This window comes from Panthera onca, chromosome A1, assembly GCF_046562875.1.
Source record: "Panthera onca isolate mPanOnc1 chromosome A1, mPanOnc1 haplotype 2, whole genome shotgun sequence".
NCBI classification, from domain to species: Eukaryota; Metazoa; Chordata; class Mammalia; order Carnivora; family Felidae; genus Panthera; species Panthera onca.
In genome coordinates this window covers 136192056-136264144 of record NC_138339.1, presented here as the reverse complement: position 1 = coordinate 136264144, position 72089 = coordinate 136192056, and positions in this window count along the sequence as shown.

Here is a 72089-nt window from a genome sequence, read left to right as displayed (position 1 = left end):
ATTTTGAAATGTTTAGAAAATTATCCACAGAGCCATCATTCATCTAGACCTGCTAACTTTCGAGAGAATATCTTAGACTCCTTCTCACTCTCTCAGTCCAGATATATATCTTGTGTAAAGTGGGAGCATTCTGGAAAACCTGACTGTAATGGCTATATTTTATTCCATTAGAAAGGTCTATCATAATTTATCCTCCTGTTATGGGACATTAACTGTTTCCAATTGTTATTATAAGAAGTGCTTTATAGCAGTCATAGTGTACATCTCTTATTTCTATTGGGTAAATTCTTTTTTTTTATTTAAAAAAATAAAAAAAATTTTTAAAGTTTTTTTAATTTTTAAGAGACAGGGAGAGATAGAGCATGAGCTGAAGAGGGGCAGAGAGAGAAGGAGACACAGAATCTGAAGCAGGTTCCAGGCTCTGAGCTGTCAGCATAGAGCCCGACATGGGGCTCCAATCCATGAACCATGAAATCATGACCTGAGCTGAAGTTGGATGCTTAACTGACTGATCCACCCAGGCGCCCCTCTATTGGGTAAATTCTTAAAAGTAGAAAGACTCTGATGAAGTTTATGAATATTTTGAAGGACGTTGAAAAAAAAAAAAACTGTCCTCCTGAAACCTGTGTGGACACGTACAGTACGGTGTGTGAGAACACATGTCCCACCACATCGTTGCTGACTTTTGTGCTGTTATCAATACATATTGTTTGGAAAAATGGATGATTCCCTAAGGACAACTTGAGCCAGAGGAAGGAGTTAGGTTCCAGTTTTCAGATGCAAAAAGGAAAAATCAAGCAGAGCAACAAACAACAAAACTCTTAACCCGTTGGGCTGCCCCAGTGGAAATCACCAGAAGTACATATAGGGGGCATCTATTTGACGCCTTCTGCATCATTATTTAATAATCCCTCCTTTGCACAGTGGACTCTTTCCATTTTCCCTACTCTCACGCTCATAAACTCTTAAATTACATTTACCTTTCCTGGGATATAAAGGTCAGATGTAATTTACCTAATAGAACCAGTTGATGGAAATCTATACAGTGGAAGAGATATTAGTCTTGAAAAACGAAGAACATTTTGTTCCTGCCTCTGTGCTGCTCTCAGCATGTTTTAAATATGACCCAGTGTTTGTTAATGGATACCACATGTCACCATCTTTAAATGACCTTATCCATCTTATCATCACAATTTCGAACTAAGAAAAAAAAAACACCCCACCACCAAACGATCCTGAATGAACTGCTTGTCATGTTAGCTTGTCAGCAGCCTTGACATGGTCAGTAATTCTTACAGATATTTTATCATTTACCAGATTACAATGAAAATAGAAAACTCTGGAAAAATCTCTCGCTCAAGTTTTGTCTTCTTGGCTCTCCGTATAAAGATAGTGACAAGAAAGAAATTATTTGATTAATTTCATTCTCCTAGATAAGCAAATCTGATCATTTCCACCTGAGATTGGATCAGGAGACCTGTGTTCACATTTCCGGCACGACTGCTCATGAGCTTTGCCCCTTCAGAGGGACCCCCCAGTGCCCCCTCTTGCTCTCCGTTGATCAGATGAGGCCAATAATGTCTTTCTTAGCTAATGCTTGGAGCTTAAGGATCGAATATATTTTTAAACCTTCATTTATTTATTTTATTTTATTTTATTTTATTTTATTTTATTTTATTTTATTTGTTTATTTTTTTAATGTTTATTTATTTTTGAGACAAAGAGAGACAGAGCATGAACAGGGGAGGGTCAGAGAGAGAGGGAGACACAGAATCTGAAACAGGCTCCGGGATCTGAGCTGTCAGCACAGAGCCCGACGCGGGGCTCGAACCCACGGACCGCGAGATCATGACCTGGGCTGAAGTCGGACGCTCAACCGACTGAGCCACCCAGGCGCCCTTAAACCTTCATTTAGTGAGTATTATGCTGGTAGTAGGAGTCAAGAGCGCAATGCAGATCTCACAATTTTTTAAGAAATTATTTCTTGGGTTAGCTCAATTGTTTCGAATTATTAGTAACAAGCCAATAGGACTGGAGCCAGTTTGCTGAATACCACCAATTTTTGCGGCTTTTGATCTATACTCTTTTGTTATTTTAAGAATTTTAACAATGATTCAACTAATGGTATAAAAATCCTTAAAATGATAACATTTTATGAATGATATGCTTTATCTTTCTGGTCTCGTGTAAGGGTCTCACTGTTCCCCTCTAATATATTTTATCTACATTTGAACAACTCAGGGCTTTTTAGCCAGTTGACTAAAGAGACGAACAACTTTTTTTTTTAATGTTTCAAACAGTTAATGTTTATCAAATCGCAGCATTTCACTCAGGATTGGTAATTTTCGCAGTGAATTTACAAAGCAACACTAAACAATGGAACATGAAATTATATACGAATATAAGTACCCAACAGGATCTTCTAGAAGTCTGCCATTTCCTTTCTTTCACGGACAAATTCCAGCAACCAATCAATCCTATCATTGTCCAAAAAGAATATAGCTGATTTCTCTGTGTGACAACATCAATGCTGCCTTTAATACGTACACAAATGCTTTTTAAAAAGCCAGAATGCTCCAAAGGCATTAATTGCCAATATGGAATTTCATAGAGATTCTCTAGAGCAGATCCCACAGAGTAATACCATACACCCACAGGTAACAAACCTACTTCCCTAAGAGGTAGTTTTGCTACCTTCTCTTTCTAGAGCTGCTATTTGTTGATCTTACTGGTCTGCTCAGGGGCCTTGCCTTATTCTTACTTCTAACAACTTATTGCCTAAAAGGAGTCCTGCTCTTCAGTTTCATTTACCCTGTGAGTAGTAGGGATTTAGGTGGACAGAGTGATGTCGTGTTGGTGCCGTGTGCCGAGGTCACGGCAAGGACCTGCCAGAACTTCCCATTCTACATCTCCACACTCTGTGGCCTTCTCTTGACCCAGCTTTGACTTCAAAACTGAGCTGAGACTTTCCTTTCATTTCTGCTGGAGCCATCCTAACTTTGTGCGGGACTAAGGATGCTTCTTCCTCGATAAGTAAACACACTGACATGTGAGAAAGAACATACGTTTGAAGAACGGTTACCATCAAATATGCTGAGATATGAGTAGTCTCACTGGCAGGAGGTTAAGCTGCTCATTCGTACTAGAAATAAGGATGGGGCCACATTGCAAGAACTTGTCTTCCACCCCTGGGCATTGGTTGTCCATTCAGCTTGTGGCCTGAATCTCACTGGGGCCAATATCGGGGCTTTCTGGGCCCGGCCTAAGAAAGGTTGGTCTTGCCTCCTCAAAGGCTAACTGGCTACGGGACGTGAGTTGGAATGTGAGGAGCAGAGAGAATTGCTGGGAAAGCCTTTCAGAGTCTGGGGCCCAGGTAACGTGGAATCAGTGGTGATCTTGGAGAAAAACGAGGAGAAATGGGGGCCCGGATCAAGACACACATATAAACCGACAGGCCTCAGCAAATGATTAGAGGTACAAAAGGGGCCCAAAGAAGAAGAGGCTCAAAAGTGATTCCTAAGTTTTGAACCTGGCTACTGGCGAGAGCAACACTGAAAACTGGTGAATCACATGGGATGGGATCGTGGGAGATCCAATGTTTTGGGTTCAGGCACAGTGAGTTTGATGTGTCAGTGGGTTAGCAAATACCTGTGGTCTATAAATAAAAAACACATTATTTATATTTAGATTTCAACTTTTTGGCTTACGATAGTCCATCACCGCAGGCTAAAAATGTTCGGATGTTTATTTTCTTCTGCGCACTTTCCTGGGCTTATCAGGTTTTCTTGCCAAAACGAGGCATCTGCAGCTTAAGGATACAAGTTGCTCATCCAAAGTAATGTCAGATTTCGGAATGTATGATTTCCAGAACTGGAGTACTAACATCACCCAGATGTTGTAAAGCTGTGGTGTTAAATTCACCCAGATGTCTCTGATTGCATCTAGCTCATCTCAAGTTCTTTGCTCATCTTGTGTGTTCTGTTCATTTAATCTGCTATAAATCAGCGTAGCTTTGAATTTTTTTTTTTAAAGGAAGTTTGAGGAGATCCAATGATATGAATGTGGAGAGAGTATAGACATCGTAAAGATATTCTTAGGTCTCGTAACGAAACAAATCCGTGAGTATGGGCCAATCAATGGGCTCTGGGACGGAGAGGACGCTCAGGGACAATCTGGTTCAATTCTTTCGTTTTGCGGATGAGAAAACTTCAGTTGTGAGGATTTAGAAGATTTCATGAAGACAGAACAAGATAGCGGCAGAGCTGGCGTTAGATACCTGTAGTATCTGGGTCAGGATTAAGTAAGTGGATTGTGAAAGCTGTGCTTTTGTTTCTCTGTTTTGCATTTAAATGAAAGCAAACTGTATGGAGAGTAGAATCGTTCTTACATTTTTTAATTTTTTTTAAATGTTTGTTTTTGAGAGAGTGAGACACAGAATCTGAACAGGCTCCAGGCTCTGAGTTGATGCGGGGCTCAAACCCACGAACCGGGAGATCATGACCTGAGCTGACGTTGGACGCTTAACTGACTGAGCCACCCAGGCATCCCCTGAGATCAACCCTTCTACAGCCCATGTTTCTTCATGATGGACAATGTCTTTATAAGCTAGCTGCTTCTGTAATGTGTTCTTCTGAAGCAGGAAAGGTGTGTCTACAGTTAAACTTGTACCTAAAGCCAGGTTTGCATTTCCATCAACTAACAAATACATTCCGCCTTCTTCCATTAAAAAATATATTTTGTCCATACATACATATATGTATATATGTACACAAAAGCTTCATTTGGTCCCACATTCGCTACCAGCTCCAGTCCTATTTTTTTGTTTTCCTTCCCAGCAAGTCTCTTACAGATGTGTCTATACTCACTCCCTGCAACTTCTCATCACCCATTCTCTCTCTTGTTCTCATTAAGGCAAAATTTACATAACAAAGCGCACCGCTGTAAGGCCGACAATTCAGTGGTGTTGAGTACCTTCAGAATTTGTGCAGCCACCTCCTATGTCTGGTTCCAGAAACACTTCATCAGCCCCCAAGGAAACCCTGAACCCATTAACAAGTTGCTCCCCATTTTCCCCCATCCCCCAGCCATTGGTGTTCTTTCTGTTTCTATGTACTTACCCATTTTGGATATTTCATGTAAATGAAATCATAAAAAACGTGATTTTTTTTGTGTGTGTCTGATTTCTTCCACTTAGCATAATGTTTTCCAGTCTCATCCACATTTTGGCATGGATCTGTACTTCATTCCTTTTTTGGGGTTGAATAAGATTCTGTCGTTCTATCACTGTCTTAAAACCACTCCAAATGCTTTTTGTCTCACCATTTTCAAACATGCTCTTATTAAGCTTACCAGTGACGACTAAGTCTCTAAATCCAATGATAAAGCTTGTCTTTATTTAACAAGATTTATCAGCAACATGGAGCATAGCTGACACTCTTCTCCTTTAACTGAATTCTTTGCTTGGGTTCTAGGAGAACACACTTTCCCCGTTTTCTTCTTGGGTCTTTAGGCATTTCAATGAATCCTTTGTGGATTACTTTTATCTTTTACACCTTTACATGGAGTGCTTAGGGGTTCTCTGGCGAACCTTCCTTCTTGATTTACTTGGTGGTTATTCATTTAATAGCACTGCTAACGTTTAATTTTCAAAAAAGGCAAAATCATGACTTTCATGCAAATCTCTAACACATACATCTAATATTTTATTCCCCTCATTAATTAACAAGGGAGTGAAGATACTAAAGCCAGTTCAAAGAACACCTGAGGAGCTACTGACCATTTAGTAAAGGAATGTGTTGTAAAATAAAGAATGTGTATGGTTTTTGTCCTGGGTCCAGAGAGGAAGCTTTCAGTGCTTGGAATCTCCCAACAGGGGAGCCTTTTGTTAGTGATGGTGAGCCCCTGGAACCACACCTGAGTTTATGCTAGTGAAGTGACTCTAGTTGGGCTCCTAGGTAATTCTCAGATGGAGGCCGGCCATTCCTGAACATTGGGGCTTTGAGCTGGATGATAACAGCCCGACCTCCAGGGAAAGGGAGGCAGCTAGAAACTGAGTTTATGGCCAATGCTCTGATTAATCATGTCTGCGTAATAAAAACTCTGAAAACCAAAACTTGGGGAAGCTTTTCTGGTTAGTGATATACATCCATACGACACATCCTGAGGATATGGAAGCACAGTGACACATCCTGAAGATACGGAAGCTTTGCATTTGGGACAACCCATGTGTTTCTTCATCTGGCTAGTCCTGATTTATGTTCCTTATGATAAAACTGCAGTTGTAAATACAATACTACCCTGAGTTTTGTGAAGAGCTCTGGCAAATTATTATACACACGGATGTAATGGGAACATCCAAGTTTGTAGCCAGTTGGTCATAAGCTGGGAATCCCAGAGCTTGCAGCTGGTGTCTGAAGTGAGGGAAGGCTTGTGAGCCCTCAGCCCGTGGACTGTGATAACTCAAACAGTGTCAGAGTTACAGTGTGGAATGTTAAGACAAGCTTTCAGGATTATATACAAAACAGATTAATGTTTTATAGGGTTAAAAAAGCCCATAGTTTTCTGCTGGACAGAAATTATTTGTACTGCTACCAAACAAAATTGTATAAATTAGCATGAAATTTCTGGAGCTTAAAACAAAATCCTAACACTCTTTAGAATCAGGGCTACCAACATTTTATTTCCAGCTTGCAAGCGACTCCTGATCTTTAGGCTAGGACTGCCTGTTGTCTAAGAAGCATGGAAACACAAGACAAGCAGAACTGAAATTTCAACTTCTTGCTCCAAACATGCTTGATTTATACTTTTACCCAACTCTGAATGGCCTATTGGGTCCTTTGCATTGCTCATCTGTGGCTTCTTTCCTTCTATCCCATTTCATATCCAATATGGCAGCAAATCCTGCTGGGTTCTATCTTCCAACTTCTTCCCGAATTTGACCAGTTCCCACCACTGCCCTTGCTAATATGTTGGTATAATGCACTATCACCTCCTGTTGATTATAGCACCACACTTCCAGTTGGTCTCCCTGATTTCTACTCCCATATCCTTGAGTTTACTTTCAATATAGCAGTTGTATAATCCTATTAAAACACAAATCACAGGCACCAGTTGGTTGAGCGTCCGACTTCGGCTCAGGTCATGATCTCGCTATTTGTGAGTTCGAGCCTGCGACGGGCTCTGTGCTGACAGCTCAGAGTCTGGAGCTTGCTTCGGATTGTGTGTCTCCCACACTGTCTGCCCCTACCACATTCTCTCTCTCTCTCTCTCAAAATAAAGAAACGTTAAAAAAAACACCACACAAATCTGAGCATGCCAAACCCTCCAAATGCTTCCTGTCTCAACAGAGTGAGACAGGATCCTGCCTCATAGTCCATAGATCCTTACCATAGATCCTTACCATAGTCCATAAGGGCTTATGTGAACCAATCCTTTGTTAGTTCTCTTTCTTCCCTGCCATTCTCTGTCTTGTTCTCTTGAAACCAGCCACTTGGCCTTTTTGGGGGGGTCATAAATATGCCATGTGTTCACTCTTACTGACCTCTTACTAAAACACTCTTCTTTCATGGTTTGTACCCTAATCTCTTTTAAGTCTTTGCTCAAATGTCCCCTTGGTAAGGTATCCTCTGACCACCATATTTAGAACTTCATCCTCGGTCCCCACTCTTCCTACCCTGCTCCTTCCTCCGAATTATTTTTCCTTAGAGCGTTTATCATCATGCAACATGATACATAATTTGCTTATTTTGTTCATTGTGTATTCCACTGAAGAGAATATAAGCTTCATGCAGGCAAGGATTTTTTTTTAAATTTGTTTGTTTTATTCACCAAAGTATCCCTAATGCCTAGAACAGTTCCTGGCACACTGGAATTCACAAAATATTTGTTAAATAATGAATTGTGACATATTGATCTTACTGAAAACTGAAGAAATACATCACTAGCAATTTTATATGCAAATAAAAGCTGTCGATCATAGTAGTTTTGGGTAGCTATATAGTTTTCTTCCATGGTTTGGAATTGATTTAAGAGGCAGCTTGTGAGCCATTAATAATGTCATTTTAATTACTCTATAGTTACAGCTCATTTTGGATCCCAAACTGAATTACCCATCTTGAACAGCACCTTATTCATCAGACTTGGCTCTGATAATGACATGGTGATAAGAGCCATTTGTTATTTTCAATAATCTTTTCCTTAGTCAATAATTTTTTACTTGCAAGTCACAGATATACACTTAAACTATCAAGGTGATATAGTTTGTTCATATATTAATTCACATCATGTCTTCTCTGTTTTTCCCTTGCCAACTCTCCAAGAATACAGCTGGACTTTTGCCTTCCTTTCCCTTAGGATGGTTGAGTTGCATGGTCAAAGCAGAAAGAGCCTGAAATCAATTCTCTTCCTGGTTTGTTTGTTTGTTTGTTTGTTTAGAGAGCCTCAACTCTTACGCTAGGGTGACCGAGGGTAGGAAGGGTAGGTTGGTGCCACTGAAGAGAGAGTGAAGACAGAAGAGATGAGAGGGGCAGAGATCTTTTTCTTAAGGCTAAGGAATAGACTGTGCTTGGGGTTTCCTCAAGACATCATTATGGCTTCTGTGTTCTCTCCCCCAAAAGGAAAAGAATATTGGAAGACAAACGTTGTATGGTGCTTACGGGGTTCCTCCTGAGTGAAGAGGGGTTATACCACAAGGCTTTTCACTAAGTCCAATGGAAATAAACAAAATTAAGCCTCCTGAGGCACTAGATTTCTGAAGCACAAAATCTGTCAGTTACCCAGGAAAATGACTCCACCATATATCTCTTTATGAAGTTGAGTCTCCTTTCCCTCTTTGAAGACTAGCTTTGTTTCCTCCCCAGATGGCTTCCCTAAACCTGGATTTATATCACTTCCTATTCTGAGAAGTGTTCTGGGAAGAGTCAGTCAAGCTTTTTTTTTCTAGCACTAAGGTTTCTGAAATTTCCATTCCCTCTCTTTTTTTTTTTTTTTTTTTTCAACGTTTTTTATTTATTTTTGGGACAGAGAGAGACAGAGCATGAACGGGGGAGGGGCAGAGAGAGAGGGAGACACAGAATCGGAAGCAGGCTCCAGGCTCCGAGCCATCAGCCCAGAGCCTGACGCGGGGCTCGAACTCACGGACCGCGAGATCGTGACCTGGCTGAAGTCGGACGCTTAACCGACTGCGCCACCCAGGCGCCCCTCCATTCCCTCTCTATGAGAGTTGTGAGCAAGAGTTGAAAAAGAACGTAGCAAGTCAGTGAACGTATGAGTAAGTCACTCTGCTTTAGAAGTCTAGTACCCAGAAAGCTTTTGTGACGAATTCCTTGTCTCTGAGGCAGAAAACCTCGAGTTTGGTATTTAAGGTAAACCTTGTCCATGAAAGCATTTTTTGCATGGGAGATCAAAAAGCCTTAGGACTACATAGGAACAGGGAGTTGTTTTTTTATTACCAAAGGAAAATAGAATTGTCTACTGATGAGACACTTGGAAGAAATAAGTCAAATCCATTTGCGGATCATTAATGGGTAGAAATGGGGCCAATTTACTGTTACATGTGAAAGGCTAGATAGGGGCAATTAGGACCACAGAAACCTAAACATCAAGTCTTTCTAGTCAAACACAAGACACTTTCCCAGGATTCTAAAGACAGACCCTTTTGCAGATTAATAAGAGAAGTAAGGAAAGAGTAGACCATTTCTTTTTTTCTTATTTCGAAATCCTGGCTCTCAGTTAAATTTAAAAAAAGATTAATTTGACTCTATGATCATAAATAGGTTGATTATATAAAAATGTGAAGAAAGAACAGATCCTAGACCTATAAGAAACGACCAGTATAGATTTATAAACAATGTAGCAGTGTGAAGTTTTATAGATAACTGGCAAGTTACTAGGTGCAATGAGCAAATTAACCTGTGTGTATGCGTAGTTTTATTTTCTGATTGTAGGGAATATTTTGGTAAACTGAACGGAAATTTTCTCTGAAAGTTCACACTAGGCTTGGTGGTTTAAAATGTCACAAAGCTCAGGTACACCTACAAAAATGTTCACGTAGGCCTGGGAATAATACAAGTGATGCATATGTTATGATAGATTTAAAGGACAGAATAGTGTCAATCCCACTGCTTTGACAAGACTATGATCGTTGATCTTTTTCCGACACAAAGTATCTACCACTGAATTGTAAAAATTGTTAAAACTTAACGAATTTCATATCTAAGGATAATGTTATCACAGTAGTATCCAAGGACAGGGAGACAGATTTTTAGCTGGTTGACTTAATTTTCAGCTTCACCTATTTCCCAAAATTATATGAGTAAGTTACAAAAAAAATCAAACACTCGAAGACAGGGTTATTTTGCATAAATACAGACAGACAGACAGACAGACCACAAAATAGATATAAAACATCAAACTCACTCTCTCCTCAAATACATTGCTTAAATGGTCTAAGATGTACCCATTCACTTATGGTGTTTGACTTGTGCAATATTTTCTCATTTTAATTCTTTCTCGATGTCCTTAAAAACATATTAACTACCACTCTGTGTAAATAACAAAAACATAATAAATAAGAATATTGTCAACCCATTTCAGAATTAAACACCAGATTAGGAGCTACATTTTAAACTTCTGGATCTGTGAATTATTCAGTTTACCACTTGAGTGGCACAAAGCACCCATTCATTGTTCATGCATCTAACATGGGTCTTGTTATTTCTTCCTATTCACACACACACACACACACACACACACACCTACACATATGCATATATATTCATATATACATATACACAACACACATACATATGTATATATATATACACACATATATACATATGTATATGTATATATACATATATATACATATATACATATATATATGTTCCTTATCAGATTTATATATGTATATGTATATATACATATATACATATATATATGTTCCTTATCAGATTTATATATGTATATATATGTATATATATGCATATATATATGTATATATATGCATATATATACATATATATATATATATATATATATATGTTCCTTATCAGATTTTTAATCCCCTAAAGATACTCAGTAACTCCTGTTCAACTTTGTATTTCTTGAGGACAGAGCCACACCTATGTGGTCATATAGGGAATTAAATTGGGAGCAAACCTCACTGGTCTAAGACAAAAGAAACAAGACCCATCTTGTTCAGAAAGGTTTTCCTTAAACTGAAGCAAGCCTTTGGAATAAGGGTATAGCCCAGCTAGTGAAGTCAAGTTCCTATTTTTTGCTTTAAATTAACAAAAAAAAAAACAAAACAGCAAGTTTCCAGAAAGGTAAAGAGTGTTTCAAGACTCTAACATAATATATGTGAGGGGGGAGGCAATTTAGAAGAGCCCCTCAGGGTCCTGGATGGCTCAGTCGGTTAAGCATTAGACTCTCAATTTTGGGTCAGGTCATTATCTCACTGCTCGTGGGTTTGAGCCTCACGTCGGTTTCTGGGCTGACAGTATGGAGCCTGCTTAAGATTCTCTCTCTTCCCTCTCTCTCTGCTCCTCCCCGACTTGGGTTCTGTCTCTCGCTCTCTCTTTTTCTCTCTCAAAATGAGTAAACTTAAAAAAAAAAATAGAAAAGCCCCTCAGATGGGCAAAATGTGGAAGGAGAAACAGAGACAAAAGGGCCGCTATGTAAAGTACAAACATTAAGGTCAGGTTTATTATCATTCCATCCTTGTCCCAGAATGTATTTGTTTCAGTGAAATAATAAGATATTCAATGTACTCATGTTTTCACATTTTGTGGGTGATTCTCTTTTCTATTACCTTTGCTCACCTTTCCACTAAGCAATCCCACTCACTGCAAAAAATGTTTTAGGAACAAACCTAAGGTTAACAGCCTATCCAGTAATTTTCTTTAAAATTATCAAAATATGGCTTTTTTTTCAATATATGAAGTTTATTGTCAAACTGGTTTCCATACAACACCCAGTGCTCATCCCAAAAGGTGCCCTCCTCGATACCCCTCACCCACCCTCCCCTCCCTCCCACCCAAAATATGGCTTTTCAAATGCACAAAAGATGCCACCTGAAAAGAACCAGTAAGAATTTTAAGTGCCTAAAAGAAAGATTACAGACATTAATCATATTTTATGTCCCTTAATTCAGATATGCATGTGACTTTTAGTGAAAAAATTTGGTCAAAGGTTAATTAACAATGATAAAGACAGTTGTCATATTCTCCTTTTAAAAATTCATTATTCACAACCATCAATTGTCTAATAATTCCAAATCTTAAAGAATAAAACAAAGAACTATCAAGCAACTCTGCCATGCCAGGTGGTACTATGCTAAGAGGTTGAAAAGAGTAAATTACTACAGTATGGTCTGTGCTCCAAGAAATGAAGACCACAAAGCTTTGGGAAGTTTATCTTTGGAAGAAATGTTTCTTGAAACAGACAAACAAAAAAAAGGTATTGCATGGGAATTTTGTAAATTCTGCAGGCTGAGAACACATATTATTGATTTTAAACAAACAAGAGAGCCTTGTTCTGGCTCCTTCTCTGCTCCCTCCATGCTTCAGTCAATTTCTCCCAGGGTTCTTACAGTAAAATCATGCGTTACACCTAGATGAATTTTAATGGCTCTAATAATTATTTTTCTGTTTCTTCAAAATATTTGATTGATTGCAACTTTATCCTCCCTCTGCAAAGAGATTATATATTTGCATGCTTCGATCTCAATGCCACTTGAGTCCAATGTCATCTTACCTACATTTTCCTGACTGTTGTCTCAATTTATTTGGAGGAAATAACAGCCTCCCTTAGGGTTTTATTCTCCTATGCACTCGGATCTATAAGTAAATATGAAGGTGCATTGGCAGGATGTGGGAAGCTTCTAGCAGACTGCCTCTACTCTGTTCAGGAGAACACACTGGCCACGGTACTGGGCCATCTTACAAGAAGCCTGCTGTGTGCCAGGACATCTCAGCCGTTATTTCACTTACGAGCTTTATAAAATAGTTTTAATTCTCTTCAGTTTTAGTAAGAGAACACTGAAGATACACAATTGGGCCAGGCATGGATTTGTGTCTGCACGTAACCCAATCTAAGTTCTCTAAAAGATCAGGATGGAAGAAAACATTGTGTGCTTATTTCAAGTAAATGAGATTGGAGACACTTGTCTTACCACGCATATGGATGCTGTATATCCAAGCCAAAAATAGAATCTGAGGTTAGTTTTTTAATGTATATTTAAAGTTTGCTTCAGAAAATATAAGAAAATGTACATTATACATATATAAAATTAAAGTCTATACCTAGGCTTTTTAACCATTTTGGGGGGAGAAATTATTCTGAGCAGGATAGCTTACCGTGATTTGGGCGCTTCGCTGAGGCTTAAGAAATTGTTAGTGCCAATTCCAATTTGCTTACTTCATTTACTTTGCACCTAAGATGTAAATTAATCATTGCTGGTAACATCAATTTAGTTGTAATTAATCATAGAGGGAGGAGTAAAGCAGTCATATTGGTGCCAGCCATATTAACTGCCTTATCTGATTGTTCTTGTGTAATTTTCAGGCACTTTGATGAATATACAAGTCAAGAAATACTTTGGGGGCTTCCAAGAATATTCATAGTATCTTTGAAAATAGATTTGAAAGCATTATAAATAGTTGATTGCTGCTTTACTTGAAGACTTTTTTGTGACTATTAGATTTATAACTTTTACACACGCGCGCACACACACACACACACACACACACACACACTTTGCCCTTGCTTTCGATAAGTGCTTTCAGAGCAACTGAAGCTAAAAATGGACATTCTACTGGAGTCTTGGCTGCATGTTCAAGGTCAGAGAGAAGCGGATCCCAACAAAGAGCAAGTATTGATGTTTCCTACGCAGTTTCCGCCCATCAAATCAGTATTGAGGAGAAAAGATAGCTCTCATTTGCAAGTATGCAATATTTATTAGCTCTTGACAAAAAGTTATTGATTTTTATAATATTATATTCAGAATATATCCCTACATTTACTTATGCCTAACATAACTTTAGGTGATTTACAGCAAACAAATAAACCAATAATACACTGATACAAGAGGTATGATGTAATAAATCAGCGTATTTTACAATCTTCACATGCCTTGTGACTCCCTATCCATTGTATCAAGCCATTCTTTTCTTTAGAGTGAAGACAAATCCCACCTACAACACAGAAGTCAGAGTTCAGCATAGAGTATCAAGATACGCTTTTCAGTCCACAGCAAAATATTAGGCTTAAAAGCTGGGCTTTGCAAGCTTTCTCACGGAAGCAGGAGGAAGGTCTAGGTTACAGAGTGTTTGCTGGCCCCCCACCGCTCCCTCCCCATGGCAGAGTTGATGATGAGGTCTGGGGCTGGGTATTATCCTGAGCTGGTGTTCCCTGCAAGTGACTAGTCCTGTTCCCTCTCTTTGGCATGGCCCTGGCATCTGCTTCTGAGTTCACGGTCCCTGCCTTGAGTCTGGTCCTAAGATCCCTGTATCCTCTTTGGCACCAACCTCAGTCCTCTTCACATTGCTGAGTCTACTCTCTACTTTTCCGTCCTCCCATCGGAGTATAAAGGGAGATGTGGATCCCGAACACGCCACATATGGGCCAGGGAAAGCTGGGGCTACTATGTTAAGTCCACTTGCTCAGATACGTCCCCGGTTGGCTGAGATACTAATGAACATGGAATCTCTCTATGAGGCATGAAAATTTCTCAGGCCCAGCCCAATAAACCAAACTAAATGAAACCAAACCAACAAAACCCAAGGAGATGTACACTGGAATTTCCCAGATGGCATCTGGATGTTTCTACCTACCCATCCTCTTGAGATTTTGACCCCACCACCACGCTCTTACTCCTTATTCTCTTCTCCTTGGCTCTTCCCCAAGCCCCAGAACGCCTTTCTCTTTCTGCTTCCTGTCTTATAGGAATTTCCCTTATTACACATTCTTCCATTACCTCTGTGATGTGGCTGACAGTAAAATTTGATGATCTCAGTTTCCTAGGTTTGGCCCTGGGTATGTAGAGGGAATATTTTGGTACTTTGAAAAGCTTACTCATCTCTGCAGCCAGTCGGTAACTTGGGAAGTACGAGTGGGAGGAGGTACCCTCAAAAATGAGCAAGGACTGTTCTTGGAATATTCCCAATATTTGAAATACTGGAGAAAGGAAGCAGTTCAAGATGTAAAAACGTAAATGGGAAAAGACAAGTCTATTCTACCCATGTCCCTTAGGCACTCAGATATTGTCCACAGAGATAATCACTGTTTCCAGGGTCTTTTTTTTTTTTTAATTTTTTTTAAACGTTTATTTATTTTGGAGACAGAGAGAGACAGAACATGAACGGGGGAGGGTCAGAGAGAGAGAGGGAGACACAGAATCGGAAACAGGCTCCAGGCTCTGAGCTGTCAGCACAGAGCCCGACGCGGGGCTTGAACTCACAAACCGCGAGATCATGACCTGAGCTGAAGTCGGACGCTTAACCGACCGAGCCACCCAGGCCCCTCTGTTTCCAGGGTCTTATATCTATATTCCCAGAAGTTTTCTGTGCCTAAACATGTATGTATATGTAGTCTTTTCTCTTTTCAAAAGAATTTGTAGCATGCTACACACACTGTTCTGTATCTTTCATTTTTTTTTAACTTAATATACCTTTATCAGTACATATTACTACCCAGAGAGGGGGCTTATACCTCTTGATGGTTGCACAGTATTCAAATACAACAAAGTAACACAATTTATTTGACCAGGCCCTCTTACCCCCTTTTGGTTGTTTCAGTTTTTTTTTTTTCCTAGCAAACAATGCTGTGATGAATATCTTTGAATGTTTATTTTGAACATGTGTAGGTTAATCTATAGAATAATACCTAGAAGTCGAATTGCTGTATCAAATATAATTTTTTATTCGGATAGATACAGCCAAATTCTTTGCAGCAGAATTGCTCTTACAGTCTTATCAACCTAAATAGGAAGGACTGTCTGGCCCCCTGTGCCTTTCCTACCAGATTGTATAAACAATCCTGACAGTGAGAAGTAAAAAAAAAAAAAAAAAAAAAATGGTGTCTCAAAGTTTGCACGAACATTTTATTTTTTTTACAAACGAAGCTGAGTATTGCGTAAGTTTTTAAGAATATTTTTTTTTAAGTTTATTTATTTATTTTGAGAGAGAGAGAGAGAGAGCGTGCAGGGGAGGGGCAGAGAGAGAAAGGGAGAAAGAATCCCAAGCAGGATCCGTGCTGTCAATGCAGAGCCCTACTCAGCACCTGACCTCACGAACCATGAGATCATGACCTGAGCTGAAACCAAGAGCTGGAGGCCTGATTGACTGAGACCGCTTAAGAGAGTTTTTAATTTTCATTTGTTTTTGTCCTTTTTTTTCCTATTTTTCTTTCAATGTGTTGGTTTTACAGATTTTTAGGCACTCCCTATGAATTAAGAATACTAGTTTTGGGGCGCCTGGGTGGCGCAGTGGGTTAAGCGTCCGACTTCAGCCAGGTCACGATCTCGCGGTCCGTGAGTTCGAGCCCCGCGTCAGGCTCTGTGCTGACGGCTCGGAGCCTGGAGCCTGTTTCCGATTCTGTGTCTCCCTCTCTCTCTGCCCCTCCCCCGTTCATGCTCTGTCTCTCTCTGTCCCAAAAATAAAAAAAAAAAAAAAAAAAAAAAAAAGTTGAAAAAAAAAAAAAAAGAATACTAGCTTTTAATTTGGGATATGCTGTTTGGACATTATTTGTTATTTGTTTATTTGTCGTTTAGCCTGTGAACGGTGTACTTTGATGTACAAATCTCTTATTACGTTATCCAATTAATCCCTTTTAAATTTTTTTGGTTCTTAGTTTTATGGCATGTTAACAAAGCCTACTGTACGTTCAGATTATAACAACAATTCTCCCATGTTATTAGCAATTCTATGGCTTCATTATTTATGTTGAAATATTTGGTCCATTTGGAATTTATTTTCGTATAATGTGCAAAGTAGAAATTGAATATTTTTCCACGTGGTTACCTAGTTGTCTTGTGACCACTTATTGAATAACCATTTTTCTACTTATTTGAGATGTGAATTTTATGGCATTATGTAATATATAACATAATATAATATAATATAATATATCATTTAATGTTTATTTCTGGAATATCTATTCATTTTGTTGATAATTTTGTGTATTCATTTACCAGTACAATGTAACTTTAAATACTTTAGTATTTAGTAACTAAATACTTTAGTATTTAGTAACTTTAAATACTTCAGTAACGAAAGTTGATTTTTTGTACATGTCACTGCATTTTGAACTTACGTGATTAAAACACCTAGCACAGATCATATTTCTACCAGAATGAAAAATTACAAATGACAGCAAAATCGCCAACGAATAAAATGATACCACAGAACCCATTTGGATATCAGTGTCACACATATGTCATTGCTAAATACTGAGCATGGCTGGTGTCAAAAAGGGTCAGAGTTCTCAGACAAATATCAATATCTAGAGTGAGGTTTAAGAGAACAGTCACTTAGTCATTGAAATGGTGTGTTTTAACAGGTACAACCTTTCCACTTGGAAGTGTGGTCCTGATGTTGATTTTCTTACCTGGACAACATGACCTATGCTTGCTGCTGTTAATTGGATTGAGTTGGGGCTACGCAGCCAGAAGAATTTAGCACAGACGTTAATCCTTTCTGGAGAACACCAGCCTGAGCCTGACAGTGTCTAGGGCACAAGGTCAAAATCAGTACGACATATTAATACTGACCATGAGGAGAAAATGGAAGTTTTACTGCCTAGAGAAAACAATGTTATCATTATAAGCCATACTGCAATCAGCTAATTTTATCAATTAAAAGGCTTATGTCATCTTTTAAGAATAAAATAATAGATACTCATACAAATGTACACAGTAGAAATGAGCCTTCAGAATAAAATTTTGACGTCTTCTCCAAAGAGAATACCCTGAAGCCTTATGGTTATCATTCTGGTGAGCACTATTTCAGAATTAATCTAAGAGAGATGTTTTGTTTTGTTCTATATGGTAAACTTTATATTATTCATTTTGTTTTGCATCTTGATCTTATTACTTAGTTTGTGGTGGACATCCTCCCATGTCAACACATGGCCTGACTCATTCCTTTTTTGCTTTGTGGTAAATTTTGCATTAGCGATGTTCTCTTTATAGAATTTATTATCATCATACTTTAAATTATAGAAATAAATTCTGATAAAACATTCAGCAATACAAAATTGAAATTAATGTATTAGGGAACAACTCAGAAAAACAAAAAACTATTTTCATTCATCAAATATACACAAATAAAAAGGGAATATGGAGAGATGGACAATCTCGACATTTCTACATTTCTTTCTGGAAAGGAACGTAGCTGTAACTTTTATAAATTAAACATAGCCTTATTATTTGGCTGACCAATCCTTCTCTGTGAGCATCAGTAGTGCACAGATCAAAACCCCAGGATGCAAGGACATATGTGCAAGGATTTGTATAGCAAAACTCTTCAGTGTGGCAAGAAACTGGAAAGTACCCAAAGGTCTACCAGTCATGTACAACAGAACGTATCACAGGTAATAATGATATAGAAGATTAAACTCTTATTTTAAAGATTTGTTTGAATTAGACTTTCAGAATGGGCTTTTGAATGAAAATAGCAAGCTGAGAAATAATATGGTACAAGATGAACTTATATTTTTTTGAGAAAAACATAAACACACAGACACACGCACACACGTGCACACATGCATGAAAACAGGCCTGAAATAATAGACTATTAAAACTGCTTCCATGAATAGTGATGATTTGATGATATAATCATGTTTTCCTTCAGAATTTATACATTATGGTAAGCATGTATATCTTATTTTTATAATTTTAAAAAGTGAATAAAGAACACTTAAAATGAAAAAAAAATATGATTGGATGAACAAGTTTCATAGAAAATACATTTCTGTTCTCATATAAGGTTTAATGATTTTATTTTATTTTATTTATTTATTTATTTATTTTTAATTTTTTTTTTTTTAATGTTTATTTATTTTTGAGACAGAGAGAGACAGAGCATGAACAGGGGAGAGGCAGAGAGAGAGGGAGACACAGAATCCGAAACAGGCTCCAGGCTCCGAGCTGCCAGCACAGAGCCCGACGCGGGGCTCGAACTCACAGACCATGAGATCATGACCCGAGCCAAAGTCAGATGCTTAACCGACCAAGCCACCCAGGCGCCCCAAGGTTTAATGATTTTAGAGGCAGGTACTTAGAATTTGGTACAATATTCTGAGCATCAGTAGTAATAATGGAGTGGTGCTAGATGATGCTGAGAAATATACTGCCTATTTTATTTTATTTTATTTTATTTTATTGTCTAGAGAGTGGGAATCTTGCTTCAGTTTTACTATTCTTCCTTTTTTTAAAAAAAATGTTTATTTATTTTTGAGACAGAGTGTGTGTGTAAGTGGGGTACGGGCAGAGAGAGAGAGAGAGAGAGAGAGGGAGAGAGAGAGAGACAGAGAATCCAAAGCAGACTCCAGGCTCTGAGCTATCAGCACAGAGCCCGACGTGGGGCTCGAACTCAACGAACTGCAAGATCATGACCTGAGCCGAAGTCAGACACTTAACCGACTGAGCCACCCAGGTGCCCCACTATTTTTCCTTTCTAAATGATTCTTAGAAAAAGAGATGCGTTTGAAGAAGGCTAAGGAAAATATCACTTTATTAATAACTGCGCATCAGCCTCAATACCAGTGCTGCAAGCCTGCACCTCACCACCCATGGCCTTCTTTGTGCTTGATCCAACGGAAGCCTAGAGCCCAGAATCAAAGTAGACTGAAGACAGGCCACACTACATTGCTACGTCTTCACTAGAGGATCGCCCCTTAGCAGTCTCATAGGACAAAAAGATACCTCTGCCAAAATAAAGGAAATAGGGTGAAAGCAGAGCCCCATGAAGGTTTATCTGTGCTTCCAGTGTATCTTCCATAAGAAAACATGGCTGACCAGTACCTTGATATTTGTCAGATTAGCACTCCACCCCCTTGGAAGATGGGTTTCTTGCCCCGGATGCCCACTCATCCTTGAATAAGAAAGAGGAGAAAAAAGAGGGAAGAAGAAAACACCTTCGTCCCTAAGAGGACCCAGGTTAAGAACAAAAGATAAGGATATCATCTTTTAAACATCTAAAGAAACAATTGGAAAGAGAAGGGAAACTAATCTTCAATTACCTTTTTAAACTTTGGGGGTTCATGAAAATAAAAGCCATATTTTTTTCCAAGCACTTCTAGGTTTTTCAAACCATCTGTGCTTCGAGGAGAATTTAGTACATGTGTTTTTAGTTAATTTACACTTAACTCATCAAAATGTTGACTTGTTATTCCAGCTATTTGATGTCTCAGAAATCATACACACATTTTAATATATGTTCAAAAGTCTTTCCCCCATTTGGATAAGGAAGTCATCATCAGCTGGCAGTAAACAGAACCTGGAAGAGCTTAAGTCTGATTCTGACAGAGAAGTGAGGAGATTCCAAGGAGTTTGAAACTCGGCAAACTACTTTCCACGCACATAGTGACAAGCACTTTGAAGGGAAAAACATCAGAAGTGACCCCCCAAACATCAAAATCATCACAAGCATAAAGGGAGTCTCTAGGATATGAAGATGTTTAGTCAGGGGACTTGCAATATATATCATATTAACTCTATATTCCTGAAATAAAAGAATTTTGAGATCAGCACAAAAAGCCCCATGCTGGTCTCTGTGTACCAAACACTGTCCAGAAGCCAGTAGGTTAATTTTTCCATGAAAAAGGACAAAGGATGTTTTTGAACTTCTGATGATCCAATGATCTTTCCTTTTAAGTAAAATGTATTAAATGCGTATCCAGTAAAAGGTCCTTTATATTCACAGCAATAGGCTGGACACGATTTTTCTTTTTCCCCAGATTGAATGTGTTTCTAGACCAGAATGCTTGAGTAAAAGCTATCACCGACTGTTGTTTGATTGTCTGGTTTTACACCTGACTACAGCTTCAGTTAAATCTGGAGCAATTCTCATATTTGCACACAGACTCTTGAGAACTGTTTGATGCAAGAACCCGGCCTTTTGTGACTGCAGACAAGGGGTTCAGAGACTGAGCGCAGACTATGGAAGGCATTCTGAGGCCAAGTCTCATGTAAGTACAAGAGGAACCAATTCATGTCTAAGAACGACCCTAGACAGAAGCCGAAGATTCCAGATTTGGAGCAGCAGATCAATAGGAACATGAAAGACACTGGAGGGAGCAGAGCAGCCAAGAGATTGGGGAAATGTTCTAGGGGGTAGTGTGGGGGGTGGAGAGGGCACAGACAGACACAGAGGTCCAGGAAGGGCAGTTTGGGGGCAGTGAATTCTCATGATCATGAGCTCCTTGAACGGTTTGGCTTGCTTCTCTGTTCTGGGATAAATTCAAAACGTAATACGGTACCAGGAGCAGAAGGAAACACAATAATCATCTCACCCAACTTTATACATTTCAGCTCTCTCATTTTTTAAAGTTTTTATTTATTTATTCTGAAAGAGTGTGCAGGAGGGAGAGAGATAAAGAGAAAGGAGAAAGAGAATGAGAGAGAGAGATGAAAAGATGTGGGGGTTAGAACTCACAAACTGTGAGATCACGATCTGAGCCAAAACCAAGAGTCTGACGCTTAACAGACTGAGCCACCCAGGTGCCCCTGGTCCTCTTGTTTTTATAATTGTGGCTTTTGTTGCTCAGACTGGATGGGTAACGTTTTACCCTAGGATGCTATAGCTAGTTCAGTGTTGGGCAGAGTGACCGCGAGGCCTCCCTTTATTTCCAGGCCAGTGTTCTTTCTACGCACCACATCCCAAGTAAATCCGTCATTTCCTGTTTCCTTTTGTCTGTTTAAAGTTTCCTTTTTTTTTTTTTCTTTTTTTCCCACTTGCCTCATTCATTCCCACTGTAACTCGAGATTGAAGAAGCGACAAAACGTCACATCCAATGCTCCGGTGCAAGTATTTTCAGAGGGGGTCACAGCGATGCATGTTTGTTTTGTGAAGTTTCACGCTCATTCTCAACATATGGGTTCAAAGCTGTGAACCAACCATGAACCTTGGGAGCTGGGAGTCGACAAGATGGGACTAATATGGAAAAGAAAAGGAGGTTCAGAAGGACTTGGTGGATGTCCGTTCTCTTTTCAAAAAGAACATTTTGGTGACTTAAGCGTAAATGAGGTGGGAACACACAGATTTTATTCGCTTGCCAGATGCATGGGTTTAAACATGAATGGAAAAAAGCACTCCGAACAACACGATGTGAATTTTATTGGTCTTTTTTTCTCTAGAAGATGGAAGCTGAAAAATGATGGGGACAAGTGAATTGAAAGCCATCATGAGTTTTAAACGCATGTATAGCACATGACACTGTCAGACGGAACAGTAAGGACATCTGGGCTGAGAGCTCTCATTTTGAAAGCCCTGGTATACTTTCAGCGGGTGACTTCATTATAATACTGAAAGAAGTTTCCAGGCAGGTTTTTTTTTTTTAATCTGAACTTTCTGTCTGAGAATAGGGGACAGGGCTGTGAGAAATCCATTTCATTGTAAGGAATGTAATGCTTCAGTAAAGGTTGTAATTGGGCAATTAGAAGACAAGAGATAATAAACGACTTGGTTTAACATATTAAGGCTTTCCGAAACATAAGACAATCTACTGGATGATCTTTTTATGTATCATTTTGTCTGCCTCAGACATTTTACTTTGGGTAGTGCAGGTCGGATCTTTGCGGAATCCTGATGATTTCCACCAAAAGAAGTAAACAAACATGTCAGTATTCTCCTCATCTTCTGGTATCTCTGCCTCTTTGGCCAACTTCATGCGGGGATATTTGGTAATTATTCTATGATCATTATGTGAGTCTTTACGTGATCATTATGTGAAATTCTTTGCTTTTGTTGTAGGAACACTCCATAATTAGCTAAATAAAGTTCAAACCTTCTGTACAGGCAGTATCCACAAACTCCTCTTTTGTCAAAGCAATGCTTGTTTCTTGATGTGTCCACGAACTTCTAAGACAACATATAAGTTTATGTAAGCGCTCCCTGGTTAGCTTGTGATGGGACTCTCTTTAGAACACGCTAGCAAGACTGAAATCAAACTGTTTCAGATGCTACAGTTAGATGAAATCACAAGGAAGCTATCCTTGGAATTTTATTAAAATGCTACGTTGGTTGGGACAAAAACACTCACGTCTATGGAGTAGGGCATACTCAAAATAGTGTACCTTTACTGATGGATCCAGGCCACATCACACAGCCCGAGTGCACGTCAGCATCACATCTGTCATCAAATAAGTGACTCAATTTTTTTTTTCTTGCTGCTGTTTCATGTATTTCAGATAGAAAGAAAACTGGGCTGCACTTCAAAATTTAAATACGGTGAATGAAAAGGCTTTGTTCACATTTAATTAAATTACTGTTTATATGCCATATGTTTGATCAGACATTGCTTGTATCCCAGATGGAGGCAATGGGGAGGAATAAGGTATAATTTTTTTCCCCCTCTTCTCCGAGGACAAGGCACAAATTGAGATGATTTTCTAAAAAGTGTCATCACAGTGACAAACTCATATGGCCACTGCTGTGACATCAGCCCTTAAATGATCCCTTCATGGCTCATCAACTCTCAGAACTGTAAAGATAACCTGTCTGAAGATAGGTAGGACCCCGGGCTCCAGAAGACAATACATCAGTTATTTCTGAGACTCTCTTAGTGAAGCTTTCCTCAGGTATACTGCTGCTCTGATGTGGCAACACCGTATTCGTCAGGATTTCGGATCAGGTTTATTTTGTAACTCATAAATAAAAAATAAAGAGACGTTGATTTACAGACGGCAACTTAAGTCACGAAAATGTAAATTCAGTAACATCTACTGCAGTGTGAGTTGGAAAGAGAGAGACAGTCACTGTGTGGGAGTTCCCTAGGTTCAGAGGAGGCCCTTTTCTCTTTTTTCTCGTTTTCTTTCTTTCTCTTTTTTTCACATTCCTCACTCACCAAATGGATGTGCTTTGCAGAGAGGAAGGGAAGAGTCCTTTTTACCATATGAAGCGAGCATGTGTTTTTCTTGCTTTTGCTGCTCTGCTGTTTTTGCCATATTTTCTGAGTTCAAGTCTCTAATCAGTTGGTGGGAGTGTAGATGTAATGACATTTATTTTGGAAAACATGTTCTGCTAACATTTTGTAGTAATGTAAGCCATTTAATTCTAAAATTGGCAGCTGAAACTAACACTGTGTCCACATAAACAACTACTCAAATGTTTCAGTCAAAGGCATTTTGGGCACCCAGGGCCAGGACATCATTTCTGGGTCTGCATACTTCTAAAAGTCCAAGTTTGGCAGGCAGGGGCTTACCTCCAACCCACACAGACAGAACCTGAAGAATCTTTCCTGTGCCTCCATGTACACAAAAAGAGGTCCTCACCTTTTGTTTTTAAAATGAATAAGTAGAAGCCGAGGAAATACATGAATGAAATTCTTGGCCTCAGCAGTGGTCTCGAGGGGTGGGCTGATTTGTTCCTTGGAGAGAGGGACAAGCCAAGCAGTTGGGGAGGGAAGTGGGGAGGCTTCCCTGTGACTGTGACACACATACTAAGCTCAGATTAGAATACTTCTCATTTTCTATTCTCTCCAAAGGGCGGAGGAGGAGAACCCATCTGCCATCTTGGTTTGCCAGATGAGACAGTCTCAGGAGAGGAGCGAGGGCACTCTGATACTACAAGACAGTAGTCATTTTATTTTTTTGAGCATCTACCATAGGCTAGGTGGTGTAACAAACCTTTTAGGCCTTATTAAAATATCACAAAACTCCTGCAGTAGTACTATAGGTGAATAAGATCATAACATTTAGAATAGAATACGATAGGATAGGATAGGATAGGATAGGATAGGATAGGATAGAATAGTATAGAATAGAATAGAATAGAATAGAATAGAATAGAATAGAATAGAATAGAATAGAACAGAACGGACACAGTAAGTTTGGCTAATTTGCTATGGTCCTGCGACTAGCAAGTAGCAACATGAGGATTTAAATTATGGAATCTATCCCAGTGACCATCTCCTTCCGTATCATCATCCAGATCAACATGGGACACAAATTGTGGGGAAGCAAACCAGGGAGAGGAGGGAAGAGAGAGAAAATAGACAATGTTGTGTGATAACCGAGTGACGAATATTGCCACGCTACGACTTAGGTTATTTAAATCCTTGATCTGTGGGAGTGAGTCATGAATGCACACAAATTTGAAAGTGGTCTTATGATAGATACTTGACAACGATTAAAAACACACCCTCCCCCGAAAGGCTTAAAGACACACATCGGAGTCCTTAGTTTTACTAAATGCAGCAGTTGCCCAGATTCACGCTTCTGAGTCATCCTTAATATCAATCCTCCTTCTGATATGCCAGAGCTCACCTTGTCCCAGCCTTGTTTTCCTCCCATTTTTCTCCACTTCAGGGACGGGTTCCACCACCTGCTCTGTGCACAAGCCGGGAGCCTGGGAGTCATCCTTGTTATCAGACTCTTCCTGATGGTCCATGTTCAATCTTTTACTTATTCTTATTTTTCTTCCTAAATACCTCTTGAATCTGTGCATTTTATGTTTGCCACCTCCTTCATCATTCCACTATTACCTGGATTTCTATAATAGTTTTGTCCCTCTGACCTCTGAACCAATGAGCACAGACTAGGCAAGAGAATGTGTTAGTGAGGCAGATCCCGTCCCACCAGCCTCCTGCCTCAGGTCCAAGACTGTCCGGATCAAGACAGAAATCCTTAACTCGGCCTGTGAGGCCCTGTGTCGGCTGGCCTCAGTTCTCGATCTTCACCTCATAGTACTCCCCTCTTCTTCTCTGTACCTCATCACCTTGACCTTTCAGTTTCTGCCTCATGGCCTTTGCAAATACTCTTTCCCAAGTCCTTCTCCTCTCTCCTGAGTGACCTTGAACTTACCTTTAGGTAGTTCTGCATTCCCTTCCCCCCATCAGGGGCCTGCTTTCCATACATCTTCTCTCAGCAACCTCCCCTTCCCTTTGCACAGTATAACAAGAGAAAAATGAAAAATATCTGCTTGTCTGTTTCCCTGAGCAAAAACTGTAAGAGCAAAAACCCAATCTGCCTTGTTCACCAGTTTACATACAACACATAGCACAGAGCCTTTCACCTATTAGGTAGCTAGTTAATCCTTGAATGATGAGATAAACAAATACTTCCTTATCAGCTTCAATTAAGGAAGAGAGTGAGTCATCTTAGAACTCTCACCGTAGGTTCCTAGAAGCAGTCACTATAGCTTTTCTTCTTGTTACCATTAGCGGTGCCATGATGCCTGGAAGATTCTCACTTGTGGGCTTACTGAATCTACAAGCTACATGCATGGAGAGGAGGCCCCTGCCTACTAGGAAGCAGAATATCCTTCTGCCATATAAGACCTAAGTGCTTCACCTTCTACGCAAATTAGGGAGCTGTAGGGCATACCTTTGATGATCTAGATTCCTCTTTCCTCTTGTATCAGCCAGGGTTCCCCAGAGAGAAACTGAACTACCAGGATATATATATAAAAGAAGGAGTTGACTCACACGATTTTGGAGGTTGAGATGTCCCATGATCTGCCATCTTCAAACTAGAGAAGCAGGGAGTCTGGTGATGAAGTCCAAAGGACTGAGAGTTCGAGAGCCAATGGTATATATGCCAGGTCTGATCGGAAAGCCTGAGAACCAGAAACACAGAGGATAGGAGAAGATCAAAGTCCAGATCAAGAAGTCAAGCTGAGAGTAAATTCAACCTTCTTCCACCCTTTTGTTTCCTTCAGGCTCTCAGTGGCTTGGATGATGTGATCCTTCACTGGAGAGAGCCATCTGCTTTCCTAAGTCCACCAATCCAAATACTAATCTCATAGGGGAACACCTAAAAATAATGTGTAGACAAGTACCGGGGCTTCCCGTGACCCTGTCAGGTTGACACAAAACTAACCATTACACCTGTACGGCCAGATACACATCTAACCTTCCTGGTTTGGGATAGTTTGGTTTCACTGTAACTTTCAGAACTGTAGCAGCTGAGATTCTTGTCGATCATTTGTGAGCTTATAGTTGTTGGAAATCTAATGGAGACAATCCACTAACTCTAGTAAATAGTACTCATAAATTCTCAAAGACACACTTCACATGCTCTCCTTAAAATTACACTAGAGATGCTTACAAGTATTACCTGTAATGAGTAAGAGGATACAATAAACAGTCTTTATAAAATGTTCTAATATAATCCAGTAACTGTGGGAAAGTTGTTAGCTACGGTTAAAGTGAAGAACTTAAAATATTTCCATTTTTTTATACCTGGCTACAAATTCTTCCTTCCTCCCATCTTTCTCTCCTTCTTTCTTCCTCCCTCCACACCTCCCTCCCCCCTTCCTTTCTCCTTCCCTCCCTCCCTCCCTTTCTCCTTCCCTCCCTCCCTCCCTTCCCCCTTCCCTCCCTTCCTTTCCTTCCTTCCTTCCCTCCCTGGCTCCCCCTTCCTCCCTTCCTTCTCTCTTTCCTTCTTCCTTCCTCCCTTCCTCCCTCCCTTCCTTACTTCCTATGTAACTCTTAAAGTGAAAGTTGTGTTCAATTACTTTAGTTATATGCACATTCTAATTTTTCAACATCACACCAAAATGCCAGTGTGTAGTCCACAGATACAAATACACTTAGTGATTAGCCTCACCAATGGAAGTAATACCCCTGAAAATGATCCAATATTCAAAGAGAGATAATACCAAGAAGTGAATGATTGGTATGAAAAAAGAGAGTTCTAGATCTTAGAGTTGCAGTCATGTTCCTTTTCCGTAAATTATTTGCCAGATTGTCGGTGTTTAGAAAGTTAAAGTATGATATTAGATTCTGGTAGTTTGCTACGTTATCCTAAAATTAACATGTTCCTATATTTGGAGCAATGACCTAGAAAATAAGATTGACTGAGTCATTTTGTTAAGTCTCCTTATTTTTCTGTACCCTAGGTTTCTCGGTATGCAGGCCTGATAAAAACTCTGTGCACATTTCATGGGCTGGTTATTCCTGCCATTCTGACTCTTGTCGCACACAATGACAACTCAAGAGAGTGCAACATAAGAAAATTTGAACATCTCCTCCCAATGCATTACGCATACAATATAATTACTACTATTGTAAGTACAAGTGGGGAAAAAGAAAGCAGACACTTCAACTTTATCAAATCTACTGGTTTAACTGAAAACAAAAAAGAATCCATCAATGTAGGAAAGCGAGATATTACTCTAGTTGGGTCAAAATAATACTTTGAAGGCATTAGCTAAATATGAAATGGCACAGAATCAGTGGTAAATTAAACCAAAAAAATCTAGCCTAACAGAATTACAACTACTAACATCGCTCTAGTTTTTATTCCTGAATGACAGAGCATTGTTTGAGATATATATCAGTTGCCATTGACGATAATCATTCATTGAGTTTAAAGTCAAAGGGTGCAGCAGAGACCATATTAAATAAACAGCAATTTTTCAATTTTTTACATTATATATATATATATATATATATATATATATATATATGAATTTGAAACAATTGCTGGATTTTCTCTTTTATTTAAGTAGTAATTACATTTCTTCATTCCACTTTCCAGTTCAAGTATTCATCACTTACTGACTTACCGAGATTCTGAGGTTAAAAGGCTAGAGGCAAGCTGACTAGATTATACACATTTTTTTCTCACTTCTGAAACTATGGATGCTGGCTGATCAGGATCAATAGATATTGTGTTAATGGAAGGTTCATTTTGTTCCTTTACTTTTACCACCCTGGTTTCCTCTTTGACGTACAATATTTTGACTTTCGTCGGTTTCCAATTTGGAAAGGAAGAAAGGTTGACTGCATGTCAGAGCGTCCATACAGACTCTTGAAAATCATCCAAGGGGCGCCTGGGTGGCTCAGTTGGTTAAGCGTCCGACTTCAGCTCAGGTCATGATCTCGCAGTCTGTGAGTTCGAGCCCCGCGTCGGGCTCTGGGCTGATGGCTCAGAGCCTGGAGCCTGCTTCCGATTCTGTGTCTCCCTCTCTCTCTGCCCCTTCCCCGTTCAGGCTCTGTCTCTCTCTGTCTCAAAAATAAATAAACGTTAAAAAAAAATTAAAAAAAAAAAGAAAATCATCCAAGATCCACAGAGATTTTAGAGAAAGGGAGTCTCAAGTCCAACACCCACTTTTAAGGTGCAATCCTTGAGAATCAGGGAAGTTTCATGGCTTGAAAAAGGTCACATATTTGACCTTTTACAAGTGGGGATCCAATATGGCCCAGTGACGGCAAAGTGACAGGAACTTCATCAGTGACTAGCTGTCACTTGCCACCAACTTCAGTTTCGTGACACCACTCAAATTGTGGCTTTTTAAAAATTTTTTTTTAACGTTTATTTATTTTTGAGACAGAGAGAGACAGAGCCTGAATGGGGGAGGGGCAGAGACAGAGGGAGACACAGAATCCGAAACAGGCTCCAGGCTCTGAGCGGTCAGCACAGAGCCCGACGCGGGGCTCGAACTCACAAACTGTGAGATCGTGACCTGAGCCAAAGTTGGACGCTGAACCGACCGAGCCACCCAGGCGCCCCTCAAATTGTGGCTTTGAATGGTTGCTAACTGTTACCTTGTAAGTGTACCTTGTACCCCTAGAAAAATCAAGCTCTTTGATTTTCTTTTGTCCCCATAGTTGGCCAGCACAGTGCAAGACACCCTCAGTAAAAATTTAAATGAGCCTCTTTGGTAAGTTCTTTTACTGTTATCAGATCTCCTGAAATGTTTAATTCTGACATTTTTTTTTCTTTGAAAAATAAATGAAAATCTAAGTCACTGCCGTAGCCAGAGTTGGCACATTTGCTGCTGCTATAAACTCCGTGAGCACGGTCTGGGCTGGTCATGCCCAGCATTCTATCATTGATTCTGTTCCAGCATGACTATGATTTGAAATATGACACAACACAAACAAATATTTGTAACTTCTGCCTGGACTCAGAGATTAAAACATTCTTTTTTTTTTTTTTTTTTTTTCCTGAGTCAAGTCCAAGTACAACCTCTTTGTTTCCATTCTTCTGATCAATATCAGGAAAAACACTTGCCCTCAGCTACACCACCATCACACAGGATGTCCCTCATTGTGCATTCTGGAGGTTCAAACACTTGCCCAGTTCTGTGCATTCGCTTTTCAGACGCAGACCCTCACCGGGGGCAGATACGGGCGCTGGCTCCCAGGTGCCTGCTTCCTTCAGCTACTGTTTGCCGACCTCCGGTTGTGGTTTTCTTTCGCCACTATTCTCCTGGCTCTGACAAAAGACAATCACCCTTCCAGACCTGCACGTGGCTCCGCGAACACATCCAAATTCTGTTGCTTCAACACTGTTGAGTGATGTGCCACGTCCGGAACGGCAGGCCAGCTAATGTCACGTTGCGTTTTGAGTCTTTGAGAATTTTCAGTTACTGATCTTGACCTTAAACAGGTCCCTGATTATTTCTTTGTGGCTTGCTCTAATATTGCATTCACAGACAGGGCATGATCACGATTCAGAAAAGATTGCATTGTTTCTTCCCGGCTGCCCACACTGAAGAAATCTGGCGTTTGTGAAAAGCATTTGGGAATCAGATGTCTTTCAGATTTCTCTAGTATGGCTTTATATTATAATCCTAAAATTCGTTTCCTTTTCTAAAAGTGAAGGAATCTGAAGTTATGTTTGGCCTCAGGCTTGTTCACATTAGCTGCTGGGCTTTCAGAGGTCTTTGTTCTGAATACAAGTGATGCTTCTAGTGGACACAGGTGACAACTGGAGAAACACAGATGGGCAAGGGTATGGTAGTGCATCATCAGCTCGAGGAAAGAATATTCGAGAACAACTGTTCTTTCCCTATTTTATCACAGCAAAATGCCCTCCATTCCTTCTCTCTCCCCTCTCCCACCCCTTTTCTTCCCTCCTTTGTTTAGTTTTTATTTTCTATTTTCTTGTTCTTTTTGCACGTCTGGATATGGTTATCTGTCTGTGAGGGAAGAGGGTTTCTCTCATCATGCTGACTTAGGGTTACCCAGGTGCAAGGTTCCTCAAGAATTGGAAACGGTGTCCTAATAAAGGAGATAACATTTTTTATTTCTTGGATAAGGACAAGTAAACTAACTCTGAGTTTAAAAGTTAATGGTGTAGATGACAGCCAACTTTTAGCAGGCAAACAAAACAGTTTGAATACGACAAACATGGATTTTGTTCGGTTAGAAAACCATCGTTGAAAAGAGCTAAAAAACCAGACTCTGGTACTTGCCTGAGTATGGGTGAAATTTTACCAACACTTCTTTTTTTCTGGCAAAAACACTTTATGTTAAAACCCATTTTAAGGTTTTAAGGTCATAGCCCTTCCTCGTTCCCATTTTTTTTTTAACGTTTGTTTATTTTTGAGACAGAGACAGACAGAGCATGAATGGGGGAGGGTCAGAGAGAGAGGGAGACACCGAATCTGAAACAGGCTCCAGGCTCTGAGTTGTCAGCACAGAGCCCGACGCGGGGCTCGAATTCACAAACTGCGAGATCATAACCTGAGCCGAAGTCGGACGCTTAACCGACCGAGCCACCCAGGCACCCCGCCTTGTTCCCATTTTTAGTGTGACTTCCCATTTATGCTACATGTCCACAGGTGTCAAGTAATCTCATTTAAAGAGATTATAAATAGAACCCAAGTCCATAAGTAATTGTAGCAAGAGATGTAGCAGGAATTCAAGCCTTCCAGTTAGCCCAAACACTCCTTAGACGTGTTATAAGTTTGTGTCCGTGTGTATGTACCAGTTCCCGCTGTCAATCTCTTAAGGAGCTGCTTGCCTCTGGCTTGTACATCGGAAGATCCTAAATCATCTTGACATCCCAAACCTTGTTTTACTCAATTGTATTCTGAAAAAGAAATTTTGTAACAACTTTTGGAATTCTATTTTTTGTAAAATATTCCCAATGGTATTTTAAAAGAGCATCGATATTAACCTTCATATACTTAATGAATTAATTATGTTCAGAAAAACTGAGCCATGGAAATAGTCGCATATTCTGCAAGGCACACTCAGACAACTTTTTGAGGAATTAAATGGTCTTACTGCATAGAGGAAACATGTAACTGACAGATGCAGATGTGAGTGTTCTAATACATATACAACTCAGTAGCTACAGATGTAGTTTTATGACATTTTCTCCCACACTTGCCCACACATTTTAGGATTAGAAAATCTATCATGAGAGATCAGGAATATTGTCTAAAGTTTGCCATCAATATCTTCTTTCCACCAGAAAAAAAAAATCACCCACCATCATTGACTTACCACAATTATTCGGAAAGGGTTTTTTTTCTTTTTTTTTCCACAAGGTTAAATTCATTTTTTACTCTAAGTACTTAGCACAGCATATCAGCTTTTATTATTTTTATTCAAATTTCTCAGTCTCTCTTGAGACTCTCTTGGTTTTCTGTCAGAAACCAGATCAAATTAGCTTAAGGAAAATAAGGTTTTTAGTGGTTTCTGAAAATTTGATGGCATTGGCTTCAGGCACAGTTGAATTCAGGTGATCAGAGCATTAGGAAACAGTCTTTTTCCATCTCTCCATTCTTCTTTCCCCGGGGTTCACATGTTTCAGAAGCTGGCTCTCTCTGCAAAAATGCGTGCCAGGGTTTCCAGATAAATATCCAGTTATCTTCAAGAACAGCAGCCAGAGAGTTTCTTTCATCCTAAAGTTACAACAAAGGCTCCAGGTTGAGTCTCATTGGTCTGTTGAGTCTACTTGGCCCGACTTGAGCCACTTAACCATCCAAGAGTGAGCATGGATGGCCAGAGGATGCAGAATTCCAGTTAGCTGGGCCTGGGCCACATTTCTTAGCAATACCAGAACCATAAGGAAAGAGAGCTTGGAAATCAGGAAGGCGAATGTATGCCAGCCTGGCAAAAAGAAAGCAACAGATGTCTGTTGCCTTACTGAACTCACCCACCAAACATTTCCTGAGTTTCTCCTGTGCTTCCTGCGCTGACTGTGTGTGTGAGAGACAAAGTGTGTGTGTGACTCACCGTAGAGCAATGGACACAGCAGGAAGGAATGCAAGGGTGAAAGACCTAATCCTGCCCCTTAAAGGAGAGACACCTGCAGGCTCTAAAAACAGTAAGAAACAAGGACTCTTTGATGAACTTAATGAACTTGTTGATACCGGTGGTAGAAATTCAGAGTAGGAGAATCTCTGTGACCGTAGAACTGAGAAAGCCCACGGAGGGGTGAGGGAGGACCAAATGTGGAGGGGAGGGCGGGACCTTGCAAGAGGCTAAGGAAGTGTTGGTAAAGACTCACAGCTCAGGTGCATGCAGTGTGTTGGTGAAACAAAAGAGAACCAGGTCTAGCAGCCCTGACGAGGAGCATAGGTCATGGCGGGTGGGAGGGAGGCACACCCCTGCAGATGCCTGGATGACCTAGAAAAGTTTTGGCAGGAACTGCTACAGAGAGGCAGAGTTGAGACCGGAGAATAAAAGCATTTCAGGAAGACAAATCTGGTAACAGGCTGTGGGATGTCTTAGAAAGAAGACGGCGGGCGTGGAGAGGGATGGAGTGCTACTGCAGAAACTGTCGACTACGGTGACAAGTTCTGGGAAGGATCCCGAGGCTGTGGAGAAGGAGAGGACACAATGCTGAGAGAAATGTCAAAGGGAAGGTCCATAAAACTTGGAGGTGCTAGCAGACACAGAGGAAGAAGGAGAAGGTGAGTCTAAACAATCAAGCCCAGGGCCCAGGTCATGGAAGAACCCTTACGAACTAGCGACAAGGAGCCATCAGGTCATAGTATTTATGCTTCATTCCTCAGTGACATTCTCATCCTCCACCATCTACTTTAACTATTTGCATGCATTCGTCAGGAAAGATGATGACTTAACCTTTGTCTTTCCAGCAACACAAAGTTTGGCATTTTGCACAGACGATTCAATGGTTTTTTGTTTGTTTTTGTTTTTGTTTTTGTTTTTTTGTTAAATGAATTCTACAGAGGAGAAAGAGCTTTCTGGGAGCTGAAAAATGTATTTGGCCATGCATGTTAGTAACAGGATGGCAACAAGGGGCATCTCTTCAATCTCTAATTCTTTGTTCGTTGCAGTCCTTGACTGCTATGGTTATTCTTCTTAGGGGATAGATGTATCTCTCCAATACAAACTGCCTCACAGCAAACTATGTCCTGTGCTTTACAAGCTTATAGCGCATTTCCAGATTACCTAATTCACCTAAGATTTCTTTCAAAATTATAGCAACAGAAGCAAGTCTCCCTCTGACCTCTTAAAACTCTTGGTGTTTTCTATTTAGCTCTGTAATTTAAGTATTTCTGACACCACAGAACACTACTGAGTTCAAAGACCCTGTTAGGCTTTGTTTTACGAGCAAGCACAACACTGAGGAAATGCTACAACAGATTACAAAGACGTAAAAGATGAAACTTTTTGCAGTGTTTCTGCAAAAGAAAAAAAAAGAGAGAGAGAGAGAATCTAAGTAAAAAGATGTATCAACACTAACCACGTATGATGATAAAATGAAGTTGAAGGCAGAAACCGTCCTCACTGGCCCAGAATGATGGCAGAAATGTAACGAGAGCTTCATAAATGTTTCCTGAATACACGAGTGAGCCAATAGAGGAACAAACGAATAGCATTCTAATGATGGGAAAAAAAAGTCACGTGTGAGAATGTTCATGACTTCTCACGCACTGAAGTGTGAAAACACGTGGTCTTCAACAACACCTCCTCCATGATCTCTTTGAACCTTTGGCGTTTAAACTTGACCTTGCACTGAAATCACCTACAGGGCTTATTAAAACACTGACTGCTGGGTCCATTTTTGAGTTTCTGATTCAGGAGCGCTGGTGTGTGCCCTAAGAATGTGCATTTTGAAAAAGTTCCCAAGCGATACAGAATCTTCTCTCCATACTCCAAGAAACACAGTTTTGGCGTCGGATAACAATAGGATACCTCTCGTGAAGCTTGTCTTCCCTTAAAAGAGACTGACCCCTCAAAGACGGCCCTTGGAATCATGTCATGAAAGAGCTATAAACTTGTTGTGGAGTCCATATATCTGTGCGTAGGACAAAAAGACTCCATCTGATGAAAGATGCATTGCTGTGAAACATCAGAGCCATTAGGGTAGTCCCAGGAAAATTAACCACAGGGCACACCTCTCCTACTCCTTCCCGACAAGCACCGATTTATACTAATTGCAAAATGAAGGTGGAAGCAATACTAGGAAAACGAGGGCTGAAAACTCCCTTCTGAATTTCAGATAGTTTAATAAAATGCTGCAGCAGCACAAAGCTGTAATCTGTTTCCGCATACCAATTTGTGGACAGCGCAAGATCACATCAGTGAGGAAACTGCATCTCCTTATCAGGAAAGACTAATTGGAAGCTACAATTAGCTGCGTAGTAAATGCCAGGAATTCTAAATCACAATCACAAAGTAGCCTACATTTGACACTCTAATATAAGGGGGGTGGCCACTGAGCAGAAAAGATGGGATTCTTTGCGTGGAAGAACAGAGGCTCTTGCATCTAAAGGAGCACGTCTCAATATGGAAGACTTGCTTTGTTCCTTGACTCATACACACTCAAATGCAACATTGTTGAGGTGGGAGATGAAGAAGGAAAAGTGAGCAACGTTGGAATGGCTGGTATGTTTCACGGATGTGAAACGCTGTATTGGGTTTTGTCTCTTTCTTCCATTAGGCGTCCTTAGGATGCAGACTCAGAGTGTGATGAGTGCATCTCCAGGGTAATTTGAATTTCCTAGAATGATTTCATTATCCAAAGTCCTTTTCTGACCTCTGATCCTAAACCACCTTTACAGGGCTTACTTCTTTGTGGGAAGCCATTGGCTTTCCTGAATTCCCATGAACATTCTCACACGTGGCTTTTTTTTACATCATTAGAATGCTATTCATTTGTTCACTTATTGGTTCACTCATGTGTTCAGTAAACATTTATGAAGCACTCATTACATTTCTGCCATCATTCTGGACCAATGAGAATGGTTTCTGCCTCCAGGGCCATTTTATCATCATATGTGTGGTTAGTGTTGATACTTTCGTCTTTTTACTTAGATTCTTTTTTTTTTTTTCTTCTAACACTACTTTCCTCATGGTGTGTTCCTCATCAAACGTCTACAATATTTCAAAAATAACAGTGCGACAAGTGCCTGAAGAGATAAAATTTTTTACCTTTTCAAGCTGGAGAGGAATAATTTGAAAAGTGTTTTTAATTTTCTGCTTCTAAAAATGACAACATGTGTTCACTTTCACAAAAGATTTGGTTTAGCAAAAGCATCAGACTGTTTTTTTTTTCCCCCTCACTGATTTAAAAAAATATATATTGAGTGACTATTTTATGGTGAGCATTGTTTCAGATCTTGGGATTTATTAGTGAACAAGACAGACAAGGCTCCTGTCCTGGTGGAGATCACATGTTGATTGGGGAGACAGACAATGCCAGAATAAACGATGTGGTATGTTAGGATGTGATATCTGCCAAGAGAAGAAGGAGGTGTAATGGGGGTAGGGCATGTTGAACACATGGATGTATAGATTCTCCTACTGTTCGTGAACAAAAGTTTTTTTTTTTTAATTTTTTTTAATGTTTTTATTTATTTTTGAGACACAGAGAGACAGAGCATGAGCAGGGGAGGGGCAGAGAGAGAGGGAGACACAGAATCCGAAGCAGGCTCCAGGCTCTGAGCTGTCAGCACAGAGCCCGACGCGGGGCTTGAACTCATGGAGTGTGAGATCATGGCCTGAGCTGAAGTCGGACGCTCAACCGACTGAGCCACCAAGGCGCCCCTCGTGAACAAAAGTTTTGACTTGACCATAACCCCGAAAGCAGAGATGAGCCTTGACATGTTATTTTCAATATTGCAAAGCGGATGTATCTTCAAGTGTAGGGGCTGTTTTATTTTACAATAACTTACAGATAAAGTATTAAAATATTTAAAAGTATGTATTTGAATTGGGCTCACCATAAAAATAATGGACCGTTTTTGGGAGATGTGTGTGAGGACTGGGCACCCCAGATTCACTCACCTGGAGGAGAAACTGGTGAGGAGGCTTCTGGATGGGCTTGGTAGAGTCCTGCTTCGACAGAGTGCTGTGTCACGTGTGATTCAGCCCAGAAGACCCCAACACTTGAGAATGTGGGACTGTGGAAGTCTATCTCATCCCCACCATGGAAATAGAGATCAGAGTTTCCTCTACAAAGATTCAAAATTCTTACTTTAATTAGGAAATCGGAAGGCCTCCTGTGGGGAGGCAAGAAGGCCACTTTAATTTTGGGAGGGGGACATTCACTTAGGGGCCTGCATTCTGAGGTTCAAGAATACCTTGTTTTATATAATGGTGTTGTCTGGGCACAAATCTAGGTAAGAGAACAGGTGAATCTTTCTTTAATGTGAGAATTTATGTCTAACCAATGGCCAACATAATACTTAAATATTAAACACTTGAGGCATCTCTTGAAGCTGGAGTATGACAACGCTGGCCATTATCATTATATGTGGATTATATTTATGTTATATTGTGGAAATATTATATTGTTATATTGTGGAAATTGTGACCTACACAATAAGACGTGAAACAGGAACAAAAGCAAATAGTGGAACTACTACAGAAGAGGATTATTACCGAGAAGCGTCAAAATAATCCGATGAAAAATCCTTGTAGTTTGTAAGACTCAGCAAAGTGGCTAAATACAAGGTGAATATACATATATCTAGATAATCGCATTACACAAACGCTATGTAGTTAGAACACAGAGTGACAGAAAAGAAACTTCACTGATCATAAAAATAAGACCCATGAATCTTGGAGGAAGTAGCTAAGAAATATGTGCAACTTCTATATAGAAAGTGACAAAACTACTCTAAGAAATAAAAACAAACAAACCCAAAACTGCATAGGTGGGGAGCCAAATCTTAGTTTAGGATTGGGTGAGTGAGGTTGCTAAGTGATATAAATATATGGGCTCATCATACATTAATGCGTAGGTTTAATGTCATAACACTCAGAGGATTGCAGTAAAAAACTTACGTCACTTTTATCTCACCCAGGACAATGAAGGGTGCCAAATAAGAGGTGAATTCAGTGCAAATGAGTTATAGGTCTAGGAGGCAGAAAATAAACAATGAAGTGAGGGGATCTTGTATGTTTCTACAGTTTGGCCTGTCATAATCCCTCTGTGAGGTGTCAGTCAGCATCCCTATTTCACAGAAAAGGACACTGGGACTTAGACGTGCTGAGTGCATTCTTGAACTCCGGGACACTCACGAGATTTCAGAAATGTGCTTATAAGGGTTCTTCCGTAAGGGTACTGACGGCAAGTACATCTTTAGTCTTGTAGATTTATTGTCTGTTTCACAGTGAACATGAGAGCTTTCTGAATGGTAGCTTTCTCTGATCCCATAAGAATTCCATGCCAATCCAACACTGGTTACATTCCATAAAATGATAGCAGCAAGCCAGGAGGAAAGAAGGCTGTAATATTCAATTGTCTGTAACCAATGTGTTAGGAGTCACCGTCTTTCATCCAGACAGTACAGTTGCATTTTTAAAATGACATCTATTACCACATTAGAGGCAACCCATAACAATCCCTTATAGAATGTTTGTCTCAATTGTGGTTATTTAATGTCATTATACCAAATTTCAAAATGTTCTTATGGTAAACAGACCCAGTGAAATGCTAGATGAGTAAAAGCTCATTTTCAAGTTCCAAGAAGCCAGGGCTTCGTTTTCTCTCTCTCTTTTTTTTTTTTTTCTGACTTATTTTTTATTTGTAAAAAAGTCTCCAGTTTCCTGGCCTTATGAATTGCAGAGTTTCCTTTCTAAAGGAAAGGCTTTCGTAAATTCTATTATTTATGCAGTCTTAGAACAAATTCTTCAATTATTTGACATAGCCCTGACACGGCTAAGCTGTCATGCACATATATTTTTGATGAACTTATTGTAAAAAGGAAAAATAAACGTATGACATTCACACACAGGCAAAGACACACTTAGAGTCCTCAGATTAAAACTTTTTATTAAGTTCTGGCTTGGGGCAAATTTAAACAGCTGACTTATAAACCCATGAATCAAGAGGTCAGACTGAAGATGCTGGCAGATTCTTAACTCCAGGGGTACCAGCAGGCATGACCTTCAAAACGTAGCAAACTACGAGAGACAGCGGCAATGTGTATCTTGGACCAGGTCCTAAGCAGTTAAAAGCAGCTAGGGATTATTTTATTCCAAACTGTGGTTACATTCATGGTTTCCAACTATTTGTTAGCTCCTTTTTTATAGGCACAGGGCACAGTGATAATGACATGCAAACAAAATAAAAAATAATTAGCACTATCTTTTATTGTTCTAATTTAACAATATTAAAACAACACAATATTGCTTTGGAAGAAAGTGGTAGAAGGCAAATGGTCTTAAACAGAAATGAAGTACCAATATGTTGGCATATTATTATCTACGCAACTAGGCTAGATTACTTTCTGTATCTCTGCCACAGGGAAGCCACGCATACAGCGAGATAAAGAAATTTAGAAAGAAGTCTCACAATCCCAGGATTGCTTTGACAGTTTTAAGAGCTAAAAGCAGGGGCGCCGGGGTAACTCAGTCGGCTAAGCATCTGACTTCGGCTCAGGTCATGATCTCACAGTTCGCGAGTTCAAGCCCCACACGGGGCTCTGTGCTGACAGCTTGGAGCCTGTTCAGGATTCTCTCTCTCTCCTTCTCTCTCTCTCTGCCCCTCCCCCACTTATGCTCCCTCTCTCTCTCTCTCCCTCTCTCAAAGTAAATAAAGAAATATTAAAAAAACAGGCAGCATTCAGAAAAACAGAAAACCAATTCTAAATAATGACAAACATTGACTTTTGGAGTCAAAAATATGTCATCAACGTCAGCAAAAGAAAAAAAAGACAAAGTAAATGTGACAAGCCCTAGAATAATTATTAGATCTAGGTTCTGGGAACACTGGACTTTATTATACTATCTTCGTACAGTTCTGAAATTTTTAATGATAAGGTTGCTTTTTAAAAGTCATTACTTTGGGGCATTTGGGGGGCACAGTCCAACTCTTGATCTCGGCTCAGGTCATGATCTCCCCAGTCTGTGAGATTGAGCCCCGTGTCGGGCTCTGCACTGACAGTGCGGAGTCTGCTTGGGATTCTCTGTCTCCCTCTCCCTCTGCCCCTCCCCCTGTGCTCTCTCTCAAAATAAACGAATTTAAGAAAAAAGTCAGCACTTCAAGACTGCATTATGTGATGATCTCTTGACTTCACCTGTGTGTGGGAACGTGTATTATGGCCACTTCAAACAGAGCTACGACTACCTTCAACAAAATATCCAGAATTTATCATTGCACTTGGGTTTTACTTTCATTATGTAATGCTTGAAGTGCTTTTGGTATCCTTTCTATGACTGCAATACTCTTGTAGCACCGGGATTTACTCAATTACGGTTATGGCCTCCGCAAGGAAAACTGCTTCATCCGATTCCCATCCCTAAATGTCCAACTGAGTCCCTTCTTAGCATAGCAATGACACCAGCTGTCAACACACTTTGAAAGAAGGTTTAGAATACTGCACACACTGAGTCACCTTGGATGTGAGCTAAGCAGAATAGTTAATATGATGGACAGAGTTGAAGGAATCTGGGAGAAAAGGAGACTGGCGGGGCGCCTGGGTGGCTCAGTCAGTTAAGAGTCTGACTTTGGCTCAGGTCATGATCTCACAGTTTGTGTTCAAGCCCTGCATCGGGCTCTGTGCTGACAGCTCTGAGCCTGGAGCCTGTTTCAGGTTCTGTGTCTCCCTCTTTCTCTGTCCCTCCCCCGTTTGTGCTCTTTCTCTCAACAGTAAATAAACCTTAAAAAATTTTTTTTTAAAAAGAACAAAAGGAGATTTGGAGATGTCTTCATAAACTGGGAGAAGCTACTGAAACCCCAATTTCACTTGGCACAACCTCTGATTTTAATCATTAATTTTTTTTTTAATGTTTATTTTTCAGAGAGAGAGAGAGACAGAGCACGAGTGGGGGGAGGGGCAGAGAGAGAGGGAGGGAGACACAGAATCGGAACCAGGCTCCAGGCTTTGAGCTGTCAGCACAGAGCCAGAAGCAGGGCTGGAAACCACCACCGCAAGATCACAACTTGAGCCAAAGTGGGATGCTCAACCTACTGTGCCACCCAGCCCCCCTCTCTGTTTTTAATCTTAATTCAACAAGTTATCTTCAAGTTTGTACTCATTTGACAATTTGTTCTGAACTTGGCACAACCTATCTGGTTAAAGCCCAGCTCATGGAAATCAAAGTTATGGCCTTATCGAGCTTCTTTGCTCTTCATCTAGAGCAGAGACAAGCCAACTGACCAAATATCAATACTTCCTTCTATTCCTTATACAGGGGATCACTAGGTCCTGTGTCAGTGAGTCTCTCAAATAGCCACCCGATTTGCTGAACCTACTGACCCACTTTGTTCCTGTCAAATCCATCCTACTGGGAAAGACTTCCTGGAATAACCACGCATCAATCTTCATTCTGCGTATCTGAAGCCACGATCCGGTCTTCTAGATTGGAATTCCCCCTTCGTCCCCTTCCCAAACCTGCCTGACCCTCATCTGTTTTTGCCACACTGGTTTCTACCTTCTCCTCCCTGGATCTGGAGCACTTTCACCTCCTGCTAGGGGTTAAACTCCAACAGAGCCCAGCTAGTCGTATACCCTACACAGAATGAGCCAGTTAAAAAACATGGGATAGTCATGGCGTCTGATAGTGGTATATATGGATGTTAATTTCCATCTGTATCTGAAAGGTAGTCATATGTTCTCATCAGGATTTCCCAGGACAGGGGTGGTGTGCTGGCATTTAATCTAAAGGTTCACTTTGCACAGGGGGCTATTCTAAGGGTCTCAACTCTCTTCAGAACTGATTTACACCACAGATTAAGGACATTTGCATAATAAAAGTTAAACATTGTTTATCATTGGTGAGATCACTGGATTGTTAACTGGCAAAAATAGATCACTGAAATGGGCTCTGGGCAACTTTAGCAGATCCACGATATTACAGAAATACGTTCACATCCTCTTCTCGTTCCCAACACAGGCAGGACTAGAAGTTAAAAACTCAACTGGTATCTCAAGTTTGATTGTCAGTTAATGCTGTGTCCCACCACAGAATTAGAGAATTTTTTTTTCGTTTATTTATTTATTTTGAGACACACAGAGAGAGAGAGAGAGAGAGCACGTGTGCACAGGAGGGGCGGGAGGGGGGGTGGTGGGGGAGAGAAAGAGAATCCCAAGCAGGCTCTGCACTGTTAGCACAGAGCCTGACACAGGGCTTGAACTCACAAACAGCGGGATCATGACCTGAGCCGAAATCAAGAGTTGTGCCCTTAACCAGTTGAGCCACGCAGGCACCCCTAGAGAATTTTTAATCTCTAGACTTGAATATAGGATCATCTGCATCCTACAGCTTTAAAATTATCACGTTTGCTTTAGGTGACTTTTTCATTAAGTTTTTTTTTCAAGTTCCAAAAGGACACAGGGATCGCATTTTATCAAGTTTGCTTGCTAGTATATTCATGCCTACTTGCTAGTGAATCTAAGTGTGGCAGAATTCAGTCAGGGACCTACTTTCATTATGATCTCAGAGAGGAGTTGGGTAAGCCTCATTCCCTGTAACCATATGCAGCCCCTGACATCTACCAAACTGGCTACGTCAGTTTATAATAAGGTGTAACCCGCCCATACGAATTTTTTTATATTTATATAATTATGTATCCACCTACCCACTTACCTACCTACCTACTAAGCCAAATTTCTTGCTTTCCAAAACCTTCTTGCTGAGGAGTTAGCAAACCATGGCCCATAGTCCAACTCTGGCCCACTGACTATTTTGTAAGTATTCTTTTTTCTTTTCTTTTCTTTCTTTTCTTTTTTCTTTTCTTCTCTTTTCTCTTTCCTTTTCTTTTTTCTTTTCTTTCCTCTTTCCTTTGTTTCTTTTCTTTTCTTCTTTCTTTTCTCTTTATTTCTTTTCCTTCCTTCCTTCCTTCCTTCCTTCCTCCCATATAAGTAAACTTTTCCTGGAACACAGCCATGCTCATTCATTGACGTCTCTGGCTGCTTTCACTCTACAATGGCAGAGTTGAGTACTTGTAATAGGGGCTGTGTGGCCTGCAAAGTAAAAGTATGTTTACTTTTTGGCCCTATATATGAATATGTATGAACACTTATAGACGAATTTTTAAATTTCTTGGTAATTTTATCTCAAAAGACCAAAAGCTCTCAACGTAGGAGAAAGCAATCGAGGAAGAAGGCATGGCCCTATCTTAGAGCTTTGCCTGATGGGAATAGAACAGAAGGATCTCTAAGTAGATATATTTGTACACAGACATACACATAAAATGAAGCAAAGAGAAGGTCTGATTTCCCTTTGAATAGACTCTCTCATGCTTTTGACTTTATTGTGATTTAATTTTCAAGTCAAACCTCTAAAGCCACTCCTGGGCCTTACTTTGTGAAAGTCCAGGAGGAATTCAGATGTTCTGCTAGTCAGTGATAAAAAGGAGACCAAGCCTATCCATCCTCTTGAAAATGGGAATTGAAGCTGGACACTAAGTTGTTTTGAGTGCCTGCGGGAGGCCACCAATTGTTATAGAGTATTCTATTCATGTTTCAACGAACTTGAGATGGATAGAGAGTTCTTCCACCTGAAAATTGTTTAGACATGCCGAGTAACACTTTTAATGTATCTGTTGCATTCTCCTGGATTTACTTATTTTGACCTGAGTGGCTATTTACCTAGCAATGCCTCTTTAGGTTTGTAATTCAAATTGAGTGAAAAAAAAGAGTTTACCCACACATTTACCTCCGGACTCCAGTTAAGTCCTTGTGCCTGCAGAAGATGTCCATAGCTAAAACTGCTATACGAGTAAAGAGTAAAGGAGGATACAGGATGAATGTAATCATTGTATTGAAGAAGTAAACTTAATTCTTGGTTCGTGACTGATTCAGAGAGTAAGGGTCAGCATCCATCCTTTGGCCAAATATTGGCACCAAAAAGTTGAATTCATAACATTATGCCCCTATTTCAATGATTTAGCCTCACAGAGAAAGAAACCTTGCAGCTATGCTCATCCCATACTACCGTACCCACCCACACACATACACACATACACACACACACACACACACACACACACACACATTCATACACACACATTGGCGCATTTTTTACAAATATAAATCCAAGTACGAATGAGGTCATTAGGTTCATTCATTCATGTCAGGTATGGGGCTATAGGTATTAGGTCTATAGCAGTGATTCTCGCAGACAGGGTCTTTTGAAGCTTATAGTCTGGAAGACTGAACTCTCAGGAAAATGAAGGGCAAGATTTGGAGCTCACCTTGATTTTTCTACTCTTTTTTTTTTTAAGTTTACTTATTCATTTTGGGGGGGGGGGGCGGGGAGAGAGAGAATGAGCAGGGGACGGGCAGAGAAAGAGGGAGTGAGTAAGAATCTCAAGCAGGCTCCCCACTGTCAGCCCAGAGCCCCACACAGGGCTCGAACTTACAAACCATGAGATCCTGACCTGATCCTGATCAACAGTGGGATGCCTAAATGACTGAGTCACCCAGGTGCCCTGATTTTTCTACTCTTAAATCAGTAAACTTAGGGGAGAGAAAAACCAACCCCATGTCCATATGTTTCTTAGAGTTTTGGAATATATGTATTTCCTGGGTTTTGAAACTCTTTAATATTGACTTAAAAAATGATTATGGTTAAGCTTTTCTTTCACTATTAAAAATGCTTTGATTTTTATATGTGTCTGTTACCTTAACTGAACATTCACAAATATATTTTAAGAGCCCCTCAAGAGCGCAACTTTTGTGTTTTAGAAATCATTGAACAACCAAATCTAATAATTTCTGTTTCAGAAAAACAGATTGGTAGCAAGGGTGACCCTTATTCATTTATTCATTCATAAATAAGTGATTGTGTGCCGAGCTGTATGCTGGGGGCAGATATAAAGGAGAGTTAAACATTAGGAGAAGGATGTCATAAATGAAGTCACAATGATTGGAATGCGTCTCGTCAGAGGGAACCCAAGGAGAGCAAGGACATCCCCTTCATAGTAATGGGGACTGGCTGATAGAATCTCAGATTGAATTCTTGACTCAGGGAGTAATCAATATACAATGATGTGAAGTGGAATGTGCATCAAATAAGAAAGAATGTGTGAAATGTCTGAAGTGAACAATTCAGCGTGTGACTTGTTTGAATTCTGCAGGTAATAGGTAGAAGATATTTCAATTGATTTCAACCAACCATGAGAGACCATGAAATAGGAAAAATATTTAAGTCAGCAAGGTGAAACAGATCCCCTGTGCCCCATCGTCAGGCAGTTACTTTATCTTTATAATTAAAAAAAAGAACTTTGGGCATTTGTGTAGCCACACTTAGGTTATCTGTTCCTGAAAAGAAACCCTGCAAAATTCTGCAAAAAGTGAGTTTTCAAAAAATCGTGACTGTCATAAAAACATGAAAAAGGACCGTGTGTTAAAATTTTAATTCTGTTCATTAATTAATGAGGGAACCAAGCAGATTTTCTCATTGTCAGCCCAAAAGAGAAACTTAAGAACAGGTAGACTTAATAGATCGGAAATACTGCAATGGATGTACATATGGAGAACAAAACTGTGTTTCGGGATGCGGAGAGCGAAGTCAGCTCTTATCCACAGGACATAATATGCATGTCAGTAGATAAGAATTGTTTTTCTTTTCCTAGAAGGTATTCACAATTTCTAGTTGATTGTAAAATTATTTCAGGGCATTCACAACTAGATAACCCTGAGGAGTATCTTTTAGAGTCCAGGCAATGCATAGTTTTTCACTGAAGTACAAATTCCTTCCTACAATTCTAAATATGGAACTAGAACATTTTTTTTTTTTTAACCTACAGTGGTTAAGGATCATTAAAAACAAAGTGAACAGTCCATTCCATTCATATTTACCCACAGTTGAATTTCTTTCAAAATTGGAGTCCTCTTAACCCCTGCTACTGCTTTATCAATGAAGTGTATGTCATGTTCTAAATTGTCACTTCAACTATATTCACATCATCTTCACTAGGAGTGGATTTTGTCTTAAGAAACCAGTTTATTTGCTCATCTATAAGAGCCACTGTTTATCCATTCAAGTTCTATCAGAAGATTACAGCAGTTTGGTCACATCTTCAGGCTCCACTCCTACTTCTAGCTCTCTTGCTGTCCCCACCATATCTGCAGTGACTTCTTCCACTGAAGTCTAGAACTGCTCAAAGTCATCCATGAGGGCTTCAATCAACTACTTCCAACTCCTATGCGTTTTGATATTTTGACCCCCTTCCTATGAATCACCAATGTTCTTAAAGGCATCTAGAACAATGAATCCTTTCCAGAAGGTTTCCAATGTACTTTGCCCACAGCTGTCAGAAGAATCTTCTCAATAGCAGCCGTAGCCTTAGGAAATGTATTTCTTCAGTAATAAGACTTGAAAGTGGAAATGACTCCTTAACCCCAGGGCTGCAAAATGGATGTTGCATTCACAGGTTTGAGAATAACGTCAATCTCATTGTCCGTCTCCATCAGAACTCTTGGGTGACCAGGTGCATTGTCAATGAGCAGTCATATTTTGAAAGGAATCTTTTTTTTGTTTTGTTTTCTGAGTGGTACGTCTCAACATTTAAACTATTCAATAAACCATGTTGTAAACAGATGTGCTGGCATCTAGGCTTTGCTATTCCACTTATAGAACACAGAAGAATAAATCTGGCATAATTCTTAACACCCTAGGGTTTGCAGAATGGTAAATGAGCAGGGGCTTCAACTTAAGGGTCACAAGCTGCATTAGCCTCCAACAAGAGAGTGAACTTGCCCTTTGAAACCCTGAAGCCAGGCACTGACTTTTCCTCTGTAGCTATGAAAGTCCTAGCTGCTATTTTCTTCCAGTAGGGGGCTGTTTCATCTACACTGACAATCTGTTGTTTAGGGTAGCTCCCTTCGTGGATTATTTTAGCTACATCTTCTAGATAACCTGCTGCAGCTTCCACATCAGCACCTCCTGCCTCCCCTTGCACTTTTATGTCACAGGCATGGTTTCTACCCTCAAATCTCATGAACCAATCTCTGCAGCTTCAAGCTTTTCTTCTCCAGCTTCCTTACCTCTCAGCCTTCTTAGAACTGGAGAGAATTATTCTTGCTCTGCATTAGGCTTTGGCTTCAGGCAATGTTGTGGCTGGTTAGATCTTCTGACCAGACCACGAAACCTCTCTCCACATCGGCAACAAGGCTGTTTCTCTTTCTCATCATGCATGTGTTCACCGGAGCAGGACGTTTAATTTCCTTCAAGAACTTTCATTTGCCTTTACAACTGCGCCAAATGTGAAGGGGCAACAGGCCTACCTTTTGGCCTCTTGGCTTCTGACATGCCCTTCCTCACCAATCTCAATCATTTGTAGCTTTTGTTTCCAAGTGGCAGACTTGCAACTCTTCCTTCTCTTGAACACTTAGAGGCCAATATTGGGAAATGAACTGGCCTAGTTTCAAAATTGTGTCTCAAGGAATACAGAAGCTGAGGAGAAGAAGACAGACGGGTACAGGCAGTCGGTGGACCAAGCGGAACATTACCCACTTATTAAGTTTGCTATCTTAACATCGGCACATCGGCATGGTTCACGGTGCCCCAAATGATTACCACAGTAATATCAACGGTCACGAAGACGAAACCAATGAAAACATTTGAAATGTGCCAAGAGTTACCAAAATGTGACGCAAAGACAGAAGGTGAGCAAGTGCCGTTGGAAAAATGGTGTGATAGACGTGTTTAATGCAGGATTGCCACAAGCTTTCGACTTGTGAAAAACATGGGTCTGCAAAGTATAATAAAGGGCAGAACAGTAAAATGAGGTAGGCCTGTAATTTGCCTCTCGGTTATCCTGAGCAAAGGAAACAACCTGGTTTTATTTTTTAAATGTCCAGCTCTGAATTACACAAAGGGAAGTTTCTCAAGAGACAAAGTCTTGGACCAGCATTTCAGCTGGGACCATGGAGCCACTCAGATTCTCCTACCTCATTCATTTATTCCTAGGGTGACGGGTGAAATGAGTTTGCCAACCAGGGTAGGGAGATAATTAATAATACGAAGTAGACTCTGCAGTCCCAGCCTGGTTCTAAACAACCAGCTGTCAAGATCCAGGCACAGAAGGCACAACCAGAGTCAGCCAGTATGCTGGATAACAATGCACTCATAATTTCAGTGTTATCTTGGCAGTGTTTTCCATTTCAAGTCTTCATAAAACAGAAAGTGTTGTAAAATGCTACGATTTAAGAAAGCAATTAACATACCTTGCTTAGAAAACATTTGGCAAAAGAAATATCTGTATCTACAACCATAAAGCAAATCTGTGATTCTACTGTTATTTAACTAAGATGTAAAAAAGAAGCATTCTCATACAGTTCCTCAAAAGCAAGTAGTTTCAGGGGCACTTGGGGGGCTCCGTTGGTTAAGTATCCAACTCGATTTTGGCTCGGGTCATTGCACGGTTCGTGACATCAAGCCCCGAGTTGGGCTCTGAGTGAACAGGGTGAGTTAAGAGCATGGAGCCTCCTTGCGTATCTGTGTCTCCCTCTCTCTCTGCCCCTCCCTTGCTCATGCTTTCTCTCTCTCTCTGTGTCTCAAAATAAGTAAATAAATAAGCAAACATACATTTTTTTTAAAGCAGGTAGTTTCAGATAAGCTAGTTTATTTGTTCAACACATTCAACATCAGTTACTGGTTTTTGAGGATACGGTGATTAATATACATAGAACTCTTGCTGTGGTTCTTAACACGCGTTAAAAGTCAAAGACACTTCTGAGAATTTCACAAAACTGATAGTACTTCCCAGAAAAATGTACAAAATCTGCAAAAAAATGAATTCATTCATGTTTTCCAAATTATCTTCACCATAATAATGATAATGGGGAATGAGAAAATACGAATGACAGTAATAGGTGCTGGTTACTATCCAAGAGTTAGTCATGGGGTAAGTGACTGAAATGTATGACTGTATCAAACCTTAAATATTCTTTTTTTTAAAAGTTTATTTATTTTAAAGTTTTTTTTTTTAAGTTCATTTATTTTTAGAGACAGTGTGACCACGCGTCTGAGCGGGAGAGGGCAGAGAGAGGGAGAGTGGGAGAGAGAGAATCCCAAGCAGGCTCTGCGCTCACAGGGCAGAGACTGATGTGGAGGTTGATCCCACAAACGGTGAGATCATGACCTGATCCGAAATCAGGAGTCTGCTGCTTAAATGACTGAGCCACCCAGATGCCCCTCAAACCTTAAATATTCCTATCTGGTCACTTTAGTATCCCCATTCCACAGATCAGGTGACTGAAGCCTAGATAAGTTATGTAGGTGACTCAGGGTCACCTACAGCAGCCAGGATATGGCTACTCATCTTGAACAGATACCACTTTTGTTTTCAAGTAAATAGATGGCATGCAACGGAATAAAATCCCAAATAGTTTGCTTGTATATACACCTAAGTCCTTGTTTTGCCGTTTTGCTCTTATTGCCATGTAATATCAAGTGTTCAAAGAGAGAATGGTTACTTCTCACAGTTTTAGGGTGAAAATGGGAAAAAATGAAAACAAAGTAAGATGCATGTAACTTTGGCAAAAATAATTATGTAGCTCACAAAGGAAATATCTGGAAACTATCAAGAAAATAGACTATAAGGTCTTGATTGCACGAACAGGACCCAAACTCTGTCCTTTCTGAATTGATGATGTCATGCAATCCCTTGACTCATTTCTCTGGAATTCATAGTTACCCATCATTTTGCAGAGTAGTCACATAATTTCCCTCAAGCTATCCAGAGGAGCTACAGAAAATAAAACAATGATTTTATGTCATTGCTTTGCTAATGCCCTGGGAGCTATTCAGCCCACCCACATTCTATCAAGATGCCATTATGGGAAGAATAAGCTCTTTGTAACACAAGGCAATATAATTTCAAGAATGTGGTGTTGTGTGTGCCTGGCATCATTATAAAAACGTCTATTCAAGGAACCCACAGCCATCTCATGGTTCATCTCTTTCATCCAATTCTGCATTGGATCATTTGCATGTAAAGTTATCAGAAGAAGGACTTTGGTAAATTGAAACCCAGGGTCTGGTTCACTTAGGAACTCAATCCTCCCCACCTCTCAATTCCATGTCCTAGAGTGAGGAACACAGACACCAGGTAATAGTGAGGCCACACTGGTTACTATACTTCATCACCTTCTTAATTCCTATGGATTATGTTTACGATGCCAGGAGAATCAAGAGTGACGTACGGATACAAAAACAGTACTGCGTCTGCTCTATCGTAGATTGATGTCCCACACAATTTAGTATTCTCCGCCCACCCCCCCCCCCCCCCCCCCGCCCAGAATGAAGAGAAGCATAAAACATTGTTCTATATTTATTTTATTTAGGAACTCTGTGTTTACTTGGGGGGGGGTTGGGTGGGCAGTTTAACATACTGGTTAAATGAATAGCCTCTGGAGATAAGATACTTTACGTTCAAATCCTGGCTCAACAATGTTATTTGTTCTGCACCAGGGTTCTAAAACTTTCCAGTGTATCTAAATGACTTGGAAGCCTTGTTAAAATGCAGATTACCAGACCATTCCCACAGATTCTACACAGGTGTGAGACAGACCGCCCAATAATTTGCATTTTTCATGAATTTCCAGGTGTTGCTAATACTGCGAATCCAGAGACCACACTTGGAGAATCACAAATGCGTCTCAGAACCTCAGTGTCCTCATCTGTAGGGATACTAACTAGCAGTTTTTTTTTTTTAATAAGTTGTTAATTTCCCAAATACCATGATTTAGCACAAAAAAGCAAACCAAGCCAAAATGGGTTATTTCAATGTAAATTATAACCCATTGAAGAAATTGTGCTGTTTTTAGTTTTTTAATTGTGCTATTTAAGTAAATCCTGTATGTGATAATCTGGGTTGTCGTTAAGAATACACGACTAGGGGCGCCTGGGTGGCTCAGTTGATTAAGTGTCCGACTCTTGATTCCGGCTCAGGTCACGATTTCATGGTTCATGAGTTCGAGCCCCACAGTGGGCTCTCCGCTGTCACCGCAGAGCCTGCTTCAGATCCTCTGTCCCCTTTGCTCTGTGCCCCTCCCCCACTCATGCTCTACCTTTTTCTCTCTCACTCTCTCAAAATAAATAAATATAAAAGAATGTTTTTAACAAGCATGTGACTAATTTTTCGCTCTCGTAAAAGAGTTACTCGCTTTATCAAGGATTTTCAATCAGACCTTGGGAATACTCATCCTCTCTATACTGGTTGGAACCAACTTTTGATTCATGCCCAAGAATATGTGCCAGTTATGACAGACACTGTTGGTTGTCTTCTGATTATTCCCTTTTCTTTCCTTTTCATCTTTGGCTCCCAATTCCTCCAGGGAGCCACCTACCTAAAAATGTCCACACGCCTTAGAGAAAGGTAGACTCCTTTCTTTACCTTGAACATCCTGATTCATGTAAGCCCCTGATGGTGGTCTTACTGTATGAACACAGGATGCAATTCTGGCCACAGAGAAACATGGGTGAGTCTTCAGGTGGCTCTTCCGGGAAATGGTTTTTGTTCAGATAAAGTACCACTCAGGAAATGCCACCTTCTTTTTCTGTTGGCTCGAGAGGCATAAGTTGCTTGGTACTACTTGGTACCACTCCCCAGTGGTCTCATGGCCCTAAGGGGAGCCGGCCTGAGAACAATCTGATACAGTGAGGATGGGAGAACGGAGATGAAAAAATATCCAAGCCGTTGACAGAGTTAACTAACCTTGGAATTGCTTTATCTTCATGCTGTCTGTTATACAAGATAATGCGTTTTCCTTATTGTTTAAACTACTTCCAATTCTATCTTCAGCTATTTGCCACTGAAGGTGTCTTAAATGATAAACCAATTTATAAAGCATATTATTCTTGGAATTAATTAAAATGATCAGAGTAGTCTATGCCAGGGGTCTCATTTTAGCTGCAGCATTAATGGACAATGTGACTGAGCAAATTATTTAACTTCTCTTGGCTTCAGATCCCTCGTTTGTATAATGATGCATTGGCTGAATCATCCGGAAAGTCACTCCAAGTTGAAAATGCTGGGACTATTTGATTCAGTGCCACATGAAACATGCTGATGCTCTCTATGCCCATTGAACAATGGATTACACATGTGTAACCTAACAACGACAATGCAATGGCATGTATGTAATATAATGACCACACGCACTTTTACAATAATTTAATATCACACTACTTATACGACCTCATTTAAGCAGAAGGAATATCTGGTCATTACTATGGTGGAATCAGTTAAAAAAATACAGTTCTTTAAATGAAATAACAGCAAGAAAGAACAGAGTCCTCATATTTTCAATCTGGGGGGAAGATAAAAAAAAAGATTCTCTCAAGGCACATTAAAATACAGAAATATGCGGGCGTCTGCATGGCTCAGTCGGTTAAGTGTCTGAATCTGGCTCTGGTCATGTTCTCACAGTTCATGAGTTCGAGCCCCACGTCGGGCTCTGTGCTGACAGCTTGGAGCCCGGAGCCTGCTTTGGATTTTGTGTTTCCCTCTCTCTCTCTGCCTCTCCCCTAGTGGCATTCTGTTTCTCTCAGTCTCAAAAATAAATACACATTAAAAAAATTTAAATACATAAATATGGACATGGGTAAGAATTTTAAGTTACAGGTCATTTGTTAAGATAAGAAATGAGACCAGCAATCTTTTTTTTTTCTCTCTAGAAGTGTACTTATCTGTGTATCCCCCACCTTTATTGCTATTATGGATTTCATACATATAATATATATGTATATTATATATAATATATATAATATAATGTATTTAATACATTGTACGACTCACGTATGCAAAAATATAATAGGAAAGTTTCTCTACAGCCGCCCGCACCATAGCTTTTGGGCCCATAGCCATTAACAACAAAAAATAACAAAACAAAAAGTCAAGGTAAAGCAGTTTCAGATTTTTGTTAGCATATTCTGGGCAAGTATCAGTCAACTGAAGATATTTCAACTATGCCTTTCCTTTCCTTCTCTTCAGTTCCAGGCTGGTTGCACCGTGACAAGGACATGGGGCCAGTCACTGGCGTCCAGTCCCAATGCTTTCCAACGACATATAAATATCCCTCTGCTCTCACATCATTGCCATTTATTCCTGGTGCATCCACAGCCAGTCTGTCTACGGCAACCATTCTTCTTCAGTCACACACTGCCTTTGGCGTCCTCCTGGTCCTGGCTATGGAGCGCTTTTCTGATTTCTAAGTCCACTGACTACTCGGCCGCTTCCTTGTCCTTGGAGACGGAGGAAAAGGTGAGACACTCTCCCACTGTCCACCAGGCAGCGGAACAGCTCAGGGTGAGCGGGACCATCTGCCTTCTCTGCTTATTCCTTTCTGCCACCTGGTTATCTCTGTCGCTGTATGTGTAACTCTATACACTATCTGCTCCATTACTCCCAAGTTTTCGTCGTGGTGGAAATATCCACAGCCTTTCTCTAGCAGGGTTCCCACCACTTCCACTCCACGAAGGCACGCGTGATGTTGACGCGAGGGCTTTCTTAGGAATCCCACAACCGCCTTGCACCTCACCCAAGAAGCAAGACACCCTTCTCTGGTAGCCACACCCAAGCTTGTTGGGGTTCTTTATGGAGCGCTCATCCCTGGGTTTGGCCTTGGGGAGGCAGCAGCAGATCCCCAGCTCCCCAGCTTTGGATCCCTACGTACGCCCTTCTGATCCCCCCCCTTCACAGCTGCTGGCATGCTCGTATCCTCTCGGGTTAGAATACTGTTCTTACACCAGGTCGTATTCCTTCAATTGAGTTATGGCTTGAACTCAGGGCTGTGAGTCCCTACAGCGCCTAATCTTGATGTGTAAAGTCACATGGTTGGACAAAATAAAATATCTTTATAAGCTTGGTCTTTGCTATTCGTGGCCGTTGCCTCTGCTGTGAGTTCAAAAAACCAGAAACCAGAGAGGAAGAGAAATGCCGGAGAGAAACACTGTGGCAATCATTTCAGAACTTCGCCTTGTCATGCTCTAAAAATAAGCAACTTGATTTTCTGTGTTTTTTCTCGAAACGACGCATGTATGTGCTTATCCTCAATTTATGTATTTGTTTGTTTATTTGTTTAGTTATTTAGAGAGCGCAAGTTGGGGAGACAGAGGGAGAGGGAGAGAATCTCAAGCAGTCTCCACGCTCATTGTGGACCCTAGTGAGGGGCTCGATCCCACGACCCTGGGATCATGACCTGAGCTGAAAGCAGGAGTCAAGGATGCCCAAATGACTGCCACCCAGGCACCGCACTTGTTTTCTTTTTGGCTATGCCAGCATCATACTGTCACCTGCTTGAGCTCTCCCTTTCTCTCTCTCTTGTCGCTCTAACTTGGTGCCTCCATAGTATTTTCCACGGCCACTGCTTTCTTTCTCTTGCTACAGCTCTTATGTATCAGAGACTTTTATTGCTTTTCTCTTTGATTATTGTGGACGTCTATTGACTCATTTCTATGCTTTCCTTTTCTGATGTTTTACTTATTTTTGAGAGAGAGAAACCGAGCATGAGTGGGGGTGGGGGTGGGGGAGGGGCAGAGAGAGGGAGACAGAAAATCTGAAGCAGGCTCCAGGCTCTGAGCTGTCAACAAAGAGCCCAACGCGGGACTGGAACTCACGGACTGTGAGATTGTGATCTGAACCAAAGTGGAAGCTGAAATGACTGAGCCCACCTTGCTGCCCCTATGCTTTCTTTGTTTCTATTACAGTTCATCCCACATAGAGGTTGTTTGTTCGTTCATTCATTCATTCATTTATTCATTCATGCGTTTATTCTAAAAACATTTATTGAGTGCCAACAGGGTACCTGGTGCCAAGCTAGATGCTAGTGATCTAAAAATGAGTAAGTAACAAAGAACCTCTCCTTAGAGCCTTTCGTGAGAGAGAGACTGAAAACTACCTGATTGAAAAAGTGTGGCAAAGGGGTTCCTGGCTGGCTCAGTCGGTTAAGCATCTGACTTCAGCTCAGGTCATGATCTCACGGTTTGTGAGTGCGAGCCCCGCGTCGGGCTCTGTGCTGACAGCTCGCAGCCTGGACCCTGCTTCGGATTCTGTGTCTGCCTCTCTCCCCGCCCCTCCCCTGCTCCACTCTTTCTCCCTCTCAAAAATAAATACCACATTAAGAAAATTTTTGAAAGTGTATCAGAAGCTAGAAGGTAGAGGTATTGGGGACCGTTGGGGAGCGAGAGCAGGATCATCTGATCTAGCCAGGAGGCCAGTGAACACTTCCTCTAGGCTGTGTCTTAAACATAATCTCTAAAGGATACAGAGGATTTAGGGAGAAAGAACACTCTTGGCAGGAAACATTGTTTGTGAAGGGACCAGAAGTGAGAAGGGATGTATAAAAGAAATTCCATGTGGCCAGAGCCTAGAGCTCCAGGGTCTAGACAGGTTGGCTCGGTGGGGGCGGGGGGTACCCAACAGGATGAGTCTGGAGAGACAGCACAGCAAAGACTGTCAAGGGCCATGCTAGAAACTGGATGTCATCGTAAGGGCAATGGAAAGGACTGGTGGGACTTTTAGTAGAAGAATAACTGAATCAGTTTTGGGATTTAGACACATTTAGGCAGGTTGCAGGTTAGAAAAAACTGGATGCAAGGCCTATTCCAAAGCTGAGTCCATTAGTCACCTGAAGAATGACTATTAGCTGGATTAGGATACAGCAGTGGGAGCAGGGTGGCGAGAAGGGAGAGAGGCTGTGACCAGCGCCAGGTGAATAGGTGAGGGGAGCATGTTGAGGTAGGCGGGGATGATTCCCGAGTGTCTCAGGCGACCCTGTGCTTGGTAAGCATCGCTCCCTGAGACAGTAAACCAGACAGACTGGGGTCCTATTAGATGGCATTTTGGCTAGCGATCCCAGAAACATCTGAATCTTATCCAAACATAGTTGCAGACAAGGCCCCTCAAGACCCAGTGGAAATGTATTTAAAAGAAAAAAAAAAAGAAAAGCCGAGTCAACTGAAGAACAGTCATTAGCAGAGCTTTGGCTCCAAAGGACAGAGTGAAATTAATTTACAAGATCTGCTGGATCACACAAGAGAATCGTGTATCCCTAGGCAAAAAGTCGGGGTCTTACTACCCTGTGCCTGCCAAAGATGACAGGGTCTCGTATTCTACCAGCTTTTGTATTTTTGCCATAAGCCCTCATAACAGATGATAAATTCCCCGAGGACTGTTGATTTGTTGGCTATTCATCATTTCTTTATTCATGCGGCAAATACGGAGTGTTCGTTATATACACGGCACTCTGCTGGACGGCGAGATTGTAAGAAGTCTATCATCTGGTGGGGGAGACGGACAAGGACCTAGGAAAGCATGAAGCAGAATCAGGGCTTTTACGGAGCCGTTCAGCAGGACCAGATGGGCTCAGGACAGACCTGAACCCAGTGGGATGGGAACTTAACAGCACCAAGCTCAATGTCGTTCATAAACAATTTGATGAAATAAGTTTTTCTTTCACAGTTGAATATTCTCATTCTTCTTTTCTCTGATATTAAAAACTTAAAAAAAATTTTTTTAACGTTTATTTATTTTTGAGACAGAGAGAGACAGAGCATGAACGGGGGAGGGGCAGAGAGAGAGGGAGACACAGAATCCGAAAGAGGCTCCAGGCTCTGAGCGGTCAGCACAGAGCCTGACGTGGGGCTCGAACTCCCGGACCGCGAGATCGTGACCTGAGCTGAAGTCGGACGCTCAACCGACTGAACCACCCAGACGCCCCTAAAAACTTTAATAAATGATTCTTAATGCCCACATTTTTGTGTGTGTGTTTTTTTCCCCTGTAAATCTTTGCTTACTGCTAGCAGATTAAGTTTTCGTATATTAGGCCAGCAGCGTGCTGAAGAAAATGTGTGGTGTGACCAGGAAAGACTAAGAATGATCTCCCCAAGGTACATTCAAAACAAAACAAAACAAAACAAGAAAAACCTCAGTCCTGTTACTTTGACAGACCACACAAGTGTAGGTTATTTCAGTCATATTTTATAAGGAAACAAAAAAGATTAATCTGAGTCTGGCACTTAGATACCTGATAGGCTCTGAGTAACTTAAAAAAATTTTTTTAAATGTTTATATTTTAAAAGAGACAGAGACACAGCGTGAGCAAGGGAGGGGAAGAAAGAGAGGGATCCGAAGCAGGCTCCAGGCTCTGAGCTCTCAGCACGGAGCCTGACGCGGGGCTCAAACTCACAAGCTGTGAGATCGCCACCGGAGCTGAATCCAGACGCTAAACCGACTGAGCCACCCAGGTGCCCCGGCTCTGAGTAACTTTTGATGACTGTACAGAGAAACTCTGATCCATCCAAATTCATTTAGTAATAGAGTAAATTACATTGACATTTTTCTATTTTTAAGACAAGTAATAAATCGGATTTAATTTAAATGCATCAAGTATTCGTCGAAAAATAACCATCTTCCAGATTTTGTGTTGGGACCGGTGCAAATAAACATTTTAAAAAGTTCTACCTAGATGGGTACTAAGGAGGGCACCTGTTGTGATGAGCACTGGGTGTTGTATGTAAGTGATGAATCAGTGAATTCTACTCCTGAAAGCAGTTATTGCACTGTATGTTAACTAAAATAAAAATAAAAATAAAAATAAAAATAAAAATAAAAAATAATAATCAAAAATAAAGAATTCCACTCAGCCTTTTCACCAAATAACGCTGGACCAAGTGGACACTCATAGGGAAAACAATGAACACGGACAAAAATCACCCCCTTTATAAAAAAATTAACTCAAAATGGATCATACGTTTAAATGTGAAAAGGAAAACCATAAAACTTTTAGGAAAAAAAATTCAGAATCTAGGTTTTAGACTTCAGACAAAAAGCACAATCCATAAAAAGAAAATATCACACTCTAGGCCTCGGCAAAATTAAAATTAAAAATGTTTGCTCTGTCAAAGAGCCTTTTCAGCTAAAAACACAAGCTACTGACTGGGGGAAAATATTTGCAAACCACATATCTGACGGAGAATTAGTATCTAGAAAATATAAAGAAATCTCAAAACTCAATAGTAACAAAAACACACAGACAATCCAATTGGAAATGTTACAAAAGACATAAACAGACATTTGATTTAAGAGGATAAATATATACAGTGAACAAGCACATGAAAAGATATTCAACGTAAACGGACGTGAAGGAAAGGCAAATTTAAACTACAGTTTAAATACAACACAAATTTAAACTTCCCTACATAAAATAAAATAAAAAATAGTCAAAACACCAAATACAGTCAAGAATTGTAAAAGACGAAGATCACGCGAGCACTGCTGGGTGGAAGGCAAAATGCTACAGCCCCTCCAGGAAACAGTTTGCTACTTTCTTATTACAACCACCACAGGACGCCACAAACTCGTGGGCATTTCCTCCAGGGAAATAAAAAGGGCTATACCCCCCCCCCCCCCAATCCTGCTCAGAATGTTCATAGATGCTTTGTGACAGCCCAGACCAATGAACAACCCAGCTGTCCTTCAAGAGTTGAAAAGTCAAACGCTGGCAGATCGATACCCCTGGATACAGTGAAGCAACAGAAAGGAACGGGTTACGGATACACTCAACAGTTTAGAAGAATTTCCAGGGAATCACGTTGCATGACAAAAGCCAGTCTCAAAAGGTGTCACACTGTATGGCTACATTCCCATTACATTCTTGAGATTAGAAATCTACTGAATAGTGAAGAGATTAGTGATGCCAGGAGTCAGAGCGTGGGAGGACGGGTGGATGTGGGGGTACAGCACAGGGATCTCATCCTGACAGAACTCTTCTTCATCTTGACTGAATTAAAATTAATATCAGTATCTTGGCTGTGGCAGGGTAGCACTGTTTTGCAACATATTATCAGTGGGACAAACCAGAGAAAAGATACCTGGATTCCTTCTGTATCATTTTCTTTATTTTTTTTTTTTAATTTTTAAAAGTATTTATTTATTTTTGAGAGAGAGAGAGAGAGAGCATGAGCAGGGGAGGGGCAGAGAGAGAGGGAGACACAGAATGTGAAGCAGGATCCAGGCTCTGAGATGTCAGCCCAGAGCCTGACGCGGGGCTCGAACCCACAAACTGTGAGATCATGACCTGAGCTGCCGTCGGCTGCTTAACTGACTGAGCCACCCAGGTGCCCCTATCTCAGTTAACGTTTCAGGCATTTTGCAAGTGGTTGTAAAACACAGTCATTAATAAAACTTAAATTACATAACTTGTAATTAAGCTATATTAAAAACAAAGGCGATAATACCCAAATTCATCATTTCCTAATCTTTTTACGATTATCTCTGCCCTTGAGGGTGTTTATATCTGTAGGAACTGCGTGGTGGACAAACCATATCATGATCTACTATTTTGCATTTCTTACCAGCTCTGTATCCAGGGATATCATTTTAGTTTGGCCCCTGTGGGTATATTTACATCATGTAAACCAGACAAACATTAGGACAGGACTTTTTTCTAATGCTGGTGAGCCCGTTATTAAACATTTACTGGCACAACACTGGGCAAGCCACGTGGCTGGGAAATTTGGATGCTCATCTGGGAAAGAGGAGAAGGAAAAGTTGCTGGCGAGGGTATAAGGCACGATCTACCATGTTCCTGAAGACTGTTGCACTTCTTAAGTATTTCATTCAATTCTTTTATATAGTGCTCTCGAAATTAATTGAGAGGTTCATAATCGGAAGCCAAAGTAAGAGAACGGGCTTCAGGAAATGCGTTTCTTCCACTGTGCACTCTTCCCTTTGAACTGCTCCTCAGCTGGAACGCGCTGAGTGAATTTTGAACCCGACTTGCACTGACACAGTAATACACTTTCCAGGCTGTGCAAGTTGGAGGCCGAGATGCTGCTCAGGGACTTCTTGGCACTGACTCCACTTTTCTGTCCTACAGGAAATGATGCTATGATACTGCCTTGCTGTTGCTGAATCACATTCAAGAGCCAGGAAAGCCCACTATTTGTAAACATCCCCTTAAGTGGAAGCATTCATTGCAGAGAATGCATTAAAGCCTTTTGAATGGTAATACTAGTCCTGTTGGTAAACGTTCTCAAATATCTCAAATATCTCAAATATCTCACGCCCCTACCTCATACAGCCAAAGCACACATCCCATGAGAGATTTTGTGGGACCAAGGAACACTACAGTTGTTACTGTGGCCACCTGGCCACCTGGATTCCATATCCGTAACCCCAGTTATCTCTATGGGGTTTGGATCCAGGTCTATACAGGAGGCTGTGTTCTGCTGGGGTACCTTTCTAGGTTTGGATATGCGGCTTTGTTAGTACAAGTTGGGGGAACCTGAATTGCTCTCCATAACAGAGGGAGAAGAATCTGGCCCTCTTGATGCATCAGGGTGAGTAGGTCTGGAGGCTGTGTTTTCTTTCTGGTTTAACCCAGTGCATTAGAGAAAGAGCAACCACTGAGTGGAGAAAAACCTAGGAAGCACAGCTGTGGAATTTGCAGCAAATCTGCAAATCCTGTGAGCAAACTCCTTGGACTCACACAGACCTTGGAGTAGGGAGGGTGGGATAAACAATGCCAGGCTATCCAGGGGGTGCCGCTCCCACTCAGCGTGCACATGTGTATAAATGATGTTAAAATGTTTCCAATTATTTTCCAAAGCGGATGAAGCATTCTCTCCACCATCTCGTGCGGACTGTTTATTTGCTTCACAAATCACTTCTCCAAAAGGGCGTTCCTCTAGTTCTCACAAAAACACCGGAAGCATAATTAGCTCAACCTCTGGGAAGTTTTCTAAAAAGTTTGCAGAATCTCCCTTTCGGTGACGTCAGTGGGGGGGGGGGGGGGGAGGCGCTGTGCGCATGCGTGAACACACTCCCCAGCCGAGAGGAGGCAGGCACATGAGCAATCTCCCTCCATGGCTGGGGCGGGGCGGGGCGGGTGGGGGGGGGGGGGGTTGCGCAAGCGCAGACGCCCTACCTTGCCCAGCAGAAAACAGTTACTCTGAAAGTTAAGTTCAACGGCGGCCCTCCTGACTTACCGCTGCAAAACTGGTTGGTGGTATTTACTAAAGTAAACCATACACAACCCTTTGACCCAGCAAGGTCACTCTTGGGTATATACCCAACAGAAACACATACATATATTCACCAAAAGTCATGCACTAGAATATGGAGAACAGCATTGTTCTAAATAGCCAAAAAGTAAACAACACAAATGTCCATTTGTAGATGGGCAAACCAACTGTGGTATTGTTATACAAGGGGACACCACAAAGCATACACAATGAATGGTCTACAGCTTCATGAATCTCACAATGATGAGTGTCCCACAATGTGATGTCACCAACACTGTGTAAGAGTATATACATACTGACGATTTCTTTATATCAAGTTCTACAACTGACAAAACTAACAAATAGCAGGAGGAGTGGTGGTAGTGATGGTAAGTGGCAGGAGGGGGCTTCTGGCATGGTGCTAATTTCTTGATTTGGGGACGGTTATATTACCTTAGACACATTCACTCAACGTATGATTAAATGTACACTATAGTATCCTGAACATTCATTCACCCCCACCCTCAAATACATGTACACATCAAGTCCTGGAACCTGTGAATATTAACTTGTTTGGTAAAAGGATCTTTACAGATGAAATTGAGTTAACATTACTGAAATGATGAGACCATTCCGGATTATCTGGGTGGGCTGTAAATTCAAAGGTAAGTGTCCTTATAAGAGACACACAGACAGAAAAGAAGGCCATGTGATGAGAGAGGCAGAGTGGAGTCATAGCGCGACGAGCCAGACACACAGAAAATGTGGAGATAGATGCTGGGATGGCAGTGATGTGGCCATAAGACAAGGATGGCCTGTGGCCCCCAGAGGTTGGCACAGAGGCATGAAAAAGATGCTCCCACACAGCCCCTTGAAGGGGTGTAGCCATTCCAACCCTTTAATTTAGAACTTCTGGCCTCCAGGACTGTGAGAGAACACATTTGTGATTTAAGCCTCCAAGTTTGGGGTAATTTATTAAAACAGCCCTAGGAAACCACTACATAGAGTTTTCTGCATACTGGCTGTATTTCAATACACTCTGCATCGAAAGGGTACCCTTTCATTTAGCAGGTGGTTGACAGTGAGGTAAAGATCATTTCAGCCTGATCTCTTTCAAGTATTTTACCTGTTTACAACAGGTAGGAGTATGGGTTTCTACCTGTAAATATCCATCATCTTCCTTTGGAGAAACAAGCCTTCAGTCCTGCCCACCCGCACCTGCTGCATGTGCCACAATGGATTCTGCCCTCCACATGGGACCACCTTGCTCTAGTCTCTCTCAGTCTCTAATTATTCTATGTGTTCCTCAATCACATGTAACTTTTTGTATGCCAATTGCAGGCTTTTTCATTGTTTATTTCACTTTGAAGGGCAATCCTAATGTAATCATCTGAGAAATCTTTACATAGTTTGAAAAAAAGCCTGGGACAATAGGAAACCCAATTTTTGCATGGTATTGTGCATAGAAAACATAGCCCAGAATCTCAACTTGACTAAATCTAATGGTAATCTTTTTACTTATTTTTTTTTAACTTTTTTTTTAACGTTTATTTATTTTTGAGACAGAGAGAGACAGAGCATGAATGGGGGAGGGTCAGAGAGAGGGAGACACAGAATGTGAAACAGGCTCCAGGCTCTGAGCTGTCAGCACAGAGCCTGACGCGGGGCTTGAACTCACGGACCGCGAGATCATGACCTGAGCCGAAGTCGGCCGCTTAATCGACTGAGCCACCCAGGCGCCCCTTTACTTATTTTTTTAAAGAGAGAAAGAGAGGGAGAGGTGCAAGCAGAAGAGGGGCAGAGAGAGAGAGAGAGAGAGACGGAGGGAGAAAATCTTAAGCAGGCTCCACAGTCGGTGAAGAGCCTGACTTGGGGCTCGACCCCATGACCCTGGGATCATGACCTGAAGTGAAATCAAGAATCAGACGGTCAACCAACTCAGCCAACCAGGATCTCCTTTCCTTGTTCTTTCATCTAACTCTGAATCTCTGGATCTCTTCCACTTCTTAGGCACCCAAAAGGGTGTATGTGCACTCTCTGTAACACTCTCCAGCAACTCTCTACAAAGATCTCTCCACCAAAGTGAGCTGAGAAGAGTTTCACACTTCTCCCTATTCTTTGCTTTCATCTATGGTTTTCCTTCTCTCCCACGAACAAACCATGACTTCTTCCTGTGAAAATCCTATATTTGCCCCTCTTGTTCTTGCTTTGTCTCTTGAGTCTACACCATCCAAGCTGCAGGAGCTAAGTTCATAGACTCAGCTTTTCTCTTGGAAGCCAGGACTGAGGCCAAGTGAACAAAGAAGTTTCTATTTAGCTGAGTGGTTGGGGAGGGTGGGAGGGGGTACAGAGAAAAAGACCACAAAGCCTTTGAAACTAGTACCTTCTTTTAGCCACATATTAATATCACTTAAGGTGACAAAGAAGGGCTTGTGGTGGCCCATACGCAAACTGGCCAATGAAAATTCTTTGATTGACTTTACTATCTCTTCTCTGGAATGCCAGTTTCTATCTTCGTGAGAGAAGGCAGGCAAATACTCTTTCTCAAGACCCAAGCACTGCCATGAATATTTTACCCACTTACTTTTAAGGCAACCTGGGGATTATGGAGATTTTAATTTCAATCTGGCAAATGAGGATCTAAAGAAATAGAATACTGAAGGTCACGTGGTAAAATTTATCAGGCCGGGATTCAAACAGAAGCTCATCTGCCTCCAAAGCCTAGGCCTGCTTGCTGCTTTAATCATTAGTCAGCAGTGTCTGCTGAGTATCCCTTAGGTCAACAGGTACTGTGTTGTGTGTAGAAATTACAGTGATAGGGGTGCTTGGGTGGTTCAGTCAGTTAAGCATCTGACTCCTGGTTTCCACTCAGGTCATGATCTAATGGTTTCGTAAGCTGAAGACCCACATCAGGCTCCATACTGGCAGCACGGAACTTGCTTAGGATTCTCTCTTTCTCCATCTTTCTGTGCCTCTTCAGAACTTACACTGTCTCCGTGTCTCTCAAAATAAATACATTAATTAGAAAAACAAAGAAAGAAAGAAATTACAGAGATAGAAGACATAGCCCCGGGCCAGGAGGAGCTGTAGTGCCCAAATATTTCCACTGTACCTTTCAGAATCTGTCCTGTAGTTCTGGAAAATTCTGGAATCATATCTTGGTGTTTTGTCTATTTTCTTTCATAACTTTCAGTGATCTGCAAGGATAAAAATTCCTCCTATAGATGCTTCATTTAACACATGGCATTTATATATCAATTGAATATTCAGCGAGCAATAATTTTTAAGAACTGTCTATTGGCTGATCACTGGGATAGACACTGTGCCGGGATAGATACAAAATGAATGAGACACAGTCACCCTCAAACTATTTGCTGTCTGGTGGGGAAGACAGCCATGACCAAAGTCCTGGTAACTATATAGAAGAAAGGAGAAGTCTTAGAACAGACAAAAGTATTTACTACAGAAAACACGGTGTGAGGAACAGGCAAACTATTGGTACCATTCGCATAGAGTAGGCAGCTTATATTGTTATATAGACAAATCTGGAGAGAAGGTAAGAGTATCTGTTGAGATTTGGGTGGTGTAACATCTCTTTTTCATGTTGAAAGAGCCCATGGATTACCGATCTATTTTTATTTGCAATATTCACGTGGGAAAGTCTGTGTGCCTCAAACACAGAACCTGGCTTTTTCTGAAGTGCTCTTTTCGTGTCCAATTTTCCAGTTCAACTGAGGGTTTATGTTTTAGACTTTTTATATGAGTTGAGTAGGAAACAATGATCGTAAGAAGGCTACCAAGACAGAAAACAGAAGACAGTATGGCTTAAACCTAACAACGGACGACAGAGATAGATGGGTTTATTTCTCTTCATTCTTTCAGAAACTATTGCTTAGTTTCAGGCAAACAAGGCTTGATTTTCTGAGAATGTGACTGCAAGAAGGCGATATTGTGTATGCATACAGAATGTTTTTGTGCACTGACTACTTGGTCTAGAATGCCTGAATGTTTAAAACATTCACAGTTTTTTTTTTTTCTTTTTTCTCTTCTTCTTTCTTTCTTTCTTTCTTTCTTTCTTTCTTTCTTTCTTTCTTTCACACAAGCAATGCATGAATAAATTCTTATTTAAAAAACTTGTAGTTTTCCTTTTCATAGCTTCCTCTACCTATTATATTCTCTCCCCCCCCCACCTCCCACTAACAATTCTTACTCGATTTTTCGGGAGTGACCATGCTTCATAGAGAGATATGCAGCCTTCTGGATCTTTTTCTCTGGATTGATTTACTTATAGATACACATCTACACAATATGTAGTTTTGTGTTATTTTTTACATAAATAAAATTATACTGTACTTATTGTTCTTACAGTTCTTACACCGTACTTGCTTTTTTCATTTAACAGTATGGCCTAGAAAATTTTTCAGGTTGGTATGTATTGATCTTCCGTAGTCCTTTAAGCCACTGGGTGAAATTCTGCAGTATGAATATAGCATAATTATTTTTAACCAGGCCTTTACAGATTCAACATTGGGATTCTAATTTTTCACTATTATATGCTGTTTTGTAGTGGGCTCCCTTGTACATACGTCAAGTGGGAGTATTTCGTTACGATAACACTTGGAAGTAGAATTTTGAGAAATACTGTCAAGTGTTCCTCTCATAACCTGCCCTAATTTACATGTCTATTAATAGTGTAGCACTGGGCCTATTCCCTAGAACTTTGCCAGTGTTATATATTATTCATATTTAAAAGTTTTGCAGATATGCTAAGCAGAAAATGGAATATTGTGTTTTAATCGATATTTCTGTAGCAAGTTAGATTACTAGCAAGCTTGAACAAAATTTTCATGTGTTTTTTAGCTATATGCATACTTTCTTCTAAGAAGTGCCTTTTTAAAAAAAGTTTATTTATTTTGAGAGAGAGAGCAGGGGAGGGGCGGAGAGAGAATCCCAAGCAGGGTCCACACTGTCAACATGGAGCCTGATGCAGGGCTCGATCTGCCAACTTTGAGAACATGACCTGAGCCAAAACTAAGAACCGGATGCTTAACCAACTGAGCCACCCAGGCGCCCCTGTGAATTAACTTTTATTCAGGGATTATCAGTGTCTGACTAGGGGGAAAACCTTCCTCAGCTTTCTCTACTTCCTGAGAAGACCACACCCAAATTGTAAGAAGAAAGGACCCTAATGTAATTAACTTTCAGCTTTAGGCAGTAATTTCTCAATATTGAAGTTAATTGTCTGTTAATATAAAAGGACATGGTTAGACTTATCCAAATCACCACTTTTTCTTTGGCCTTGCCTCTTTGGGGTCTATTTTTTGCATATTCACCTTGAAATCTGAGGAATTCTTTTGTGCCTGATTCTTACTTATTTGCAGAAGGCAGTAATTGATAACCATAAAAGCTCTCCTAACGTGTAACCTATGTCTGCTAGAGAATACCTTTTATACCAAAGTAAGCAAAATCTCTTCCCTCCTCTTTTTATTCCCTCCATGTCCTGAGAAAAGGAGCCAGCCCACCCTCCTTTCCCTGCTCCCACCTGTCCCTGGCCCCTAGGCCCTGCTGAGCAGCTCCAGCTGGATCGATCTCCACTGCTTTCGAGCCGGTCGGAATTCAGAACTCAGGTCTCACTCCCCCAACTGGGATGATGTTGCAAGGACAAAGTGTCTTCATAGAGGGAAATTAGAGGGCATTATAAACCTAAGACTGGATCTTGAAAAGAATAAAAATTCTTTTAAAAAAGAAAGGGGGGAAAAGAAATAAACTTCAAGCTTTTCACTCAGGGTTTACAGGACTTTCTAGTCTGGCTTCCCTTGTGACTCCTCGACTTCTCTCCATCCTCAGTGAGAGGGCATGAGTAGCAGCCAAGAGGCAGCCTAACATAGCGGTGAAGAGCACAGACTGTGGAGCCAGATGTCTAGGCGGGAATACCACCTCCATCACTTGCTGGCTGTGCGGTCCGCAGGCTCCAAGATGGCGTCTAATCATCCTCAACAGCTGGTCCTTACGCTCTTGTGTGGTCTCCTCCCAAATGAAGGCCGTTTGTATGACCGATGGAATAGGGCAAAAATAAGTGTGTGACATCTGAGGCCAGATCAGGGCCCTGCGACTTCTACCCTGCCTTCTTGAATCGGTTCCTCAGGTGAGAACAACCACACGCCCTGTGGAAAGGCCCAAGTGGGGAGGAACTGAAGGATCCCGTAAAGAGCCAGCACCAATTTGCCAGTCAGGAGAGGGAGTCACCTTGAAGGTGGTTCTATTCCTCATCAAGTTTTTGGATGACCACAGCTCTACTTGCTGTCTGACATCTTTTGAGTGACTTTAGAAATACCCAGTAAAGCTGTTCACAGAAACTGTAAAATAGAGAAATAAATGATTGTTGTTTTCAGCTGCTACGTTCTGGGGGACTTGTGATACGTTAGCTAACTGCCACAGGTTGTATGAATATGAGTTATTTTTCACTGTGCCAGTCTACACTGTATCCAAGGTTTTTAGGAAAAGGATTTTCCAGTCTGGCCCAAGAGCACAGTCGTGCCCATCCTCGTTGACCTGGGGTTCACAGCAGCTCATTGCCTCAAGTTTGGCTTATGTGGTCTAACCAGGATCACTCTTAATCTCTGAATAAAATATTAATTATGCCTAAAGATATCATCGCATAAACCCCTGTTTCCCTGAAGGCGATTAATCCACAATGGCTTCTACCCCTTTGCATTACTCTACAAATCCCCTTTTCTCACCTGTTTACTTCATTTAAGCACTTTCCCAAACAGAAGAGCTTCCTATGCCCCACCCTCACCCTCGACATGTGTCTTGAGCTTTCAAGATTTCGATGTAGGAAAGTGAAGATGAGAAGTTCTTAACCAATTAACCAAAGGAAGACTATTTCAGGGAGAGGTTCTGTTCTGTTCATGGGATCCGTCTGCCTCCCTCTCAGATGTCAACATTGGGTACCTGTGCGCTTGAGAAGGGACAGGACTTGAAAGGTCATTTCACCCAACGTCTCATTTTAGAGATAAAGCTCTCAAGTGACCTGTCCTAGATGGTGGTGAGTGAATACCAAGGCTGGGACAGAAAGAGTCCCTTGAGTTTGGGTTCCTTTCATCAAGCACTTAATCCTTCCCTCCGTGACTGTGCAGCGACTGGACAAGAACAGTTTTCATTGGCAACCACACTTCGGATATCTTTGCCATAAACAGCATTCTTGTCTATTCCCTTCAGTCTCCGGAAATAGGAAAAAGGCTGACATCTCCACCACTCCTGTTTCCCAGCAGGATTGTTACCTCATAGCAGGCTTGTTACCAATTTCATGTGCAGTGTGTTTCGAAACCTTTTAAAGCCGAAGAGGTTTGTGTTGCTAATTTTTCTCTGGAATAATGCTCTGTGGTTATGGAATGCTCCTTGGGCTTGAAACATTGCTTTACTTGGAGGCCTCTTCCTGTCACTTATGAACACTAACGGGAAAGGTGATTTATTCCCATGACCCTGAAGGTTCTAGATATTTTGTCTACCAGCCTGTGGATGGATTCTAAGAGTGGCTCATTAGCAGTTTCCCTGTCTGGTGACTGTAATGTCGGTGTAATACTTGGGGCACAGACACCAGGCTCCCAGTGGAATTTTCACAACTGTTTGAGGGACCGTAAGGAAACCCCTCTCTAAGTAAACCAGCAGGAACATGTCCTGGCTGAAAATCAGTCTGTATCTGGTCCCCCAATTTTTAGCCAAAGAAACAGGGTGGGGTTTTTGATATTCAGGGGTGGGGGCATGGGTGGGTGGTGCAGTAACAGCATTTAGACGTTCCTTAATCAAAGTGCAAACACCAGAGGTAAGCCTGGATGAAACAAAGCTGCAAACGTAAGAAGCAATGAAACAAATTAGCAACAGAAGCGACCACTCTGCCTCTCCTCTGTGGCATTGTTACTAAAGTTCGAATGTCTTTGATATGATTAAAATAATCTTTTTAGGATACTGCCACATTGGAAGAACCCCAAAAGGAGGCCGAATGCGTTGAGAGATACACAAGTGGATCAGTAAGATGACAGCTGCTGCATTGAAATCGGGATTGTAATATGTCAGTTTCCAGCCCATCACATATAATCCAGACAGAGACATAGCTTTTCGTCTGCCTCCTTATGATTTCCCTCTGTCTGGTGCGGTTTGGGTCACATCTGTTGGCTGCATTCTCATATTCATGAGATCTGCATTGACTGATAGTTTAAACCCTGTGTTTATCTATGTCTGTGGTTCTTATTTCTCTCCCAGGGAAGTCTCCAGAGAAGCACAGTATCCCCTGATGTGGGTATCTTGGTTTCATTAACCCACCGTTGGTGCGTCCTTTCAGCCACTTCTGTATGTTTCATGCTGGGATACTGGTTGCATTCATTATGCATGCTTTCTAACCCCTATTATCTCAGGAAAGAATAATCTGAGAAAATTAGAAACTCCATAAAAACTTCTTGGCTAGCTCACACTGATTTGAAACACAGTGGTTCACAATAACTGAAACGAGCTCTGCTGGTTGGACTTTTGCATGTTTTCTACTCATACGATGCTTTGTCTCTCATGATGAAAGACTGAGAAACACTGACTATTTCAAGCCTAGGAAATCCTTTTTCATTTCATCCATTGCTCATGTTTCATATCTGCTCATGGAAATCTAACCCCTGATTTCTGTTGTAGACATGTAATCTGAAGGCATGCAACATTTTGCAAATGTTGGCCCATATTTTTATTTCATAAGGTCTTATTTGGTCTGTCGACCAAGTTCTGATTACTTCCATATTGCTCTTAATTGCCTTAATATCCCCAAAGACATTCCTATTTTGTGCATCCCTTTATCTTTGCTTCTTTTATCTCTTGCTGTGAGAGTACAAAATTGCTGACATACTCGATGTATTTAAATTCTGAGTGTTGCAGAAGAGTTTTCAAATCTGTTTTAATTTTCCGATACTCAGCTGAGGGCCATTACGCATTCTGTTCACTTATTCTGTTTTTAATCATATCTGTAAGTGCTAACGTTGTCCACGAGAGAAATGGTGTATAAAGTAAAACCAGACCAAGTGTATTTTAGCATACATCAAGTTCAATTCTGCCTTGTTCTACCTGTGTTATTGCCTCATAGTTGCGTGGCCTTGACTTACAACAGAACTTCTGTGCCCAAAGTTCATGATACGCTCCTGAAATACTTGGTTTTTCCATGTTAAAAATATTTGTTAATTATTACCCATCTCTTCATTATCACCATGAAAACTGGGGGACGCAACTGCTTTCAATTCTATTTCAATTCTATGTATCAGCTAAGATGCATTTAGTGTGGATAACCAATAATTGCATAAATGGGTGAGCAGACCACTAGAACATAACTCTAACGTTGACTTCCATCTTTTTGTTCTTCCATCTTTGGGTAGCCTATTTCATCTCCTTTTTGTCATACCTCCATGTATCATATCCCCACACTATAGTGACTGAGTAGGAAGAGAAGGGACAGGAGCAACACCCCCCACCCTCTGTGGGGAATCTTTCTTGGAATCCCTAGGCAGTCTTCCCCTTAGGTCTTACCTAGCCGAGGACAGAGTCACAAGTTCATCCTTTTGATGACTGGACCAATTCTTGGCAAAATGTAAGAGCTCATGATGATCGTCTTAAGCCAACCATGATTATACTGTGCCCCTGCATATACCAATGCTGTATCAGAGAGTTCTGTTAGCAAGGAGTAAGGAGACTGGATGGTGGGTAGGAAGAAAGGATAGCTGCTTGCCACACTTCATAACTCTGTTCAAGGTTTAAGTCATGGGTACAGAGGTCACTACTGTTGCATGTAGGCCTAGGAAGTCAACCACCATGTTCTCAAGTGCAACATGTTTATACATTATTCCTTGTGTTTTAAAAGAGCATGTTTTATTACATGCTTTTCTCCCTGAGCACGATGGACTCTATGGAATACCCTCTTGTGCATATGCAATAGAAAAAGAAACAAAGGCCTTGAAATGGGGAGGAAAAATTAAAAAGAGCGGGAAAAAAGACAAAGACTAAACTGTAATGTATTTTCTTTTTTAAAAATTTTAATTGTTATTTTTTTTAATGTTTATTCATTTTTGGGAGAGAGAGAAAGGCAGAGCGTGAACGGGGGAGCGGCAGAGAGAGAGGGAGACAGAATCAGAAGCAGGCTCCAGGTTCCGAGCTGTCAGCACGGAGCCCGATGTGGGGCTCGAACCCACAAACCTTGAGATCATGACCTGAGGCAAAGTCGGATGCTTAACTGACTGAGCCACCCAGGTGCCTCCTGATGTATTTTCGCTTGCAAAATCTCTCTTCCTATACACACTATCAGTGGTGTTTTGTGTTTTGGCCTACCAATGGTAAATTCTTTCCTCAGAATGAGACTCTAGAGTTCAGTGGGTGAAGGGTTCCATCCAGTAGGGTACAATTCTGCTTCAGAATCTACCCACTTCCCTAAATGAATTAATACTGAAATGAGGAAGGTGAGCATCTGCAGCCATTAATCTTCTGACCCCTGTTAACTCTTTACGGGAGTTTGGTCCTCTGTTTTGAGTTAGAACAAAACTAAGTAGAAAAAGCTAACGTAAGGTAGCAACATTCTTATTCTTAATGTAGCCTCTGAGTGGACAATTAAATTCTCCTGGCTGCCTATTCAAAGGCTAGGGAAAATTACTACCCATGACACTTTCTAGTTTTATTTTTGAAATTAAAATAAATAAATATATAAAAGAATAACTATTTGTATTAGGGTTTTCTTGGGTGCAAATGACAGAGATTCATTTCATAATAACTTCAAGTTTATTTAT